The following is a 67,393-nucleotide window of genomic DNA, read 5'->3' as shown; positions in this document are numbered from 1 at the left end:
CGCGATTTCGCGGGTGTTCGCGAGTGTTCGAGATTCAGCGATTTCGCGAGTGTTCGCGAGTCCGCGATTTCGCGAGTGTTTGCGAGTCCGCGATTTCGCGAGTGTTCGCGAGTCCGCGATTTTGCGAGTGTTCGCGAGTCCGCGATTTCGCGAGTGTTCGCGAGTCCGCGATTTCGCGAGTGTTCGCGAGTCCGTGATTTCGCGAGTGTTCGCGAGTCCGCGATTTCGCGAGTGTTCGCGAGTCCGCGATTTCGCGAGTGTTTGCGAGTACGCGAGTCCGCGATTTCGCGAGTGATTGCGAGTACGCGATTTGGCGGGTGTTCGCGAGTCCGCGATTTCGCGAGTGTTTGCGAGTCCGCGATTTCGCGGGTGTTCGCGAGTCCGCGATTTCGCGAGTGTTTGCGAGTCCGTGATTTCGCGAGTGTTCGCGAGTCCGTGATTTCGCTAGTGTTCGCGAGTCCGCGATTTCGCGAGTGTTCGCGAGTCCGCGATTTCGCGAGTGTTCGCGAGTCCGCGATTTCGCGAGTGTTCGCGAGTGCGCGATTTCGTGAGTGTTTGCGAGTCCGCGATTTCGCGGGTGTTCGCGAGTCCGCGATTTCGCGAGTTTGCGCGAGTACGCGAGTCCGCCATTTCGCGAGTGTTCGCGAGTCCGCGATTTCGCGAGTGTTCGCGAGTGCGCGATTTCGTGAGTGTTTGCCAGTCCGCGATTTCGCGGGTGTTCGCGATCCGCGATTTTGCGAGTGATTGCGAGTACGCGAGTCCGCGATTTCGCGAGTGTTTGCGGGTCCGCGATTTCGCGAGTGTTTGCGAGTCCGCGATTTCGCGGGTGTTCGCGAGTCCGCGATTTCGCGAGTGTTTGCGAGTCCGCGATTTCGCGAGTCCGCGATTTCGCGAGTGTTCGCGAGTCCGCGATTTCGCGAGTCCGCAATTTCGCGAGTGTTTGCGAGTCCGCGATTTCGCGAGTGTTTGCGAGTCCGCGATTTCGCGAGTGTTTGCGAGTCCGCGATTTCGCGAGTGTTTGCGAGTCCGCGATTTCGCGGGTGTTCGCGAGTGTTCGAGATTCAGCGATTTCGCGAGTGTTCGCGAGTCCGCGATTTCGCGAGTCCGCGATTTCGCGAGTGTTCGCGAGTCCGCGATTTCGCGAGTCCGCAATTTCGCGAGTGTTTGCGAGTCCGCGATTTCGCGAGTGTTTGCGAGTCCGCGATTTCGCGAGTCCGCGATTTCGCGAGTGTTTGCGAGTCCGCGATTTCGCGAGTGTTTGCGAGTCCGCGATTTCGCGGGTGTTCGCGAGTCCGCGATTTCGCGAGTGTTTGCGAGTCCGCGATTTCGCGGGTGTTCGCGAGTCCGCGATTTCGCGAGTTTCCGCGAGTACGCGAGTCCGCGATTTCGCGAGTGTTTGCGAGTCCGCGATTTCGCGAGTGTTTGCGAGTCCGCGATTTCGCGGGTGTTCGCGAGTTTTCGAGAGTCCGCGATTTCGCGAGTGTTCGCGAGTCCGCGATTTCGCGAGTGTTTGCCAGTCCGCGATTTCGCGAGTGTTCACAAGTCCGTGATTTCGCGAGTGTTTGCCAGTCCGCGATTTCGCGAGTGTTCACAAGTCCGCGATTTCGCGAGTGTTCGCGAGTCCGCAATTTCGCGAGTGTTCGCGATGTGCGCGATTTCGTGAGTGTTTGCGAGTCCGCGATTTCGCGGGTGTTCGCGAGTCCGCGATTTCGCGAGTTTGCGCGAGTACGCGAGTCCGCGATTTCGCGAGTGTTTGCGAGTCCGCGATTTCGCGAGTGTTTGCGAGTCCGCGATTTCGCGGGTGTTCGCGAGTTTTCGAGAGTCCGCGATTTCGCGAGTGTTCGCGAGTCCGCGATTTCGCGAGTGTTTGCCAGTCCGCGATTTCGCGAGTGTTCACAAGTCCGTGATTTCGCGAGTGTTTGAGAGTCCGCGATTTCGCGAGTGTTCGCGAGTCCGCGATTTCGCGGGTGTTCGCGATCCGCGATTTTGCGAGTGATTGCGAGTACGCGAGTCCGCGATTTCGCGAGTGTTTGCGGGTCCGCGATTTCGCGAGTGTTTGCGAGTCCGCGATTTCGCGGGTGTTCGCGAGTCCGCGATTTCGCGAGTGTTTGCGAGTCCGCGATTTCGCGAGTGTTCGCGAGTCCGTGATTTCGCGAGTGTTCGCGAGTCCGCGATTTCGCGAGTGTTCGCGAGTCCGCGATTTCGCGAGTGTTCGCGAGTCCGCGATTTCGCGAGTGTTCGCGAGTGCGCGATTTCGTGAGTGTTTGCGAGTCCGCGATTTCGCGGGTGTTCGCGAGTCCGCGATTTCGCGAGTGTTTGCGAGTACGCGAGTCCGCGATTTCGCGAGTGATTGCGAGTACGCGATTTGGCGGGTGTTCGCGAGTCCGCGATTTCGCGAGTGTTTGCGAGTCCGCGATTTCGCGGGTGTTCGCGAGTCCGCGATTTCGCGAGTGTTTGCGAGTCCGTGATTTCGCGAGTGTTCGCGAGTCCGTGATTTCGCTAGTGTTCGCGAGTCCGCGATTTCGCGAATGTTTGCGAGTCCGCGATTTCGCGGGTGTTCGCGAGTCCGCCATTTCGCGAGTTTGCGCGAGTACGCGAGTCCGCGATTTCGCGAGTGTTTGCCAGTCCGCGATTTCGCGGGTGTTCGCGAGTGTTCGAGAGTCCGCGATTTCGCGAGTGTTCGCGAGTCCGCGATTTCGCGAGTGTTTGCGAGTCCGCGATTTCGCGGGTGTTCGCGAGTCCGCGAGTCCGTGAGTGTTCACGAGTCCGCGATTTCGCGAGTGTTTGCGAGTCCGCGATTTCGCGAGTGTTCGCGAGTCCGCGATTTCGCGAGTGTTCGCGAGTCCGCAATTTCGCGAGTGTTCGCGAGTGCGCGATTTCGTGAGTGTTTGCGAGTCCGCGATTTCGCGGGTGTTCGCGAGTCCGCGATTTCGCGAGTTTGTGCGAGTACGCGAGTCCGCGATTTCGCGAGTGTTTGCGAGTCCGCGATTTCGCGAGTGTTTGCGAGTCCGCGATTTCGCGAGTGTTTGCCAGTCCGCGATTTCGCGAGTGTTCACAAGTCCGTGATTTCGCGAGTGTTTGAGAGTCCGCGATTTCGCGAGTGTTCGCGAGTCCGCGATTTCGCGAGTGTTCGCGAGTCCGCGAGTGTTCACGAGTCCGCGATTTCGCGAGTGTTCACAAGTCCGTGATTTCGCGAGTGTTTGCGAGTCCGCGATTTTGCGAGTGTTCGCGAGTCCGCGATTTCGCGAGTGTTTGCGAGTCCGGGATTTCGCGAGTGTTCGCGAGTCCGTGATTTCGCGAGTGTTCGCGAGTCCGCGATTTCGCGAGTGTTCGCGAGTCCGCGATTTCGCGAGTGTTTGCGAGTACGCGAGTCCGCGATTTCGCGAGTGATTGCGAGTACGCGATTTGGCGGGTGTTCGCGAGTCCGCGATTTCGCGAGTGTTTGCGAGTCCGCGATTTCGCGGGTGTTCGCGAGTCCGCGATTTCGCGAGTGTTTGCGAGTCCGTGATTTCGCGAGTGTTCGCGAGTCCGTGATTTCGCTAGTGTTCGCGAGTCCGCGATTTCGCGAGTGTTCGCGAGTCCGCGATTTCGCGAGTGTTCGCGAGTCCGCGATTTCGCGAGTGTTCGCGAGTGCGCGATTTCGTGAGTGTTTGCGAGTCCGCGATTTCGCGGGTGTTCGCGAGTCCGCGATTTCGCGAGTTTGCGCGAGTACGCGAGTCCGCGATTTCGCGAGTGTTCGCGAGTCCGCGATTTCGCGAGTGTTCGCGAGTCCGCGATTTCGCGAGTGTTCGCGAGTGCGCGATTTCGTGAGTGTTTGCGAGTCCGCGATTTCGCGGGTGTTCGCGATCCGCGATTTTGCGAGTGATTGCGAGTACGCGAGTCCGCGATTTCGCGAGTGTTTGCGGGTCCGCGATTTCGCGAGTGTTTGCGAGTCCGCGATTTCGCGGGTGTTCGCGAGTCCGCGATTTCGCGAGTGTTTGCGAGTCCGCGATTTCGCGAGTGTTTGCGAGTCCGCGATTTCGCGAGTCCGCGATTTCGCGAGTGTTCGCGAGTCCGCGATTTCGCGAGTCCGCAATTTCGCGAGTGTTTGCGAGTCCGCGATTTCGCGAGTGTTTGCGAGTCCGCGATTTCGCGAGTCCGCGATTTCGCGAGTGTTTGCGAGTCCGCGATTTCGCGAGTGTTTGCGAGTCCGCGATTTCGCGGGTGTTCGCGAGTGTTCGAGATTCAGCGATTTCGCGAGTGTTCGCGAGTCCGCGATTTCGCGAGTGTTTGCGAGTCCGCGATTTCGCGAGTGTTCGCGAGTCCGCGATTTCGCGAGTGTTTGCGAGTCCGCGAGTGTTCACGAGTCCGCGATTTCGCGAATGTTTGCGAGTCCGCGATTTCGCGGGTGTTCGCGAGTCCGCGATTTCGCGAGTGTTTGCCAGTCCGCGATTTCGCGAGTGTTCACAAGTCCGTGATTTCGCGAGTGTTTGAGAGTCCGCGATTTCGCGAGTGTTCGCGAGTCCGCGATTTCGCGAGTGTTCACAAGTCCGTGATTTGGCGGGTGTTCGCGAGTCCGCGATTCCGCGAGTGTTTGCGAGTCCGCGATTTCGCGGGTGTTCGCGAGTCCGCGATTTCGCGAGTGTTCGCGAGTCCGCGATTTCGCGAGTGTTCGCGAGTCCGCGATTTCGCGAGTGTTTGCGAGTCCGCGATTTCGCGAGTGTTTGCGAGTCCGCGATTTCGCGAGTGTTTGCGAGTCCGCGATTTCGCGAGTCCGCGATTTCGCGAGTGTTCGCGAGTCCGCGATTTCGCGAGTCCGCAATTACGCGAGTGTTTGCGAGTCCGCGATTTCGCGAGTGTTTGCGAGTCCGCGATTTCGCGAGTCCGCGATTTCGCGAGTGTTCGCGAGTCCGCGATTTCGCGAGTGTTTGCGAGTCCGCGATTTCGCGAGTGTTTGCGAGTCCGCGATTTCGCGGGTGTTCGCGAGTGTTCGAGATTCAGCGATTTCGCGAGTGTTCGCGAGTCCGCGATTTCGCGAGTGTTTGCGAGTCCGCGATTTCGCGAGTGTTCGCGAGTCCGCGATTTTGCGAGTGTTCGCGAGTCCGCGATTTCGCGAGTGTTCGCGAGTCCGCGATTTCGCGAGTGTTCGCGAGTCCGCGATTTTGCGAGGGTTCGCGAGTCCGCGATTTCGCGAGTGTTCGCGAGTCCGCGATTTCGCGAGTGTTTGCGAGTCCGCGAGTGTTCACGAGTCCGCGATTTCGCGAGTGTTTGCGAGTCCGCGATTTCGCGGGTGTTCGCGAGTCCGCGATTTCGCGAGTGTTTGCCAGTCCGCGATTTCGCGAGTGTTCACAAGTCCGTGATTTCGCGAGTGTTTGAGAGTCCGCGATTTCGCGAGTGTTCGCGAGTGTTCGCGAGTCCGCGAGTGTTCACGAGTCCGCGATTTCGCGAGTGTTCACAAGTCCGTGATTTCGCGAGTGTTTGCGAGTCCGCGATTTTGCGAGTGTTCGCGAGTCCGCGATTTCGCGAGTGTTTGCGAGTCCGCGATTTCGCGAGTGTTCGCGAGTCCGTGATTTCGCGAGTGTTCGCGAGTCCGCGATTTCGCGAGTGTTCGCGAGTCCGCGATTTCGCGAGTGTTTGCGAGTACGCGAGTCCGCGATTTCGCGAGTGATTGCGAGTACGCGATTTGGCGGGTGTTCGCGAGTCCGCGATTTCGCGAGTGTTTGCGAGTCCGCGATTTCGCGGGTGTTCGCGAGTCCGCGATTTCGCGAGTGTTTGCGAGTCCGTGATTTCGCGAGTGTTCGCGAGTCCGTGATTTCGCTAGTGTTCGCGAGTCCGCGATTTCCCGAGTGTTCGCGAGTCCGCGATTTCGCGAGTGTTCGCGAGTCCGCGATTTCGCGAGTGTTCGCGAGTGCGCGATTTCGTGAGTGTTTGCGAGTCCGCGATTTCGCGGGTGTTCGCGAGTCCGCGATTTCGCGAGTTTGCGCGAGTACGCGAGTCCGCGATTTCGCGAGTGTTTGCGAGTCCGCGATTTCGCGGGTGTTCGCGAGTGTTCGAGAGTCCGCGATTTCGCGAGTGTTCGCGAGTCCGCGATTTCGCGGGTGTTCACGAGTCCGCGATTTCGCGAGTGTTTGCGAGTCCGCGATTTCGCGGGTGTTCGCGAGTCCGCGAGTCCGCGAGTGTTCACGAGTCCGCGATTTCGCGAGTGTTTGCGAGTCCGCGATTTCGCGAGTGTTCGCGAGTCCGCGATTTCGCGAGTGTTCGCGAGTCCGCAATTTCGCGAGTGTTCGCGAGTCCGCAATTTCGCGAGTGTTCGCGAGTGCGCGATTTCGTGAGTGTTTGCGAGTCCGCGATTTCGCGGGTGTTCGCGAGTCCGCGATTTCGCGAGTTTGCGCGAGTACGCGAGTCCGCGATTTCGCGAGTGTTTGCGAGTCCGCGATTTCGCGAGTGTTTGCGAGTCCGCGATTTCGCGGGTGTTCGCGAGTGTTCGAGAGTCCGCGATTTCGCGAGTGTTCGCGAGTCCGCGATTTCGCGAGTGTTTGCCAGTCCGCGATTTCGCGAGTGTTCACAAGTCCGTGATTTCGCGAGTGTTTGAGAGTCCGCGATTTCGCGAGTGTTCGCGAGTCCGCGATTTCGCGGGTGTTCGCGATCCGCGATTTTGCGAGTGATTGCGAGTACGCGAGTCCGCGATTTCGCGAGTGTTTGCGGGTCCGCGATTTCGCGAGTGTTTGCGAGTCCGCGATTTCGCGGGTGTTCGCGAGTCCGCGATTTCGCGAGTGTTTGCGAGTCCGCGATTTCGCGAGTGTTCGCGAGTCCGTGATTTCGCGAGTGTTCGCGAGTCCGCGATTTCGCGAGTGTTCGCGAGTCCGCGATTTCGCGAGTGTTTGCGAGTACGCGAGTCCGCGATTTCGCGAGTGATTGCGAGTACGCGATTTGGCGGGTGTTCGCGAGTCCGCGATTCCGCGAGTGTTTGCGAGTCCGCGATTTCGCGAGTGTTTGCGAGTCCGCGATTTCGCGAGTGTTTGCGAGTCCGCGATTTCGCGAGTCCGCAATTTCGCGAGTGTTCGCGAGTCCGCGATTTCGCGAGTCCGCAATTTCGCGAGTGTTTGCGAGTCCGCGATTTCGCGAGTGTTTGCGAGTCCGCGATTTCGCGAGTCCGCGATTTCGCGAGTCCGCGATTTCGCGAGTGTTTGCGAGTCCGCGATTTCGCGAGTGTTTGCGAGTCCGCGATTTCGCGGGTGTTCGCGAGTGTTCGAGATTCAGCGATTTCGCGAGTGTTCGCGAGTCCGCGATTTCGCGAGTGTTTGCGAGTCCGCGATTTCGCGAGTGTTCGCGAGTCCGCGATTTCGCGAGTGTTTGCGAGTCCGCGAGTGTTCACGAGTCCGCGATTTCGCGAATGTTTGCGAGTCCGCGATTTCGCGGGTGTTCGCGAGTCCGCGATTTCGCGAGTGTTTGCCAGTCCGCGATTTCGCGAGTGTTCACAAGTCCGTGATTTCGCGAGTGTTTGAGAGTCCGCGATTTCGCGAGTGTTCGCGAGTCCGCGATTTCGCGAGTGTTCGCGAGTCCGCGAGTGTTCACGAGTCCGCGATTTCGCGAGTGTTCACAAGTCCGTGATTTGGCGGGTGTTCGCGAGTCCGCGATTCCGCGAGTGTTTGCGAGTCCGCGATTTCGCGGGTGTTCACAAGTCCGTGATTTGGCCGGTGTTCGCGAGTCCGCGATTCCGCGAGTGTTTGCGAGTCCGCGATTTCGCGGGTGTTCGCGAGTCCGCGATTTCGCGAGTGTTCGCGAGTCCGCGATTTCGCGAGTGTTCGCGAGTCCGCGATTTCACGAGTGTTTGCGAGTCCGCGATTTCGCGAGTGTTTGCGAGTCCGCGATTTCGCGAGTGTTTGCGAGTCCGCGATTTCGCGAGTGTTTGCGAGTCCGCGATTTCGCGAGTCCGCGATTTCGCGAGTGTTCGCGAGTCCGCGATTTCGCGAGTCCGCAATTACGCGAGTGTTTGCGAGTCCGCGATTTCGCGAGTGTTCGCGAGTCCGCGATTTCGCGAGTGTTTGCGAGTCCGCGATTTCGCGAGTGTTTGCGAGTCCGCGATTTCGCGAGTGTTCGCGAGTCCGCCATTTCGCGAGTGTTTGCGAGTCCGCGAGTGTTCACGAGTCCGCGATTTCGCGAATGTTTGCGAGTCCGCGATTTCGCGGGTGTTCGCGAGTCCGCGATTTCGCGAGTGTTTGCCAGTCCGCGATTTCGCGAGTGTTCACAAGTCCGTGATTTCGCGAGTGTTTGAGAGTCTGCGATTTCGCGAGTGTTCGCGAGTCCGCGATTTCGCGAGTGTTCGCGAGTCCGCGAGTGTTCACGAGTCCGCGATTTCGCGAGTCCGCAATTACGCGAGTGTTTGCGAGTCCGCGATTTCGCGAGTGTTCGCGAGTCCGCGATTTCGCGAGTGTTTGCGAGTCCGCGATTTCGCGAGTGTTTGCGAGTCCGCGATTTCGCGAGTGTTCGCGAGTCCGCCATTTCGCGAGTGTTTGCGAGTCCGCGAGTGTTCACGAGTCCGCGATTTCGCGAATGTTTGCGAGTCCGCGATTTCGCGGGTGTTCGCGAGTCCGCGATTTCGCGAGTGTTTGCCAGTCCGCGATTTCGCGAGTGTTCACAAGTCCGTGATTTCGCGAGTGTTTGAGAGTCTGCGATTTCGCGAGTGTTCGCGAGTCCGCGATTTCGCGAGTGTTCGCGAGTCCGCGAGTGTTCACGAGTCCGCGATTTCGCGAGTGTTCACAAGTCCGTGATTTGGCGGGTGTTCGCGAGTCCGCGATTCCGCGAGTGTTTGCGAGTCCGCGATTTCGCGGGTGTTCACAAGTCCGTGATTTGGCGGGTGTTCGCGAGTCCGCGATTCCGCGAGTGTTTGCGAGTCCGCGATTTCGCGGGTGTTCGCGAGTCCGCGATTTCGCGAGTGTTCGCGAGTCCGCGATTTCGCGAGTGTTCGCGAGTCCGCGATTTCACGAGTGTTTGCGAGTCCGCGATTTCGCGAGTGTTTGCGAGTCCGCGATTTCGCGAGTGTTTGCGAGTCCGCGATTTCGCGAGTCCGCGATTTCGCGAGTGTTCGCGAGTCCGCGATTTCGCGAGTCCGCAATTACGCGAGTGTTTGCGAGTCCGCAATTACGCGAGTGTTTGCGAGTCCGCGATTTCGCGAGTGTTTGCGAGTCCGCGATTTCGCGAGTGTTCGCGAGTCCGCCATTTCGCGAGTGTTTGCGAGTCCGCGAGTGTTCACGAGTCCGCGATTTCGCGAATGTTTGCGAGTCCGCGATTTCGCGGGTGTTCGCGAGTCCGCGATTTCGCGAGTGTTTGCCAGTCCGCGATTTCGCGAGTGTTCACAAGTCCGTGATTTCGCGAGTGTTTGAGAGTCCGCGATTTCGCGAGTGTTCGCGAGTCCGCGATTTCGCGAGTGTTCGCGAGTCCGCGAGTGTTCACGAGTCCGCGATTTCGCGAGTGTTCACAAGTCCGTGATTTGGCGGGTGTTCGCGAGTCCGCGATTCCGCGAGTGTTTGCGAGTCCGCGATTTCGCGGGTGTTCACAAGTCCGTGATTTGGCGGGTGTTCGCGAGTCCGCGATTCCGCGAGTGTTTGCGAGTCCGCGATTTCGCGGGTGTTCGCGAGTCCGCGATTTCGCGAGTGTTCGCGAGTCCGCGATTTCGCGAGTGTTCGCGAGTCCGCGATTTCACGAGTGTTTGCGAGTCCGCGATTTCGCGAGTGTTTGCGAGTCCGCGATTTCGCGAGTGTTTGCGAGTCCGCGATTTCGCGAGTCCGCGATTTCGCGAGTGTTCGCGAGTCCGCGATTTCGCGAGTCCGCAATTACGCGAGTGTTTGCGAGTCCGCGATTTCGCGAGTGTTCGCGAGTCCGCGATTTCGCGAGTGTTTGCGAGTCCGCGATTTCGCGAGTGTTTGCGAGTCCGCGATTTCGCGGGTGTTCGCGAGTCCGCGATTTCGCGAGTGTTTGCGAGTCCGCGATTTCGCGAGTGTTCGCGAGTCCGCGATTTCGCGAGTGTTTGCGAGTCCGCGAGTGTTCACGAGTCCGCGATTTCGCGAATGTTTGCGAGTCCGCGATTTCGCGGGTGTTCGCGAGTCCGCGATTTCGCGAGTGTTTGCCAGTCCGCGATTTCGCGAGTGTTCACAAGTCCGTGATTTCGCGAGTGTTTGAGAGTCCGCGATTTCGCGAGTGTTCGCGAGTCCGCGATTTCGCGAGTTTTCGCGAGTCCGCGAGTGTTCACGAGTCCGCGATTTCGCGAGTGTTCACAAGTCCGTGATTTGGCGGGTGTTCGCGAGTCCGCGATTCCGCGAGTGTTTGCGAGTCCGCGATTTCGCGGGTGTTCGCGAGTCCGCGATTTCGCGAGTGTTCGCGAGTCCGCGATTTCGCGAGTGTTCGCGAGTCCGCGATTTCACGAGTGTTTGCGAGTCCGCGATTTTGCGAGTGTTTGCGAGTCCGCGATTTCGCGAGACCGCGATTTCGCGAGTGTTCGCGAGTCCGCGATTTCGCGAGTCCGCAATTACGCGAGTGTTTGCGAGTCCGCGATTTCGCGAGTGTTCGCGAGTCCGCGATTTCGCGAGTCCGCAATTTCGCGAGTGTTTGCGAGTCCGCGATTTCGCGAGTGTTTGCGAGTCCGCGATTTCGCGAGTCCGCGATTTCGCGAGTGTTAGCGAGTCCGCGATTTCGCGAGTGTTTGCGAGTCCGCGATTTCGCGGGTGTTCGCGAGTGTTCGAGATTCAGCGATTTCGCGAGTGTTCGCGAGTCCGCGATTTCGCGAGTGTTTGCGAGTCCGCGATTTTGCGAGTGTTCGCGAGTCCGCGATTTTGCGAGTGTTCGCGAGTCCGCGATTTCGCGAGTGTTCGCGAGTCCGCGATTTCGCGAGTGTTTGCGAGTCCGCGAGTGTTCACGAGTCCGCGATTTCGCGAGTGTTTGCGAGTCCGCGATTTCGCGGGTGTTCGCGAGTCCGCGATTTCGCGAGTGTTTGCCAGTCCGCGATTTCGCGAGTGTTCACAAGTCCGTGATTTCGCGAGTGTTTGAGAGTCCGCGATTTCGCGAGTGTTCGCGAGTCCGCGATTTCGCGAGTGTTCGCGAGTCCGCGAGTGTTCACGAGTCCGCGATTTTGCGAGTGTTCACAAGTCCGTGATTTCGCGAGTGTTTGCGAGTCCGCGATTTTGCGAGTGTTCGCGAGTCCGCGATTTCGCGAGTGTTTGCGAGTCCGCGATTTCGCGAGTGTTCGCGAGTCCGTGATTTCGCGAGTGTTCGCGAGTCCGCGATTTCGCGAGTGTTCGCGAGTCCGCGATTTCGCGAGTGTTTGCGAGTACGCGAGTCCGCGATTTCGCGAGTGATTGCGAGTACGCGATTTGGCGGGTGTTCGCGAGTCCGCGATTTCGCGAGTGTTTGCGAGTCCGCGATTTCGCGAGTGTTTGCGAGTCCGCGATTTCGCGGGTGTTCGCGAGTCCGCGATTTCGCGAGTGTTTGCGAGTCCGTGATTTCGCGGGTGTTCGCGAGTCCGCGATTTCGCGAGTGTTTGCCAGTCCGCGATTTCGCGAGTGTTCACAAGTCCGTGATTTCGCGAGTGTTTGAGAGTCCGCGATTTCGCGAGTGTTCGCGAGTCCGCGAGTCCGCGATTTCGCGAGTCCGCAATTTCGCGAGTGTTTGCGAGTCCGCGATTTCGCGAGTGTTTGCGAGTCCGCGATTTCGCGAGTCCGCGATTTCGCGAGTGTTCGCGAGTCCGCGATTTCGCGAGTGTTTGCGAGTCCGCGATTTCGCGGGTGTTCGCGAGTGTTCGAGATTCAGCGGTTTCGCGAGTGTTCGCGAGTCCGCGATTTCGCGAGTGTTTGCGAGTCCGCGATTTTGCGAGTGTTCGCGAGTCCGCGATTTTGCGAGTGTTCGCGAGTCCGCGATTTCGCGAGTGTTCGCGAGTCCGCGATTTCGCGAGTGTTTGCGAGTCCGCGAGTGTTCACGAGTCCGCGATTTCGCGAGTGTTTGCGAGTCCGCGATTTCGCGGGTGTTCGCGAGTCCGCGATTTCGCGAGTGTTTGCCAGTCCGCGATTTCGCGAGTGTTCACAAGTCCGTGATTTCGCGAGTGTTTGAGAGTCCGCGATTTCGCGAGTGTTCGCGAGTCCGCGATTTCGCGAGTGTTCGCGAGTCCGCGAGTGTTCACGAGTCCGCGATTTCGCGAGTGTTCACAAGTCCGTGATTTCGCGAGTGTTTGCGAGTCCGCGATTTTGCGATTGTTCGCGAGTCCGCGATTTCGCGAGTGTTTGCGAGTCCGCGATTTCGCGAGTGTTCGCGAGTCCGCGATTTCGCGAGTGTTCGCGAGTCCGCGATTTCACGAGTGTTTGCGAGTCCGCGATTTTGCGAGTGTTTGCGAGTCCGCGATTTCGCGAGACCGCGATTTCGCGAGTGTTCGCGAGTCCGCGATTTCGCGAGTCCGCAATTACGCGAGTGTTTGCGAGTCCGCGATTTCGCGAGTGTTCGCGAGTCCGCGATTTCGCGAGTCCGCAATTTCGCGAGTGTTTGCGAGTCCGCGATTTCGCGAGTGTTTGCGAGTCCGCGATTTCGCGAGTCCGCGATTTCGCGAGTGTTAGCGAGTCCGCGATTTCGCGAGTGTTTGCGAGTCCGCGATTTCGCGGGTGTTCGCGAGTGTTCGAGATTCAGCGATTTCGCGAGTGTTCGCGAGTCCGCGATTTCGCGAGTGTTTGCGAGTCCGCGATTTTGCGAGTGTTCGCGAGTCCGCGATTTTGCGAGTGTTCGCGAGTCCGCGATTTCGCGAGTGTTCGCGAGTCCGCGATTTCGCGAGTGTTTGCGAGTCCGCGAGTGTTCACGAGTCCGCGATTTCGCGAGTGTTTGCGAGTCCGCGATTTCGCGGGTGTTCGCGAGTCCGCGATTTCGCGAGTGTTTGCCAGTCCGCGATTTCGCGAGTGTTCACAAGTCCGTGATTTCGCGAGTGTTTGAGAGTCCGCGATTTCGCGAGTGTTCGCGAGTCCGCGATTTCGCGAGTGTTCGCGAGTCCGCGAGTGTTCACGAGTCCGCGATTTTGCGAGTGTTCACAAGTCCGTGATTTCGCGAGTGTTTGCGAGTCCGCGATTTTGCGAGTGTTCGCGAGTCCGCGATTTCGCGAGTGTTTGCGAGTCCGCGATTTCGCGAGTGTTCGCGAGTCCGTGATTTCGCGAGTGTTCGCGAGTCCGCGATTTCGCGAGTGTTCGCGAGTCCGCGATTTCGCGAGTGTTTGCGAGTACGCGAGTCCGCGATTTCGCGAGTGATTGCGAGTACGCGATTTGGCGGGTGTTCGCGAGTCCGCGATTTCGCGAGTGTTTGCGAGTCCGCGATTTCGCGAGTGTTTGCGAGTCCGCGATTTCGCGGGTGTTCGCGAGTCCGCGATTTCGCGAGTGTTTGCGAGTCCGTGATTTCGCGGGTGTTCGCGAGTCCGCGATTTCGCGAGTGTTTGCCAGTCCGCGATTTCGCGAGTGTTCACAAGTCCGTGATTTCGCGAGTGTTTGAGAGTCCGCGATTTCGCGAGTGTTCGCGAGTCCGCGAGTCCGCGATTTCGCGAGTCCGCAATTTCGCGAGTGTTTGCGAGTCCGCGATTTCGCGAGTGTTTGCGAGTCCGCGATTTCGCGAGTCCGCGATTTCGCGAGTGTTCGCGAGTCCGCGATTTCGCGAGTGTTTGCGAGTCCGCGATTTCGCGGGTGTTCGCGAGTGTTCGAGATTCAGCGATTTCGCGAGTGTTCGCGAGTCCGCGATTTCGCGAGTGTTTGCGAGTCCGCGATTTTGCGAGTGTTCGCGAGTCCGCGATTTTGCGAGTGTTCGCGAGTCCGCGATTTCGCGAGTGTTCGCGAGTCCGCGATTTCGCGAGTGTTTGCGAGTCCGCGAGTGTTCACGAGTCCGCGATTTCGCGAGTGTTTGCGAGTCCGCGATTTCGCGGGTGTTCGCGAGTCCGCGATTTCGCGAGTGTTTGCCAGTCCGCGATTTCGCGAGTGTTCACAAGTCCGTGATTTCGCGAGTGTTTGAGAGTCCGCGATTTCGCGAGTGTTCGCGAGTCCGCGATTTCGCGAGTGTTCGCGAGTCCGCGAGTGTTCACGAGTCCGCGATTTCGCGAGTGTTCACAAGTCCGTGATTTCGCGAGTGTTTGCGAGTCCGCGATTTTGCGATTGTTCGCGAGTCCGCGATTTCGCGAGTGTTTGCGAGTCCGCGATTTCGCGAGTGTTCGCGAGTCCGTGATTTCGCGAGTGTTCGCGAGTCCGCGATTTCGCAAGTGTTCGCGAGTCCGCGATTTCGCGAGTGTTTGCGAGTACGCGAGTCCGCGATTTCGCGAGTGATTGCGAGTACGCGATTTGGCGGGTGTTCGCGAGTCCGCGATTTCGCGAGTGTTTGCGAGTCCGCGATTTCGCGGGTGTTCGCGAGTCCGCGATTTCGCGAGTGTTTGCGAGTCCGTGATTTCGCGGGTGTTCGCGAGTCCGCGATTTCGCGAGTGTTTGCCAGTCCGCGATTTCGCGAGTGTTCACAAGTCCGTGATTTCGCGAGTGTTTGAGAGTCCGCAATTTCGCGAGTGTTCGCGAGTCCGCGATTTCGCGAGTGTTCGCGAGTATGCGATTTCGCGAGTTTTCGCGAGTCCGCGAGTGTTCACGAGTCCGTGATTTCGCGAGTGTTTGCGAGTCCGCGATTTTGCGAGTGTTCGCGAGTCCGCGATTTCGCGAGTGTTTGCGAGTCCGCGATTTCGCGGGTGTTCGCGAGTCCGCGATTTCGCGAGTGTTCGCGAGTCCGCGATTTCGCGAGTGATTGCGAGTACGCGATTTGGCGGGTGTTCGCGAGTCCGCGATTTCGCGAGTGTTTGCGAGTCCGCGATTTCGCGGGTCTTCGCGAGTCCGCGATTTCGCGAGTGTTTGCGAGTCCGTGATTTCGCGAGTGTTCGCGAGTCCGTGATTTCGCTAGTGTTCGCGAGTCCGCGATTTCGCGAGTGTTCGCGAGTCCGCGATTTCGCGAGTGTTCGCGAGTCCGCGATTTCGCGAGTGTTCGCGAGTGCGCGATTTCGTGAGTGTTTGCGAGTCCGCGATTTCGCGGGTGTTCGCGAGTCCGCGAGTCCGCGAGTGTTCACGAGTCCGCGATTTCGCGAGTGTTTGCGAGTCCGCGATTTCGCGAGTGTTCGCGAGTCCGCGATTTCGCGAGTGTTCGCGAGTCCGCAATTTCGCGAGTGTTCGCGAGTGCGCGATTTCGTGAGTGTTTGCGAGTACGCGATTTCGCGGGTGTTCGCGAGTCCGCGAGTCCGCGAGTGTTCACGAGTCCGCGATTTCGCGAGTGTTTGCGAGTCCGCGATTTCGCGAGTGTTCGCGAGTCCGCGATTTCGCGAGTGTTCGCGAGTCCGCAATTTCGCGAGTGTTCGCGAGTGCGCGATTTCGTGAGTGTTTGCGAGTACGCGATTTCGCGGGTGTTCGCGAGTCCGCGATTTCGCGAGTTTGCGCGAGTACGCGAGTCCGCGATTTCGCGAGTGTTTGCGAGTCCGCGATTTCGCGAGTGTTTGCGAGTCCGCGATTTCGCGGGTGTTCGCGAGTGTTCGAGAGTCCGCGATTTCGCGAGTGTTCGCGAGTCCGCGATTTCGCGAGTGTTTGCCAGTCCGCGATTTCGCGAGTGTTCACAAGTCCGTGATTTCGCGAGTGTTTGAGAGTCCGCGATTTCGCGAGTGTTCGCGAGTCCGCGATTTCGCGGGTGTTCGCGATCCGCGATTTTGCGAGTGATTGCGAGTACGCGAGTCCGCGATTTCGCGAGTGTTTGCGGGTCCGCGATTTCGCGAGTGTTTGCGAGTCCGCGATTTCGCGGGTGTTCGCGAGTCCGCGATTTCGCGAGTGTTTGCGAGTCCGCGATTTCGCGAGTGTTCGCGAGTCCGTGATTTCGCGAGTGTTCGCGAGTCCGCGATTTCGCGAGTGTTTGCGAGTACGCGAGTCCGCGATTTCGCGAGTGATTGCGAGTACGCGATTTGGCGGGTGTTCGCGAGTCCGCGATTCCGCGAGTGTTTTCGAGTCCGCGATTTCGCGGGTGTTCGCGAGTCCGCGAATTCGCGAGTGTTCGCGAGTCCGCGATTTCGCGAGTGTTCGCGAGTCCGCGATTTCACGAGTGTTTGCGAGTCCGCGATTTAGCGAGTGTTCGCGAGTCCGTGATTTCGCGAGTGTTCGCGAGTCCGCGATTTCGCGACTGTTCGCGAGTCCGCTATTTCGCGAGTGTTTGCGAGTACGCGAGTCCGCGATTTCGCGAGTGATTGCGAGTACGCGATTTGGCGGGTGTTCGCGAGTCCGCGATTTCGCGAGTGTTTGCGAGTCCGCGATTTCGCGGGTGTTCGCGAGTCCGCGATTTCGCGAGTGTTTGCGAGTCCGAGATTTCGCGAGTGTTCGCGAGTCCGTGATTTCGCTAGTGTTCGCGAGTCCGCGATTTCGCGAGTGTTTGCGAGTCCGCGATTTCGCGAGTGTTCGCGAGTCCGCGATTTCGCGAGTGTTCGCGAGTCCGCAATTTCGCGAGTGTTCGCGAGTGCGCGATTTCGTGAGTGTTTGCGAGTACGCGATTTCGCGGGTGTTCGCGAGTCCGCGATTTCGCGAGTTTGCGCGAGTATGCGAGTCCGCGATTTCGCGAGTGTTCGCGAGTCCGCGATTTCGCGAGTGTTCGCGAGTCCGCGATTTCGCGAGTGTTCGCGAGTGCGCGATTTCGTGAGTGTTTGCGAGTCCGCGATTTCGCGGGTGTTCGCGAGTCCGCGATTTCGCGAGTTTGCGCGAGTACGCGAGTCCGCGATTTCGCGAGTATTCGCGAGTCCGCGATTTCGCGAGTGTTCGCGAGTCCGCGATTTCGCGAGTGTTCGCGAGTGCGCGATTTCGTGAGTGTTTGCGAGTCCGCGATTTCGCGGGTGTTCGCGAGTCCGCGATTTCGCGAGTTTGCGCGAGTACGCGAGTCCGCGATTTCGCGAGTGTTTGCGAGTCCGCGATTTCGCGGGTGTTCGCGAGTGTTCGAGAGTCCGCGATTTCGCGAGTGTTCGCGAGTCCGCGATTTCGCGGGTGTTCACGAGTCCGCGATTTCGCGAGTGTTTGCGAGTCCGCGATTTCGCGGGTGTTCGCGAGTCCGCGAGTCCGCGAGTGTTCACGAGTCCGCGATTTCGCGAGTGTTTGCGAGTCCGCGATTTCGCGAGTGTTCGCGAGTCCGCGATTTCGCGAGTGTTCGCGAGTCCGCAATTTCGCGAGTGTTCGCGAGTGCGCGATTTCGTGAGTGTTTGCGAGTACGCGATTTCGCGGGTGTTCGCGAGTCCGCGATTTCGCGAGTTTGCGCGAGTACGCGAGTCCGCGATTTCGCGAGTGTTTGCGAGTCCGCGATTTCGCGAGTGTTTGCGAGTCCGCGATTTCGCGGGTGTTCGCGAGTGTTCGAGAGTCCGCGATTTCGCGAGTGTTCGCGAGTCCGCGATTTCGCGAGTGTTTGCCAGTCCGCGATTTCGCGAGTGTTCACAAGTCCGTGATTTCGCGAGTGTTTGAGAGTCCGCGATTTCGCGAGTGTTCGCGAGTCCGCGATTTCGCGGGTGTTCGCGATCCGCGATTTTGCGAGTGATTGCGAGTACGCGAGTCCGCGATTTTGCGAGTGTTTGCGGGTCCGCGATTTCGCGAGTGTTTGCGAGTCCGCGATTTCGCGGGTGTTCGCGAGTCCGCGATTTCGCGAGTGTTTGCGAGTCCGCGATTTCGCGAGTGTTCGCGAGTCCGTGATTTCGCGAGTGTTCGCGAGTCCGCGATTTCGCGAGTGTTCGCGAGTCCGCGATTTCGCGAGTGTTTGCGAGTACGCGAGTCCGCGATTTCGCGAGTGATTGCGAGTACGCGATTTGGCGGGTGTTCGCGAGTCCGCGATTCCGCGAGTGTTTTCGAGTCCGCGATTTCGCGGGTGTTCGCGAGTCCGCGATTTCGCGAGTGTTCGCGAGTCCGCGATTTCGCGAGTGTTCGCGAGTCCGCGATTTCACGAGTGTTTGCGAGTCCGCGATTTCGCGAGTGTTTGCGAGTCCGCGATTTCGCGAGTGTTTGCGAGTCCGCGATTTCGCGAGTCCGCGATTTCACGAGTGTTCGCGAGTCCGCGATTTCGCGAGTCCGCAATTTCGCGAGTGTTTGCGAGTCCGCGATTTCGCGAGTGTTTGCGAGTCCGCGATTTCGCGAATACGCGATTTCGCGAGTGTTTGCGAGTCCGCGATTTCGCGAGTGTTTGCGAGTCCGCGATTTCGCGGGTGTTCGCGAGTGTTCGAGATTCAGCGATTTCGCGAGTGTTCGCGAGTCCGCGATTTCGCGAGTGTTTGCGAGTCCGCGAGTGTTCACGAGTCCGCGATTTCGCGAATGTTTGCGAGTCCGCGATTTCGCGGGTGTTCGCGAGTCCGCGATTTCGCGAGTGTTTGCCAGTCCGCGATTTCGCGAGTGTTCACAAGTCCGTGATTTCGCGAGTGTTTGAGAGTCCGCGATTTTGCGAGTGTTCGCGAGTCCGCGATTTCGCGAGTGTTTGCGAGTCCGTGATTTCGCGAGTGTTCGCGAGTCCGCGATTTCGCGAGTGTTTGCGAGTCCGTGATTTCGCGAGTGTTCGCGAGTCCGTGATTTCGCTAGTGTTCGCGAGTCCGCGATTTCGCGAGTGTTCGCGAGTCCGCGATTTCGCGAGTGTTCGCGAGTCCGCGATTTCGCGAGTGTTCGCGAGTGCGCGATTTCGTGAGTGTTCACGAGTCCGCGATTTCGCGGGTGTTCGCGAGTCCGCGATTTCGCGAGTTTGCGCGAGTACGCGAGTCCGCGATTTCGCGAGTGTTTGCGAGTCCGCGATTTCGCGGGTGTTCGCGAGTGTTCGAGAGTCCGCGATTTCGCGAGTGTTCGCGAGTCCGCGATTTCGCGGGTGTTCGCGAGTCCGCGAGTGTTCACGAGTCCGCGATTTCGCGAGTGTTCACAAGTCCGTGATTTCGCGAGTGTTTGCGAGTCCGCGATTTTGCGAGTGTTCGCGAGTCCGCGATTTCGCGAGTGTTTGCGAGTCCGCGATTTCGCGAGTGTTCGCGAGTCCGTGATTTCGCGAGTGTTCGCGAGTCCGCGATTTCGCGAGTGTTCGCGAGTCCGCGATTTCGCGAGTGTTTGCGAGTACGCGAGTCCGCGATTTCGCGAGTGATTGCGAGTACGCGATTTGGCGGGTGTTCGCGAGTCCGCGATTTCGCGAGTGTTTGCGAGTCCGCGATTTCGCGGGTGTTCGCGAGTCCGCGATTTCGCGAGTGTTTGCGAGTCCGCGATTTCGCGGGTGTTCACAAGTCCGTGATTTCGCGAGTGTTTGAGAGTCCGCGATTTCGCGAGTGTTCGCGAGTCCGCGATTTCGCGAGTGTTCGCGAGTCCGCGAGTGTTCACGAGTCCGCGATTTCGCGAGTGTTCACAAGTCCGTGATTTCGCGAGTGTTTGCGAGTCCGCGATTTTGCGAGTGTTCGCGAGTCCGCGATTTCGCGAGTGTTTGCGTGTCCGCGATTTCGCGAGTGTTCGCGAGTCCGTGATTTCGCGAGTGTTCGCGAGTCCGCGATTTCGCGAGTGTTCGCGAGTCCGCGATTTCGCGAGTGTTTGCGAGTACGCGAGTCCGCGATTTCGCGAGTGATTGCGAGTACGCGATTTGGCGGGTGTTCGCGAGTCCGCGATTTCGCGAGTGTTTGCGAGTCCGCGATTTCGCGGGTGTTCGCGAGTCCGCGATTTCGCGAGTGTTTGCGAGTCCGTGATTTCGCGAGTGTTCGCGAGTCCGTGATTTCGCTAGTGTTCGCGAGTCCGCGATTTCGCGAGTGTTCGCGAGTCCGCGATTTCGCGAGTGTTCGCGAGTCCGCGATTTCGCGAGTGTTCGCGAGTGCGCGATTTCGTGAGTGTTCACGAGTGCGCGATTTCGTGAGTGTTCACGAGTCCGCGATTTCGCGGGTGTTCGCGAGTACGCGAGTCCGCGATTTCGCGAGTGTTTGCGAGTCCGCGATTTCGCGGGTGTTCGCGAGTGTTCGAGAGTCCGCGATTTCGCGAGTGTTCGCGAGTCCGCGATTTCGCGGGTGTTCACGAGTCCGCGATTTCGCGAGTGTTTGCGAGTCCGCGATTTCGCGGGTGTTCGCGAGTCCGCGAGTCCGCGAGTGTTCACGAGTCCGCGATTTCGCGAGTGTTTGCGAGTCCGCGATTTCGCGAGTGTTCGCGAGTCCGCGATTTCGCGAGTGTTCGCGAGTCCGCAATTTCGCGAGTGTTCGCGAGTGCGCGATTTCGTGAGTGTTTGCGAGTCCGCGATTTCGCGGGTGTTCGCGAGTCCGCGATTTCGCGAGTTTGCGCGAGTACGCGAGTCCGCGATTTCGCGAGTGTTTGCGAGTCCGCGATTTCGCGAGTGTTTGCGAGTCCGCGATTTCGCGGGTGTTCGCGAGTGTTCGAGAGTCCGCGATTTCGCGAGTGTTCGCGAGTCCGCGATTTCGCGAGTGTTTGCCAGTCCGCGATTTCGCGAGTGTTCACAAGTCCGTGATTTCGCGAGTGTTTGAGAGTCCGCGATTTCGCGAGTGTTCGCGAGTCCGCGATTTCGCGGGTGTTCGCGATCCGCGATTTTGCGAGTGATTGCGAGTACGCGAGTCCGCGATTTCGCGAGTGTTTGCGGGTCCGCGATTTCGCGAGTGTTTGCGAGTCCGCGATTTCGCGGGTGTTCGCGAGTCCGCGATTTCGCGAGTGTTTGCGAGTCCGCGATTTCGCGAGTGTTCGCGAGTCCGTGATTTCGCGAGTGTTCGCGAGTCCGCGATTTCGCGAGTGTTCGCGAGTCCGCGATTTCGCGAGTGTTTGCGAGTACGCGAGTCCGCGATTTCGCGAGTGATTGCGAGTACGCGATTTGGCGGGTGTTCGCGAGTCCGCGATTCCGCGAGTGTTTGCGAGTCCGCGATTTCGCGGGTGTTCGCGAGTCCGCGATTTCGCGAGTGTTCGCGAGTCCGCGATTTCGCGAGTGTTCGCGAGTCCGCGATTTCACGAGTGTTTGCGAGTCCGCGATTTCGCGAGTGTTTGCGAGTCCGCGATTTCGCGAGTGTTTGCGAGTCCGCGATTTCGCGAGTCCGCGATTTCGCGAGTGTTCGCGAGTCCGCGATTTCGCGAGTCCGCAATTTCGCGAGTGTTTGCGAGTCCGCGATTTCGCGAGTGTTTGCGAGTCCGCGATTTCGCGAGTCCGCGATTTCGCGAGTGTTTGCGAGTCCGCGATTTCGCGAGTGTTTGTGAGTCCGCGATTTCGCGGGTGTTCGCGAGTGTTCGAGATTCAGCGATTTCGCGAGTGTTCGCGAGTCCGCGATTTCGCGAGTGTTTGCGAGTCCGCGATTTCGCGAGTGTTCGCGAGTCCGCGATTTCGCGAGTGTTTGCGAGTCCGCGAGTGTTCACGAGTCCGCGATTTCGCGAATGTTTGCGAGTCCGCGATTTCGCGGGTGTTCGCGAGTCCGCGATTTCGCGAGTGTTTGCCAGTCCGCGATTTCGCGAGTGTTCACAAGTCCGTGATTTCGCGAGTGTTTGAGAGTCCGCGATTTCGCGAGTGTTCGCGAATCCGCGATTTCGCGAGTGTTCGCGAGTCCGCGAGTGTTCACGAGTCCGCGATTTCGCGAGTGTTCACAAGTCCGTGATTTGGCGGGTGTTCGCGAGTCCGCGATTCCGCGAGTGTTTGCGAGTCCGCGATTTCGCGGGTGTTCGCGAGTCCGCGATTTCGCGAGTGTTCGCGAGTCCGCGATTTCGCGAGTGTTCGCGAGTCCGCGATTTCACGAGTGTTTGCGAGTCCGCGATTTCGCGAGTGTTTGCGAGTCCGCGATTTCGCGAGTGTTTGCGAGTCCGCGATTTCGCGAGTCCGCGATTTCGCGAGTGTTCGCGAGTCCGCGATTTCGCGAGTCCGCAGTTACGCGAGTGTTTGCGAGTCCGCGATTTCGCGAGTGTTTGCGAGTCCGCGATTTCGCGAGTCCGCGATTTCGCGAGTGTTCGCGAGTCCGCGATTTCGCGAGTGTTTGCGAGTCCGCGATTTCGCGAGTGTTTGCGAGTCCGCGATTTCGCGGGTGTTCGCGAGTGTTCGAGATTCAGCGATTTCGCGAGTGTTCGCGAGTCCGCGATTTCGCGAGTGTTTGCGAGTCCGCGATTTCGCGAGTGTTCGCGAGTCCGCGATTTTGCGAGTGTTCGCGAGTCCGCGATTTCGCGAGTGTTCGCGAGTCCGCGATTTCGCGAGTGTTTGCGAGTCCGCGAGTGTTCACGAGTGTTTGCGAGTCCGCGAGTGTTTGCGAGTCCGCGATTTCGCGGGTGTTCGCGAGTCCGCGATTTCGCGAGTGTTTGCCAGTCCGCGATTTCGCGAGTGTTCACAAGTCCGTGATTTCGCGAGTGTTTGAGAGTCCGCGATTTCGCGAGTGTTCGCGAGTCCGCGATTTCGCGGGTGTTCGCGAGTCCGCGAGTGTTCACGAGTCCGCGATTTCGCGAGTGTTCACAAGTCCGTGATTTCGCGAGTGTTTGCGAGTCCGCGATTTTGCGAGTGTTCGCGAGTCCGCGATTTCGCGAGTGTTTGCGAGTCCGCGATTTCGCGAGTGTTCGCGAGTCCGTGATTTCGCGAGTGTTCGCGAGTCCGCGATTTCGCGAGTGTTCGCGAGTCCGCGATTTCGCGAGTGTTTGCGAGTACGCGAGTCCGCGATTTCGCGAGTGATTGCGAGTACGCGATTTGGCGGGTGTTCGCGAGTCCGCGATTTCGCGAGTGTTTGCGAGTCCGCGATTTCGCGGGTGTTCGCGAGTCCGCGATTTCGCGAGTGTTTGCGAGTCCGTGATTTCGCGAGTGTTGGCGAGTCCGTGATTTCGCTAGTGTTCGCGAGTCCGCGATTTCGCGAGTGTTCGCGAGTCCGCGATTTCGCGAGTGTTCGCGAGTCCGCGATTTCGCGGGTGTTCACGAGTTCGCGATTTCGCGAGTGTTTTCGAGTCCGCGATTTCGCGGGTGTTCGCGAGTCCGCGAGTCCGCGAGTGTTCACGAGTCCGCGATTTCGCGAGTCCGCAATTTCGCGAGTGTTCGCGAGTGCGCGATTTCGTGAGTGTTTGCGAGTCCGCGATTTCGCGGGTGTTCGCGAGTCCGCGATTTCGCGAGTTTGCGCGAGTACGCGAGTCCGCGATTTCGCGAGTGTTTGCGAGTCCGCGATTTCGCGAGTGTTTGCGAGTCCGCGATTTCGCGGGTGTTCGCGAGTGTTCGAGAGTCCGCGATTTCGCGAGTGTTCGCGAGTCCGCGATTTCGCGAGTGTTTGCGAGTCCGCGATTTCGCGGGTGTTCGCGAGTCCGCGATTTCGCGAGTGTTTGCGAGTCCGCGATTTCGCGAGTGTTTGCGAGTCCGCGATTTCGCGGGTGTTCGCGAGTCCGCGATTTCGCGAGTGTTTGCGAGTCCGCGAGTGTTCACGAGTCCGCGATTTCGCGAGTGTTTGCGAGTCCGCGATTTCGCGGGTGTTCACGAGTCCGCGATTTCGCGAGTGTTTGCGAGTCCGCGATTTCGCGGGTGTTCGCGAGTCCGCGAGTGTTCACGAGTCCGCGATTTCGCGAGTGTTTGCGAGTCCGCGATGTCGCGGGTGTTCGCGAGTCCGCGATTTCGCGAGTGATTGCGAGTACGCGATTTTGCGAGTGTTCGCGAGTCCGCGATTTCGCGAGTGTTTGCGAGTACGCGATTTCGCGAGTGTTCGCGAGTCCGTGATTTCGCGAGTGTTCGCGAGTCCGCGATTTCGCGAGTGTTCGCGAGTCCGCGATTTCGCGAGTGTTTGCGAGTACGCGAGTCCGCGATTTCGCGAGTGATTGCGAGTACGCGATTTGGCGGGTGTTCGCGAGTCCGCGATTTCGCGAGTGTTTGCGAGTCCGCGATTTCGCGGGTGTTCGCGAGTCCGCGATTTCGCGAGTGTTTGCGAGTCCGTGATTTCGCGAGTGTTGGCGAGTCCGTGATTTCGCTAGTGTTCGCGAGTCCGCGATTTCGCGAGTGTTCGCGAGTCCGCGATTTCGCGAGTGTTCGCGAGTCCGCGATTTCGCGAGTGTTCGCGAGTGCGCGATTTCGTGAGTGTTTGCGAGTCCGCGATTTCGCGGGTGTTCGCGAGTCCGCGATTTCGCGAGTTTGCGCGAGTACGCGAGTCCGCGATTTCGCGAGTGTTTGCGAGTCCGCGATTTCGCGGGTGTTCGCGAGTGTTCGAGAGTCCGCGATTTCGCGAGTGTTCGCGAGTCCGCGATTTCGCGGGTGTTCACGAGTCCGCGATTTCGCGAGTGTTTTCGAGTCCGCGATTTCGCGGGTGTTCGCGAGTCCGCGAGTCCGCGAGTGTTCACGAGTCCGCGATTTCGCGAGTCCGCAATTTCGCGAGTGTTCGCGAGTGCGCGATTTCGTGAGTGTTTGCGAGTCCGCGATTTCGCGGGTGTTCGCGAGTCCGCGATTTCGCGAGTTTGCGCGAGTACGCGAGTCCGCGATTTCGCGAGTGTTTGCGAGTCCGCGATTTCGCGAGTGTTTGCGAGTCCGCGATTTCGCGGGTGTTCGCGAGTGTTCGAGAGTCCGCGATTTCGCGAGTGTTCGCGAGTCCGCGATTTCGCGAGTGTTTGCGAGTCCGCGATTTCGCGGGTGTTCGCGAGTCCGCGATTTCGCGAGTGTTTGCGAGTCCGCGATTTCGCGAGTGTTTGCGAGTCCGCGATTTCGCGGGTGTTCGCGAGTCCGCGATTTCGGGAGTGTTCACAAGTCCGTGATTTCGCGAGTGTTTGAGAGTCCGCGATTTCGCGAGTGTTCGCGAGTCCGCGATTTCGCGAGTGTTCGCGAGTCCGCGATTTCGCGAGCGTTCGCGAGTCCGCGATTTCGCGAGTGTTCGCGAGTGCGCGATTTCGTGAGTGTTTGCGAGTCCGCGATTTCGCGGGTGTTCGCGAGTCCGCGAGTCCGCGAGTGTTCACGAGTCCGCGATTTCGCGAGTGTTTGCGAGTCCGCGATTTCGCGAGTGTTCGCGAGTCCGCGATTTCGCGAGTGTTCGCGAGTCCGCAATTTCGCGAGTGTTCGCGAGTGCGCGATTTCGTGAGTGTTTGCGAGTACGCGATTTCGCGGGTGTTCGCGAGTCCGCGAGTCCGCGAGTGTTCACGAGTCCGCGATTTCGCGAGTGTTTGCGATTTCGCGAGTGTTCGCGAGTCCGCGATTTCGCGAGTGTTCGCGAGTCCGCAATTTCGCGAGTGTTCGCGAGTGCGCGATTTCGTGAGTGTTTGCGAGTACGCGATTTCGCGGGTGTTCGCGAGTCCGCGATTTCGCGAGTTTGCGCGAGTACGCGAGTCCGCGATTTCGCGAGTGTTTGCGAGTCCGCGATTTCGCGAGTGTTTGCGAGTCCGCGATTTCGCGGGTGTTCGCGAGTGTTCGAGAGTCCGCGATTTCGCGAGTGTTCGCGAGTCCGCGATTTCGCGAGTGTTTGCCAGTCCGCGATTTCGCGAGTGTTCACAAGTCCGTGATTTCGCGAGTGTTTGAGAGTCCGCGATTTCGCGAGTGTTCGCGAGTCCGCGATTTCGCGGGTGTTCGCGATCCGCGATTTTGCGAGTGATTGCGAGTACGCGAGTCCGCGATTTCGCGAGTGTTTGCGGGTCCGCGATTTCGCGAGTGTTTGCGAGTCCGCGATTTCGCGGGTGTTCGCGAGTCCGCGATTTCGCGAGTGTTTGCGAGTCCGCGATTTCGCGAGTGTTCGCGAGTCCGTGATTTCGCGAGTGTTCGCGAGTCCGCGATTTCGCGAGTGTTTGCGAGTACGCGAGTCCGCGATTTCGCGAGTCCGCGATTTCGCGAGTGATTGCGAGTACGCGATTTGGCGGGTGTTCGCGAGTCCGCGATTTGGCGGGTGTTCGCGAGTCCGCGATTCCGCGAGTGTTTTCGAGTCCGCGATTTCGCGGGTGTTCGCGAGTCCGCGAATTCGCGAGTGTTCGCGAGTCCGCGATTTCGCGAGTGTTCGCGAGTCCGCGATTTCACGAGTGTTTGCGAGTCCGCGATTTAGCGAGTGTTCGCGAGTCCGTGATTTCGCGAGTGTTCGCGAGTCCGCGATTTCGCGAGTGTTCGCGAGTCCGCTATTTCGCGAGTGTTTGCGAGTACGCGAGTCCGCGATTTCGCGAGTGATTGCGAGTACGCGATTTGGCGGGTGTTCGCGAGTCCGCGATTTCGCGGGTGTTCGCGAGTCCGCGATTTCGCGAGTGTTTGCGAGTCCGTGATTTCGCTAGTGTTCGCGAGTCCGCGATTTCGCGAGTGTTTGCGAGTCCGCGATTTCGCGAGTGTTCGCGAGTCCGCGATTTCGCGAGTGTTCGCGAGTCCGCAATTTCGCGAGTGTTCGCGAGTGCGCGATTTCGTGAGTGTTTGCGAGTACGCGATTTCGCGGGTGTTCGCGAGTCCGCGATTTCGCGAGTATGCGCGAGTATGCGAGTCCGCGATTTCGCGAGTGTTCGCGAGTCCGCGATTTCGCGAGTGTTCGCGAGTCCGCGATTTCGCGAGTGTTCGCGAGTGCGCGATTTCGTGAGTGTTTGCGAGTCCGCGATTTCGCGGGTGTTCGCGAGTCCGCGATTTCGCGAGTTTGCGCGAGTACGCGAGTCCGCGATTTCGCGAGTGTTCGCGAGTCCGCGATTTCGCGAGTGTTCGCGAGTCCGCGATTTCGCGAGTGTTCGCGAGTGCGCGATTTCGTGAGTGTTTGCGAGTACGCGATTTCGCGGGTGTTCGCGAGTCCGCGATTTCGCGAGTTTGCGCGAGTACGCGAGTCCGCGATTTCGCGAGTGTTTGCGAGTCCGCGATTTCGCGAGTGTTTGCGAGTGTTCGAGAGTCCGCGATTTCGCGAGTGTTCGCGAGTCCGCGATTTCGCGAGTGTTTGCCAGTCCGCGATTTCGCGAGTGTTCACAAGTCCGTGATTTCGCGAGTGTTTGAGAGTCCGCGATTTCGCGAGTGTTCGCGAGTCCGCGATTTCGCGGGTGTTCGCGATCCGCGATTTTGCGAGTGATTGCGAGTACGCGAGTCCGCGATTTCGCGAGTGTTTGCGGGTCCGCGATTTCGCGAGTGTTTGCGAGTCCGCGATTTCGCGGGTGTTCGCGAGTCCGCGATTTCGCGAGTGTTTGCGAGTCCGCGATTTCGCGAGTGTTCGCGAGTCCGTGATTTCGCGAGTGTTCGCGAGTCCGCGATTTCGCGAGTGTTTGCGAGTACGCGAGTCCGCGATTTCGCGAGTCCGCGATTTCGCGAGTGATTGCGAGTACGCGATTTGGCGGGTGTTCGCGAGTCCGCGATTTGGCGGGTGTTCGCGAGTCCGCGATTCCGCGAGTGTTTTCGAGTCCGCGATTTCGCGGGTGTTCGCGAGTCCGCGAATTCGCGAGTGTTCGCGAGTCCGCGATTTCGCGAGTGTTCGCGAGTCCGCGATTTCACGAGTGTTTGCGAGTCCGCGATTTAGCGAGTGTTCGCGAGTCCGTGATTTCGCGAGTGTTCGCGAGTCCGCGATTTCGCGAGTGTTCGCGAGTCCGCTATTTCGCGAGTGTTTGCGAGTACGCGAGTCCGCGATTTCGCGAGTGATTGCGAGTACGCGATTTGGCGGGTGTTCGCGAGTCCGCGATTTCGCGGGTGTTCGCGAGTCCGCGATTTCGCGAGTGTTTGCGAGTCCGTGATTTCGCTAGTGTTCGCGAGTCCGCGATTTCGCGAGTGTTTGCGAGTCCGCGATTTCGCGAGTGTTCGCGAGTCCGCGATTTCGCGAGTGTTCGCGAGTCCGCAATTTCGCGAGTGTTCGCGAGTGCGCGATTTCGTGAGTGTTTGCGAGTACGCGATTTCGCGGGTGTTCGCGAGTCCGCGATTTCGCGAGTATGCGCGAGTATGCGAGTCCGCGATTTCGCGAGTGTTCGCGAGTCCGCGATTTCGCGAGTGTTCGCGAGTCCGCGATTTCGCGAGTGTTCGCGAGTGCGCGATTTCGTGAGTGTTTGCGAGTCCGCGATTTCGCGGGTGTTCGCGAGTCCGCGATTTCGCGAGTTTGCGCGAGTACGCGAGTCCGCGATTTCGCGAGTGTTCGCGAGTCCGCGATTTCGCGAGTGTTCGCGAGTCCGCGATTTCGCGAGTGTTCGCGAGTGCGCGATTTAGTGAGTGTTTGCGAGTCCGCGATTTCGCGGGTGTTCGCGAGTCCGCGATTTCGCGAGTTTGCGCGAGTACGCGAGTCCGCGATTTCGCGAGTGTTTGCGAGTCCGCGATTTCGCGGGTGTTCGCGAGTGTTCGAGAGTCCGCGATTTCGCGAGTGTTCGCGAGTCCGCGATTTCGCGGGTGTTCACGAGTCCGCGATTTCGCGAGTGTTTGCGAGTCCGCGATTTCGCGGGTGTTCGCGAGTCCGCGAGTCCGCGAGTGTTCACGAGTCCGCGATTTCGCGAGTGTTTGCGAGTCCGCGATTTCGCGAGTGTTCGCGAGTCCGCGATTTCGCGAGTGTTCGCGAGTGCGCGATTTCGTGAGTGTTTGCGAGTACGCGATTTCGCGGGTGTTCGCGAGTCCGCGATTTCGCGAGTTTGCGCGAGTACGCGAGTCCGCGATTTCGCGAGTGTTTGCGAGTCCGCGATTTCGCGAGTGTTTGCGAGTCCGCGATTTCGCGGGTGTTCGCGAGTGTTCGAGAGTCCGCGATTTCGCGAGTGTTCGCGAGTCCGCGATTTCGCGAGTGTTTGCCAGTCCGCGATTTCGCGAGTGTTCACAAGTCCGTGATTTCGCGAGTGTTTGAGAGTCCGCGATTTCGCGAGTGTTCGCGAGTCCGCGATTTCGCGGGTGTTCGCGATCCGCGATTTTGCGAGTGATTGCGAGTACGCGAGTCCGCGATTTTGCGAGTGTTTGCGGGTCCGCGATTTCGCGAGTGTTTGCGAGTCCGCGATTTCGCGGGTGTTCGCGAGTCCGCGATTTCGCGAGTGTTTGCGAGTCCGCGATTTCGCGAGTGTTCGCGAGTCCGTGATTTCGCGAGTGTTCGCGAGTCCGCGATTTCGCGAGTGTTCGCGAGTCCGCGATTTCGCGAGTGTTTGCGAGTACGCGAGTCCGCGATTTCGCGAGTGATTGCGAGTACGCGATTTGGCGGGTGTTCGCGAGTCCGCGATTCCGCGAGTGTTTTCGAGTCCGCGATTTCGCGGGTGTTCGCGAGTCCGCGAATTCGCGAGTGTTCGCGAGTCCGCGATTTCGCGAGTGTTCGCGAGTCCGCGATTTCACGAGTGTTTGCGAGTCCGCGATTTCGCGAGTGTTTGCGAGTCCGCGATTTCGCGAGTGTTTGCGAGTCCGCGATTTCGCGAGTCCGCGATTTCACGAGTGTTCGCGAGTCCGCGATTTCGCGAGTCCGCAATTTCGCGAGTGTTTGCGAGTCCGCGATTTCGCGAGTGTTTGCGAGTCCGCGATTTCGCGAATCCGCGATTTCGCGAGTGTTTGCGAGTCCGCGATTTCGCGAGTGTTTGCGAGTCCGCGATTTCGCGGGTGTTCGCGAGTGTTCGAGATTCAGCGATTTCGCGAGTGTTCGCGAGTCCGCGATTTCGCGAGTGTTCGCGAGTCCGCAATTTCGCGAGTGTTCGCGAGTGCGCGATTTCGTGAGTGTTTGCGAGTACGCGATTTCGCGGGTGTTCGCGAGTCCGCGATTTCGCGAGTTTGCGCGAGTACGCGAGTCCGCGATTTCGCGAGTGTTTGCGAGTCCGCGATTTCGCGAGTGTTTGCGAGTCCGCGATTTCGCAGGTGTTCGCGAGTGTTCGAGAGTCCGCGATTTCGCGAGTGTTCGCGAGTCCGCGATTTCGCGAGTGTTTGCCAGTCCGCGATTTCGCGAGTGTTCACAAGTCCGTGATTTCGCGAGTGTTTGAGAGTCCGCGATTTCGCGAGTGTTCGCGAGTCCGCGATTTCGCGGGTGTTCGCGATCCGCGATTTTGCGAGTGATTGCGAGTACGCGAGTCCACGATTTTGCGAGTGTTTGCGGGTCCGCGATTTCGCGAGTGTTTGCGAGTCCGCGATTTCGCGGGTGTTCGCGAGTCCGCGATTTCGCGAGTGTTTGCGAGTCCGCGATTTCGCGAGTGTTCGCGAGTCCGTGATTTCGCGAGTGTTCGCGAGTCCGCGATTTCGCGAGTGTTCGCGAGTCCGCGATTTCGCGAGTGTTTGCGAGTACGCGAGTCCGCGATTTCGCGAGTGATTGCGAGTACGCGATTTGGCGGGTGTTCGCGAGTCCGCGATTCCGCGAGTGTTTTCGAGTCCGCGATTTCGCGGGTGTTCGCGAGTCCGCGAATTCGCGAGTGTTCGCGAGTCCGCGATTTCGCGAGTGTTCGCGAGTCCGCGATTTCACGAGTGTTTGCGAGTCCGCGATTTCGCGAGTGTTTGCGAGTCCGCGATTTCGCGAGTGTTTGCGAGTCCGCGATTTCGCGAGTCCGCGATTTCACGAGTGTTCGCGAGTCCGCGATTTCGCGAGTCCGCAATTTCGCGAGTGTTTGCGAGTCCGCGATTTCGCGAGTGTTTGCGAGTCCGCGATTTCGCGAATCCGCGATTTCGCGAGTGTTTGCGAGTCCGCGATTTCGCGAGTGTTTGCGAGTCCGCGATTTCGCGGGTGTTCGCGAGTGTTCGAGATTCAGCGATTTCGCGAGTGTTCGCGAGTCCGCGATTTCGCGAGTGTTTGCGAGTCCGCGATTTCGCGAGTGTTCGCGAGTCCGCGATTTCGCGAGTGTTTGCGAGTCCGCGAGTGTTCACGAGTCCGCGATTTCGCGAATGTTTGCGAGTCCGCGATTTCGCGGGTGTTCGCGAGTCCGCGATTTCGCGAGTGTTTGCCAGTCCGCGATTTCGCGAGTGTTCACAAGTCCGTGATTTCGCGAGTGTTTGAGAGTCCGCGATTTTGCGAGTGTTCGCGAGTCCGCGATTTCGCGAGTGTTTGCGAGTCCGTGATTTCGCGAGTGTTCGCGAGTCCGCGATTTCGCGAGTGTTTGCGAGTCCGTGATTTCGCGAGTGTTCGCGAGTCCGTGATTTCGCTAGTGTTCGCGAGTCCGCGATTTCGCGAGTGTTCGCGAGTCCGCGATTTCGCGAGTGTTCGCGAGTCCGCGATTTCGCGAGTGTTCGCGAGTGCGCGATTTCGTGAGTGTTCACGAGTCCGCGATTTCGCGGGTGTTCGCGAGTCCGCGATTTCGCGAGTTTGCGCGAGTACGCGAGTCCGCGATTTCGCGAGTGTTTGCGAGTCCGCGATTTCGCGGGTGTTCGCGAGTGTTCGAGAGTCCGCGATTTCGCGAGTGTTCGCGAGTCCGCGATTTCGCGGGTGTTCGCGAGTCCGCGAGTGTTCACGAGTCCGCGATTTCGCGAGTGTTCACAAGTCCGTGATTTCGCGAGTGTTTGCGAGTCCGCGATTTTGCGAGTGTTCGCGAGTCCGCGATTTCGCGAGTGTTTGCGAGTCCGCGATTTCGCGAGTGTTCGCGAGTCCGTGATTTCGCGAGTGTTCGCGAGTCCGCGATTTCGCGAGTGTTCGCGAGTCCGCGATTTCGCGAGTGTTTGCGAGTACGCGAGTCCGCGATTTCGCGAGTGATTGCGAGTACGCGATTTGGCGGGTGTTCGCGAGTCCGCGATTTCGCGAGTGTTTGCGAGTCCGCGATTTCGCGGGTGTTCGCGAGTCCGCGATTTCGCGAGTGTTTGCGAGTCCGCGATTTCGCGGGTGTTCACAAGTCCGTGATTTCGCGAGTGTTTGAGAGTCCGCGATTTCGCGAGTGTTCGCGAGTCCGCGATTTCGCGAGTGTTCGCGAGTCCGCGAGTGTTCACGAGTCCGCGATTTCGCGAGTGTTCACAAGTCCGTGATTTCGCGAGTGTTTGCGAGTCCGCGATTTTGCGAGTGTTCGCGAGTCCGCGATTTCGCGAGTGTTTGCGAGTCCGCGATTTCGCGAGTGTTCGCGAGTCCGTGATTTCGCGAGTGTTCGCGAGTCCGCGATTTCGCGAGTGTTCGCGAGTCCGCGATTTCGCGAGTGTTTGCGAGTACGCGAGTCCGCGATTTCGCGAGTGATTGCGAGTACGCGATTTGGCGGGTGTTCGCGAGTCCGCGATTTCGCGAGTGTTTGCGAGTCCGCGATTTCGCGGGTGTTCGCGAGTCCGCGATTTCGCGAGTGTTTGCGAGTCCGTGATTTCGCGAGTGTTCGCGAGTCCGTGATTTCGCTAGTGTTCGCGAGTCCGCGATTTCGCGAGTGTTCGCGAGTCCGCGATTTCGCGAGTGTTCGCGAGTCCGCGATTTCGCGAGTGTTCGCGAGTGCGCGATTTCGTGAGTGTTCACGAGTCCGCGATTTCGCGGGTGTTCGCGAGTCCGCGATTTCGCGAGTTTGCGCGAGTACGCGAGTCCGCGATTTCGCGAGTGTTTGCGAGTCCGCGATTTCGCGGGTGTTCGCGAGTGTTCGAGAGTCCGCGATTTCGCGAGTGTTCGCGAGTCCGCGATTTCGCGGGTGTTCACGAGTCCGCGATTTCGCGAGTGTTTGCGAGTCCGCGATTTCGCGGGTGTTCGCGAGTCCGCGAGTCCGCGAGTGTTCACGAGTCCGCGATTTCGCGAGTGTTTGCGAGTCCGCGATTTCGCGAGTGTTCGCGAGTCCGCGATTTCGCGAGTGTTCGCGAGTCCGCAATTTCGCGAGTGTTCGCGAGTGCGCGATTTCGTGAGTGTTTGCGAGTCCGCGATTTCGCGGGTGTTCGCGAGTCCGCGATTTCGCGAGTTTGCGCGAGTACGCGAGTCCGCGATTTCGCGAGTGTTTGCGAGTCCGCGATTTCGCGAGTGTTTGCGAGTCCGCGATTTCGCGGGAGTTCGCGAGTGTTCGAGAGTCCGCGATTTCGCGAGTGTTCGCGAGTCCGCGATTTCGCGAGTGTTTGCCAGTCCGCGATTTCGCGAGTGTTCACAAGTCCGTGATTTCGCGAGTGTTTGAGAGTCCGCGATTTCGCGAGTGTTCGCGAGTCCGCGATTTCGCGGGTGTTCGCGATCCGCGATTTTGCGAGTGATTGCGAGTACGCGAGTCCGCGATTTCGCGAGTGTTTGCGGGTCCGCGATTTCGCGAGTGTTTGCGAGTCCGCGATTTCGCGGGTGTTCGCGAGTCCGCGATTTCGCGAGTGTTTGCGAGTCCGCGATTTCGCGAGTGTTCGCGAGTCCGTGATTTCGCGAGTGTTCGCGAGTCCGCGATTTCGCGAGTGTTCGCGAGTCCGCGATTTCGCGAGTGTTTGCGAGTACGCGAGTCCGCGATTTCGCGAGTGATTGCGAGTACGCGATTTGGCGGGTGTTCGCGAGTCCGCGATTCCGCGAGTGTTTGCGAGTCCGCGATTTCGCGGGTGTTCGCGAGTCCGCGATTTCGCGAGTGTTCGCGAGTCCGCGATTTCGCGAGTGTTCGCGAGTCCGCGATTTCACGAGTGTTTGCGAGTCCGCGATTTCGCGAGTGTTTGCGAGTCCGCGATTTCGCGAGTGTTTGCGAGTCCGCGATTTCGCGAGTCCGCGATTTCGCGAGTGTTCGCGAGTCCGCGATTTCGCGAGTCCGCAATTTCGCGAGTGTTTGCGAGTCCGCGATTTCGCGAGTGTTTGCGAGTCCGCGATTTCGCGAGTCCGCGATTTCGCGAGTGTTTGCGAGTCCGCGATTTCGCGAGTGTTTGTGAGTCCGCGATTTCGCGGGTGTTCGCGAGTGTTCGAGATTCAGCGATTTCGCGAGTGTTCGCGAGTCCGCGATTTCGCGAGTGTTTGCGAGTCCGCGATTTCGCGAGTGTTCGCGAGTCCGCGATTTCGCGAGTGTTTGCGAGTCCGCGAGTGTTCACGAGTCCGCGATTTCGCGAATGTTTGCGAGTCCGCGATTTCGCGGGTGTTCGCGAGTCCGCGATTTCGCGAGTGTTTGCCAGTCCGCGATTTCGCGAGTGTTCACAAGTCCGTGATTTCGCGAGTGTTTGAGAGTCCGCGATTTCGCGAGTGTTCGCGAGTCCGCGATTTCGCGAGTGTTCGCGAGTCCGCGAGTGTTCACGAGTCCGCGATTTCGCGAGTGTTCACAAGTCCGTGATTTGGCGGGTGTTCGCGAGTCCGCGATTCCGCGAGTGTTTGCGAGTCCGCGATTTCGCGGGTGTTCGCGAGTCCGCGATTTCGCGAGTGTTCGCGAGTCCGCGATTTCGCGAGTGTTCGCGAGTCCGCGATTTCACGAGTGTTTGCGAGTCCGCGATTTCGCGAGTGTTTGCGAGTCCGCGATTTCGCGAGTGTTTGCGAGTCCGCGATTTCGCGAGTCCGCGATTTCGCGAGTGTTCGCGAGTCCGCGATTTCGCGAGTCCGCAGTTACGCGAGTGTTTGCGAGTCCGCGATTTCGCGAGTGTTTGCGAGTCCGCGATTTCGCGAGTCCGCGATTTCGCGAGTGTTCGCGAGTCCGCGATTTCGCGAGTGTTTGCGAGTCCGCGATTTCGCGAGTGTTTGAGAGTCCGCGATTTCGCGGGTGTTCGCGAGTGTTCGAGATTCAGCGATTTCGCGAGTGTTCGCGAGTCCGCGATTTCGCGAGTGTTTGCGAGTCCGCGATTTCGCGAGTGTTCGCGAGTCCGCGATTTTGCGAGTGTTCGCGAGTCCGCGATTTCGCGAGTGTTCGCGAGTCCGCGATTTCGCGAGTGTTTGCGAGTCCGCGAGTGTTCACGAGTGTTTGCGAGTCCGCGAGTGTTTGCGAGTCCGCGATTTCGCGGGTGTTCGCGAGTCCGCGATTTCGCGAGTGTTTGCCAGTCCGCGATTTCGCGAGTGTTCACAAGTCCGTGATTTCGCGAGTGTTTGAGAGTCCGCGATTTCGCGAGTGTTCGCGAGTCCGCGATTTCGCGGGTGTTCGCGAGTCCGCGAGTGTTCACGAGTCCGCGATTTCGCGAGTGTTCACAAGTCCGTGATTTCGCGAGTGTTTGCGAGTCCGCGATTTTGCGAGTGTTCGCGAGTCCGCGATTTCGCGAGTGTTTGCGAGTCCGCGATTTCGCGAGTGTTCGCGAGTCCGTGATTTCGCGAGTGTTCGCGAGTCCGCGATTTCGCGAGTGTTCGCGAGTCCGCGATTTCGCGAGTGTTTGCGAGTACGCGAGTCCGCGATTTCGCGAGTGATTGCGAGTACGCGATTTGGCGGGTGTTCGCGAGTCCGCGATTTCGCGAGTGTTTGCGAGTCCGCGATTTCGCGGGTGTTCGCGAGTCCGCGATTTCGCGAGTGTTTGCGAGTCCGTGATTTCGCGAGTGTTGGCGAGTCCGTGATTTCGCTAGTGTTCGCGAGTCCGCGATTTCGCGAGTGTTCGCGAGTCCGCGATTTCGCGAGTGTTCGCGAGTCCGCGATTTCGCGGGTGTTCACGAGTCCGCGATTTCGCGAGTGTTTTCGAGTCCGCGATTTCGCGGGTGTTCGCGAGTCCGCGAGTCCGCGAGTGTTCACGAGTCCGCGATTTCGCGAGTCCGCAATTTCGCGAGTGTTCGCGAGTGCGCGATTTCGTGAGTGTTTGCGAGTCCGCGATTTCGCGGGTGTTCGCGAGTCCGCGATTTCGCGAGTTTGCGCGAGTACGCGAGTCCGCGATTTCGCGAGTGTTTGCGAGTCCGCGATTTCGCGAGTGTTTGCGAGTCCGCGATTTCGCGGGTGTTCGCGAGTGTTCGAGAGTCCGCGATTTCGCGAGTGTTCGCGAGTCCGCGATTTCGCGAGTGTTTGCGAGTCCGCGATTTCGCGGGTGTTCGCGAGTCCGCGATTTCGCGAGTGTTTGCGAGTCCGCGATTTCGCGAGTGTTTGCGAGTCCGAGATTTCGCGGGTGTTCGCGAGTCCGCGATTTCGCGAGTGTTTGCGAGTCCGCGAGTGTTCACGAGTCCGCGATTTCGCGAGTGTTTGCGAGTCCGCGATTTCGCGGGTGTTCACGAGTCCGCGATTTCGCGAGTGTTTGCGAGTCCGCGATTTCGCGGGTGTTCGCGAGTCCGCGAGTGTTCACGAGTCCGCGATTTCGCGAGTGTTTGCGAGTCCGCGATGTCGCGGGTGTTCGCGAGTCCGCGATTTCGCGAGTGATTGCGAGTACGCGATTTTGCGAGTGTTCACGAGTCCGCGATTTCGCGAGTGTTTGCGAGTCCGCGATTTCGCGAGTGTTCGCGAGTCCGTGATTTCGCGAGTGTTCGCGAGTCCGCGATTTCGCGAGTGTTCGTGAGTCCGCGATTTCGCGAGTGTTTGCGAGTACGCGAGTCCGCGATTTCGCGAGTGATTGCGAGTACGCGATTTGGCGGGTGTTCGCGAGTCCGCGATTTCGCGAGTGTTTGCGAGTCCGCGATTTCGCGGGTGTTCGCGAGTCCGCGATTTCGCGAGTGTTTGCGAGTCCGTGATTTCGCGAGTGTTGGCGAGTCCGTGATTTCGCTAGTGTTCGCGAGTCCGCGATTTCGCGAGTGTTCGCGAGTCCGCGATTTCGCGAGTGTTCGCGAGTCCGCGATTTCGCGAGTGTTCGCGAGTGCGCGATTTCGTGAGTGTTTGCGAGTCCGCGATTTCGCGGGTGTTCGCGAGTCCGCGATTTCGCGAGTTTGCGCGAGTACGCGAGTCCGCGATTTCGCGAGTGTTTGCGAGTCCGCGATTTCGCGGGTGTTCGCGAGTGTTCGAGAGTCCGCGATTTCGCGAGTGTTCGCGAGTCCGCGATTTCGCGGGTGTTCACGAGTCCGCGATTTCGCGAGTGTTTTCGAGTCCGCGATTTCGCGGGTGTTCGCGAGTCCGCGAGTCCGCGAGTGTTCACGAGTCCGCGATTTCGCGAGTCCGCAATTTCGCGAGTGTTCGCGAGTGCGCGATTTCGTGAGTGTTTGCGAGTCCGCGATTTCGCGGGTGTTCGCGAGTCCGCGATTTCGCGAGTTTGCGCGAGTACGCGAGTCCGCGATTTCGCGAGTGTTTGCGAGTCCGCGATTTCGCGAGTGTTTGCGAGTCCGCGATTTCGCGGGTGTTCACGAGTCCGCGATTTCGCGATTTCGCGAGTGTTCGCGAGTCCGCGATTTCGCGAGTGTTTGCGAGTCCGCGATTTCGCGGGTGTTCGCGAGTCCGCGATTTCGCGAGTGTTTGCGAGTCCGCGATTTCGCGAGTGTTTGCGAGTCCGCGATTTCGCGGGTGTTCGCGAGTCCGCGATTTCGCGAGTGTTTGCGAGTCCGCGAGTGTTCACGAGTCCGCGATTTCGCGAGTGTTTGCGAGTCCGCGATTTCGCGGGTGTTCACGAGTCCGCGATTTCGCGAGTGTTTGCGAGTCCGCGATTTCGCGGGTGTTCGCGAGTCCGCGAGTGTTCACGAGTCCGCGATTTCGCGAGTGTTTGCGAGTCCGCGATTTCGGGAGTGTTCACAAGTCCGTGATTTCGCGAGTGTTTGAGAGTCCGCGATTTCGCGAGTGTTCGCGAGTCCGCGATTTCGCGAGTGTTTGCGAGTACGCGAGTCCGCGATTTGGCGGGTGTTCGCGAGTCCGCGATTTCGCGAGTGTTTGCGAGTCCGCGATTTCGCGGGTGTTCGCGAGTCCGCGATTTCGCGAGTGTTTGCGAGTCCGTGATTTCGCGAGTGTTGGCGAGTCCGTGATTTCGCTAGTGTTCGCGAGTCCGCGATTTCGCGAGTGTTCGCGAGTCCGCGATTTCGCGAGTGTTCGCGAGTCCGCGATTTCGCGGGTGTTCACGAGTCCGCGATTTCGCGAGTGTTTTCGAGTCCGCGATTTCGCGGGTGTTCGCGAGTCCGCGAGTCCGCGAGTGTTCACGAGTCCGCGATTTCGCGAGTCCGCAATTTCGCGAGTGTTCGCGAGTGCGCGATTTCGTGAGTGTTTGCGAGTCCGCGATTTCGCGGGTGTTCGCGAGTCCGCGATTTCGCGAGTTTGCGCGAGTACGCGAGTCCGCGATTTCGCGAGTGTTTGCGAGTCCGCGATTTCGCGAGTGTTTGCGAGTCCGCGATTTCGCGGGTGTTCGCGAGTGTTCGAGAGTCCGCGATTTCGCGAGTGTTCGCGAGTCCGCGATTTCGCGAGTGTTTGCGAGTCCGCGATTTCGCGGGTGTTCGCGAGTCCGCGATTTCGCGAGTGTTTGCGAGTCCGCGATTTCGCGAGTGTTTGCGAGTCCGCGATTTCGCGGGTGTTCGCGAGTCCGCGATTTCGCGAGTGTTTGCGAGTCCGCGAGTGTTCACGAGTCCGCGATTTCGCGAGTGTTTGCGAGTCCGCGATTTCGCGGGTGTTCACGAGTCCGCGATTTCGCGAGTGTTTGCGAGTCCGCGATTTCGCGGGTGTTCGCGAGTCCGCGAGTGTTCACGAGTCCGCGATTTCGCGAGTGTTTGCGAGTCCGCGATGTCGCGGGTGTTCGCGAGTCCGCGATTTCGCGAGTGATTGCGAGTACGCGATTTTGCGAGTGTTCGCGAGTCCGCGATTTCGCGAGTGTTTGCGAGTCCGCGATTTCGCGAGTGTTCGCGAGTCCGTGATTTCGCGAGTGTTCGCGAGTCCGCGATTTCGCGAGTGTTCGCGAGTCCGCGATTTCGCGAGTGTTTGCGAGTACGCGAGTCCGCGATTTCGCGAGTGATTGCGAGTACGCGATTTGGCGGGTGTTCGCGAGTCCGCGATTTCGCGAGTGTTTGCGAGTCCGCGATTTCGCGGGTGTTCGCGAGTCCGCGATTTCGCGAGTGTTTGCGAGTCCGTGATTTCGCGAGTGTTGGCGAGTCCGTGATTTCGCTAGTGTTCGCGAGTCCGCGATTTCGCGAGTGTTCGCGAGTCCGCGATTTCGCGAGTGTTCGCGAGTCCGCGATTTCGCGAGTGTTCGCGAGTGCGCGATTTCGTGAGTGTTTGCGAGTCCGCGATTTCGCGGGTGTTCGCGAGTCCGCGATTTCGCGAGTTTGCGCGAGTACGCGAGTCCGCGATTTCGCGAGTGTTTGCGAGTCCGCGATTTCGCGGGTGTTCGCGAGTGTTCGAGAGTCCGCGATTTCGCGAGTGTTCGCGAGTCCGCGATTTCGCGGGTGTTCACGAGTCCGCGATTTCGCGAGTGTTTTCGAGTCCGCGATTTCGCGGGTGTTCGCGAGTCCGCGAGTCCGCGAGTGTTCACGAGTCCGCGATTTCGCGAGTCCGCAATTTCGCGAGTGTTCGCGAGTGCGCGATTTCGTGAGTGTTTGCGAGTCCGCGATTTCGCGGGTGTTCGCGAGTCCGCGATTTCGCGAGTTTGCGCGAGTACGCGAGTCCGCGATTTCGCGAGTGTTTGCGAGTCCGCGATTTCGCGAGTGTTTGCGAGTCCGCGATTTCGCGGGTGTTCGCGAGTGTTCGAGAGTCCGCGATTTCGCGAGTGTTCGCGAGTCCGCGATTTCGCGAGTGTTTGCGAGTCCGCGATTTCGCGGGTGTTCGCGAGTCCGCGATTTCGCGAGTGTTTGCGAGTCCGCGATTTCGCGAGTGTTTGCGAGTCCGCGATTTCGCGGGTGTTCGCGAGTCCGCGATTTCGCGAGTGTTTGCGAGTCCGCGATTTCGCGGGTGTTCACGAGTCCGCGATTTCGCGAGTGTTTGCGAGTCCGCGATTTCGCGGGTGTTCGCGAGTCCGCGAGTGTTCACGAGTCCGCGATTTCGCGAGTGTTTGCGAGTCCGCGATTTCGGGAGTGTTCACAAGTCCGTGATTTCGCGAGTGTTTGAGAGTCCGCGATTTCGCGAGTGTTCGCGAGTCCGCGATTTCGCGAGTGTTCGCGAGTCCGCGATTTCGCGAGTGTTTGCGAGTCCGCGATTTCGTGAGTGTTTGCGAGTCCGCGATGTCGCGGGTGTTCGCGAGTCCGCGATTTCGCGAGTGATTGCGAGTACGCGAGTCCGCAATTTCGCGAGCTTTCGCGAGTCCGCGATTTCGCGAGTGTTCGCGAGTCCGCGATTTCGCGAGTGTTTGCGAGTCCGCGAGTGTTCACGAGTCCGCGATTTCGGGAGTGTTTGCGAGTCCGCGATTTCGCGGGTGTTCGCGAGTCCGCGATTTCGCGAGTGTTTGCCAGTCCGCGATTTCGCGAGTGTTCACAAGTCCGTGATTTCGCGAGTGTTTGAGAGTCCGCGATTTCGCGAGTGTTTGCCAGTCCGCGATTTCGCGAGTGTTCACAAGTCCGTGATTTCGCGAGGGTTTGCGAGTCCGCGATTTTGCGAGTGTTCGCGGGTCCGCGATTTCGCGAGTGTTTGCAAGTCCGCGATTTCGCGAGTGTTCGCGAGTCCGCGATTTCGCGAGTGATTGCGAGTACGCGAGTCCGCGATTTCGCGAGTGTTCGCGATTCCGCGATTTCGGGAGTGTTCACGAGTGCGCGATTTCGTGAGTGTTTGCGAGTCCGCGATTTCGCGGGTGTTCGCGAGTCCGCGATTTCGCGAGTTTGCGCGAGTACGCGAGTCCGCGATTTCGCGAGTGTTTGCGAGTCCGCGATTTCGCGGGTGTTCGCGAGTGTTCGAGAGTCCGCGATTTCGCGGGTGTTCGCGAGTCCGCGATTTCGCGAGTGTTTGCGAGTCCGCGATTTCGCGAGAGTTTGCGAGTCCGCGAGTGTTCACGAGTCCGCGATTTCGCGAGTGTTTGCGAGTCCGCGATTTCGCGGGTGTTCGCGAGTCCGCGATTTCGCGAGTGTTTGCGAGTCCGCGATTTCGCGAGTGTTTGCGAGTCCGCGAGTGTTCACGAGTCCGCGATTTCGCGAGTGTTTGCGAGTCCGCGATTTCGCGGGTGTTCACGAGTCCGCGATTTCGCGAGTGTTTGCGAGTCCGCGATTTCGCGGGTGTTCGCGAGTACGCGAGTCCGCGAGTGTTCACGAGTCCGCGATTTCGCGAGTGTTTGCGAGTCCGCGATTTCGCGAGTGTTCACAAGTCCGTGATTTCGCGAGTGTTTGAGAGTCCGCGATTTCGCGAGTGTTCGCGAGTCCGCGATTTCGCGAGTGTTCGCGAGTCCGCGATTTCGCGAGTGTTTGCGAGTCCGCGATTTCGCGAGTGTTCGCGAGTCCGCGATTTCGCGGGTGTTCGCGAGTCCGCGATTTCGCGAGTGATTGCGAGTACGCGAGTCCGCGATTTCGCGAGCTTTCGCGAGTCCGCGATTTCGCGAGTGTTCGCGAGTCCGCGATTTGGCGGGTGTTCGCGAGTCCGCGATTTCGCGAGTGTTTGCGAGTCCGCGAGTGTTCACGAGTCCGCGATTTCGGGAGTGTTTGCGAGTCCGCGATTTCGCGGGTGTTCGCGAGTCCGCGATTTCGCGAGTGTTTGCCAGTCCGCGATTTCGCGAGTGTTCACAAGTCCGTGATTTCGCGAGTGTTTGAGAGTCCGCGATTTCGCGAGTGTTTGCCAGTCCGCGATTTCGCGAGTGTTCACAAGTCCGTGATTTCGCGAGGGTTTGCGAGTCCGCGATTTTGCGAGTGTTCGCGGGTCCGCGATTTCGCGAGTGTTTGCAAGTCCGCGATTTCGCGAGTGTTCGCGAGTCCGCGATTTCGCGAGTGATTGCGAGTACGCGAGTCCGCGATTTCGCGAGTGTTCGCGATTCCGCGATTTCGGGAGTGTTCACGAGTGCGCGATTTCGTGAGTGTTTGCGAGTCCGCGATTTCGCGGGTGTTCGCGAGTCCGCGATTTCGCGAGTTTGCGCGAGTACGCGAGTCCGCGATTTCGCGAGTGTTTGCGAGTCGGCGATTTCGCGGGTGTTCGCGAGTGTTCGAGAGTCCGCGATTTCGCGGGTGTTCGCGAGTCCGCGATTTCGCGAGTGTTTGCGAGTCCGCGATTTCGCGAGTGTTTGCGAGTCCGCGAGTGTTCACGAGTCCGCGATTTCGCGAGTGTTTGCGAGTCCGCGATTTCGCGGGTGTTCGCGAGTCCGCGATTTCGCGAGTGTTTGCGAGTCCGCGATTTCGCGAGTGTTTGCGAGTCCGCGAGTGTTCACGAGTCCGCGATTTCGCGAGTGTTTGCGAGTCCGCGATTTCGCGGGTGTTCACGAGTCCGCGATTTCGCGAGTGTTTGCGAGTCCGCGATTTCGCGGGTGTTCGCGAGTACGCGAGTCCGCGAGTGTTCACGAGTCCGCGATTTCGCGAGTGTTTGCGAGTCCGCGATTTCGCGAGTGTTCACAAGTCCGTGATTTCGCGAGTGTTTGAGAGTCAACGATTTCGCGAGTGTTCGCGAGTCCGCGATTTCGCGAGTGTTCGCGAGTCCGCGATTTCGCGAGTGTTTGCGAGTCCGCGATTTCGCGAGTGTTCGCGAGTCCGCGATTTCGCGGGTGTTCGCGAGTCCGCGATTTCGCGAGTGATTGCGAGTACGCGAGTCCGCGATTTCGCGAGCTTTCGCGAGTCCGCGATTTCGCGAGTGTTCGCGAGTCCGCGATTTGGCGGGTGTTCGCGAGTCCGCGATTTCGCGAGTGTTTGCGAGTCCGCGGTTGTTCACGAGTCCGCGATTTCGGGAGTGTTTGCGAGTCCGCGATTTCGCGGGTGTTCGCGAGTCCGCGATTTCGCGAGTGTTTGCCAGTCCGCGATTTCGCGAGTGTTCACAAGTCCGTGATTTCGCGAGTGTTTGAGAGTCCGCGATTTCGCGAGTGTTTGCCAGTCCGCGATTTCGCGAGTGTTCACAAGTCCGTGATTTCGCGAGGGTTTGCGAGTCCGCGATTTTGGGATTGTTCACGAGTGCGCGATTTCGTGAGTGTTTGCGAGTCCGCGATTTCGCGAGTGTTTGAGAGTCCGCGATTTCGCGAGTGTTTGCCAGTCCGCGATTTCGCGAGTGTTCACAAGTCCGTGATTTCGCGGGTGTTCGCGAGTCCGCGATTTCGCGAGTTTGCGCGAGTACGCGAGTCCGCGATTTCGCGAGTGTTTGCGAGTCCGCGATTTCGCGGGTGTTCGCGAGTGTTCGAGAGTCCGCGATTTCGCGGGTGTTCGCGAGTCCGCGATTTCGCGAGTGTTTGCGAGTCCGCGATTTCGCGAGTGTTTGCGAGTCCGCGAGTGTTCACGAGTCCGCGATTTCGGGAGTGTTTGCGAGTCCGCGATTTCGCGGGTGTTCGCGAGTCCGCGATTTCGCGAGTGTTTGCCAGTCCGCGATTTCGCGAGTGTTCACAAGTCCGTGATTTCGCGAGTGTTTGAGAGTCCGCGATTTCGCGAGTGTTTGCCAGTCCGCGATTTCGCGAGTGTTCACAAGTCCGTGATTTCGCGAGGGTTTGCGAGTCCGCGATTTTGGGAGTGTTCACGAGTGCGCGATTTCGTGAGTGTTTGCGAGTCCGCGATTTCGCGAGTGTTTGAGAGTCCGCGATTTCGCGAGTGTTTGCCAGTCCGCGATTTCGCGAGTGTTCACAAGTCCGTGATTTCGCGGGTGTTCGCGAGTCCGCGATTTCGCGAGTTTGCGCGAGTACGCGAGTCCGCGATTTCGCGAGTGTTTGCGAGTCCGCGATTTCGCGGGTGTTCGCGAGTGTTCGAGAGTCCGCGATTTCGCGGGTGTTCGCGAGTCCGCGATTTCGCGAGTGTTTGCGAGTCCGCGATTTCGCGAGTGTTTGCGAGTCCGCGAGTGTTCACGAGTCCGCGATTTCGCGAGTGTTTGCGAGTCCGCGATTTCGCGGGTGTTCGCGAGTCCGCGATTTCGCGAGTGTTTGCGAGTCCGCGATTTCGCGAGTGTTTGCGAGTCCGCGAGTGTTCACGAGTCCGCGATTTCGCGAGTGTTTGCGAGTCCGCGATTTCGCGGGTGTTCACGAGTCCGCGATTTCGCGAGTGTTTGCGAGTCCGCGATTTCGCGGGTGTTCGCGAGTACGCGAGTCCGCGAGTGTTCACGAGTCCGCGATTTCGCGAGTGTTTGCGAGTCCGCGATTTCGCGAGTGTTCACAAGTCCGTGATTTCGCGAGTGTTTGAGAGTCCGCGATTTCGCGAGTGTTCGCGAGTCCGCGATTTCGCGAGTGTTCGCGAGTCCGCGATTTCGCGAGTGTTTGCGAGTCCGCGATTTCGCGAGTGTTCGCGAGTCCGCGATTTCGCGGGTGTTCGCGAGTCCGCGATTTCGCGAGTGATTGCGAGTACGCGAGTCCGCGATTTCGCGAGCTTTCGCGAGTCCGCGATTTCGCGAGTGTTCGCGAGTCCGCGATTTGGCGGGTGTTCGCGAGTCCGCGATTTCGCGAGTGTTTGCGAGTCCGCGAGTGTTCACGAGTCCGCGATTTCGGGAGTGTTTGCGAGTCCGCGATTTCGCGGGTGTTCGCGAGTCCGCGATTTCGCGAGTGTTTGCCAGTCCGCGATTTCGCGAGTGTTCACAAGTCCGTGATTTCGCGAGTGTTTGAGAGTCCGCGATTTCGCGAGTGTTTGCCAGTCCGCGATTTCGCGAGTGTTCACAAGTCCGTGATTTCGCGAGGGTTTGCGAGTCCGCGATTTTGCGAGTGTTCGCGGGTCCGCGATTTCGCGAGTGTTTGCAAGTCCGCGATTTCGCGAGTGTTCGCGAGTCCGCGATTTCGCGAGTGATTGCGAGTACGCGAGTCCGCGATTTCGCGAGTGTTTGCGAGTCCGCGATTTCGCTGGTGTTCGCGAGTGTTCGAGAGTCCGCGATTTCGCGGGTGTTCGCGAGTCCGCGATTTCGCGAGTGTTTGAGAGTCCGCGATTTCGCGAGTGTTTGCCAGTCCGCGATTTCGCGAGTGTTCACAAGTCCGTGATTTCGCGAGGGTTTGCGAGTCCGCGATTTTGCGAGTGTTCGCGGGTCCGCGATTTCACGAGTGTTCGCGAGTCCGCGATTTCGCGAGTGTTCGCGAGTGCGCGATTTCGTGAGTGTTCACGAGTCCGCGATTTCGCGGGTGTTCGCGAGTCCGCGATTTCGCGAGTTTGCGCGAGTACGCGAGTCCGCGATTTCGCGAGTGTTTGCGAGTCCGCGATTTCGCGGGTGTTCGCGAGTGTTCGAGAGTCCGCGATTTCGCGAGTGTTCGCGAGTCCGCGATTTCGCGGGTGTTCGCGAGTCCGCGAGTGTTCACGAGTCCGCGATTTCGCGAGTGTTCACAAGTCCGTGATTTCGCGAGTGTTTGCGAGTCCGCGATTTTGCGAGTGTTCGCGAGTCCGCGATTTCGCGAGTGTTTGCGAGTCCGCGATTTCGCGAGTGTTCGCGAGTCCGTGATTTCGCGAGTGTTCGCGAGTCCGCGATTTCGCGAGTGTTCGCGAGTCCGCGATTTCGCGAGTGTTTGCGAGTACGCGAGTCCGCGATTTCGCGAGTGATTGCGAGTACGCGATTTGGCGGGTGTTCGCGAGTCCGCGATTTCGCGAGTGTTTGCGAGTCCGCGATTTCGCGGGTGTTCGCGAGTCCGCGATTTCGCGAGTGTTTGCGAGTCCGCGATTTCGCGGGTGTTCACAAGTCCGTGATTTCGCGAGTGTTTGAGAGTCCGCGATTTCGCGAGTGTTCGCGAGTCCGCGATTTCGCGAGTGTTCGCGAGTCCGCGAGTGTTCACGAGTCCGCGATTTCGCGAGTGTTCACAAGTCCGTGATTTCGCGAGTGTTTGCGAGTCCGCGATTTTGCGAGTGTTCGCGAGTCCGCGATTTCGCGAGTGTTTGCGAGTCCGCGATTTCGCGAGTGTTCGCGAGTCCGTGATTTCGCGAGTGTTCGCGAGTCCGCGATTTCGCGAGTGTTCGCGAGTCCGCGATTTCGCGAGTGTTTGCGAGTACGCGAGTCCGCGATTTCGCGAGTGATTGCGAGTACGCGATTTGGCGGGTGTTCGCGAGTCCGCGATTTCGCGAGTGTTTGCGAGTCCGCGATTTCGCGGGTGTTCGCGAGTCCGCGATTTCGCGAGTGTTTGCGAGTCCGTGATTTCGCGAGTGTTCGCGAGTCCGTGATTTCGCTAGTGTTCGCGAGTCCGCGATTTCGCGAGTGTTCGCGAGTCCGCGATTTCGCGAGTGTTCGCGAGTCCGCGATTTCGCGAGTGTTCGCGAGTGCGCGATTTCGTGAGTGTTCACGAGTCCGCGATTTCGCGGGTGTTCGCGAGTCCGCGATTTCGCGAGTTTGCGCGAGTACGCGAGTCCGCGATTTCGCGAGTGTTTGCGAGTCCGCGATTTCGCGGGTGTTCGCGAGTGTTCGAGAGTCCGCGATTTCGCGAGTGTTCGCGAGTCCGCGATTTCGCGGGTGTTCACGAGTCCGCGATTTCGCGAGTGTTTGCGAGTCCGCGATTTCGCGGGTGTTCGCGAGTCCGCGAGTCCGCGAGTGTTCACGAGTCCGCGATTTCGCGAGTGTTTGCGAGTCCGCGATTTCGCGAGTGTTCGCGAGTCCGCGATTTCGCGAGTGTTCGCGAGTCCGCAATTTCGCGAGTGTTCGCGAGTGCGCGATTTCGTGAGTGTTTGCGAGTCCGCGATTTCGCGGGTGTTCGCGAGTCCGCGATTTCGCGAGTTTGCGCGAGTACGCGAGTCCGCGATTTCGCGAGTGTTTGCGAGTCCGCGATTTCGCGAGTGTTTGCGAGTCCGCGATTTCGCGGGAGTTCGCGAGTGTTCGAGAGTCCGCGATTTCGCGAGTGTTCGCGAGTCCGCGATTTCGCGAGTGTTTGCCAGTCCGCGATTTCGCGAGTGTTCACAAGTCCGTGATTTCGCGAGTGTTTGAGAGTCCGCGATTTCGCGAGTGTTCGCGAGTCCGCGATTTCGCGGGTGTTCGCGATCCGCGATTTTGCGAGTGATTGCGAGTACGCGAGTCCGCGATTTCGCGAGTGTTTGCGGGTCCGCGATTTCGCGAGTGTTTGCGAGTCCGCGATTTCGCGGGTGTTCGCGAGTCCGCGATTTCGCGAGTGTTTGCGAGTCCGCGATTTCGCGAGTGTTCGCGAGTCCGTGATTTCGCGAGTGTTCGCGAGTCCGCGATTTCGCGAGTGTTCGCGAGTCCGCGATTTCGCGAGTGTTTGCGAGTACGCGAGTCCGCGATTTCGCGAGTGATTGCGAGTACGCGATTTGGCGGGTGTTCGCGAGTCCGCGATTCCGCGAGTGTTTGCGAGTCCGCGATTTCGCGGGTGTTCGCGAGTCCGCGATTTCGCGAGTGTTCGCGAGTCCGCGATTTCGCGAGTGTTCGCGAGTCCGCGATTTCACGAGTGTTTGCGAGTCCGCGATTTCGCGAGTGTTTGCGAGTCCGCGATTTCGCGAGTGTTTGCGAGTCCGCGATTTCGCGAGTCCGCGATTTCGCGAGTGTTCGCGAGTCCGCGATTTCGCGAGTCCGCAATTTCGCGAGTGTTTGCGAGTCCGCGATTTCGCGAGTGTTTGCGAGTCCGCGATTTCGCGAGTCCGCGATTTCGCGAGTGTTTGCGAGTCCGCGATTTCGCGAGTGTTTGTGAGTCCGCGATTTCGCGGGTGTTCGCGAGTGTTCGAGATTCAGCGATTTCGCGAGTGTTCGCGAGTCCGCGATTTCGCGAGTGTTTGCGAGTCCGCGATTTCGCGAGTGTTCGCGAGTCCGCGATTTCGCGAGTGTTTGCGAGTCCGCGAGTGTTCACGAGTCCGCGATTTCGCGAATGTTTGCGAGTCCGCGATTTCGCGGGTGTTCGCGAGTCCGCGATTTCGCGAGTGTTTGCCAGTCCGCGATTTCGCGAGTGTTCACAAGTCCGTGATTTCGCGAGTGTTTGAGAGTCCGCGATTTCGCGAGTGTTCGCGAGTCCGCGATTTCGCGAGTGTTCGCGAGTCCGCGAGTGTTCACGAGTCCGCGATTTCGCGAGTGTTCACAAGTCCGTGATTTGGCGGGTGTTCGCGAGTCCGCGATTCCGCGAGTGTTTGCGAGTCCGCGATTTCGCGGGTGTTCGCGAGTCCGCGATTTCGCGAGTGTTCGCGAGTCCGCGATTTCGCGAGTGTTCGCGAGTCCGCGATTTCACGAGTGTTTGCGAGTCCGCGATTTCGCGAGTGTTTGCGAGTCCGCGATTTCGCGAGTGTTTGCGAGTCCGCGATTTCGCGAGTCCGCGATTTCGCGAGTGTTCGCGAGTCCGCGATTTCGCGAGTCCGCAGTTACGCGAGTGTTTGCGAGTCCGCGATTTCGCGAGTGTTTGCGAGTCCGCGATTTCGCGAGTCCGCGATTTCGCGAGTGTTCGCGAGTCCGCGATTTCGCGAGTGTTTGCGAGTCCGCGATTTCGCGAGTGTTTGAGAGTCCGCGATTTCGCGGGTGTTCGCGAGTGTTCGAGATTCAGCGATTTCGCGAGTGTTCGCGAGTCCGCGATTTCGCGAGTGTTTGCGAGTCCGCGATTTCGCGAGTGTTCGCGAGTCCGCGATTTTGCGAGTGTTCGCGAGTCCGCGATTTCGCGAGTGTTCGCGAGTCCGCGATTTCGCGAGTGTTTGCGAGTCCGCGAGTGTTCACGAGTGTTTGCGAGTCCGCGAGTGTTTGCGAGTCCGCGATTTCGCGGGTGTTCGCGAGTCCGCGATTTCGCGAGTGTTTGCCAGTCCGCGATTTCGCGAGTGTTCACAAGTCCGTGATTTCGCGAGTGTTTGAGAGTCCGCGATTTCGCGAGTGTTCGCGAGTCCGCGATTTCGCGGGTGTTCGCGAGTCCGCGAGTGTTCACGAGTCCGCGATTTCGCGAGTGTTCACAAGTCCGTGATTTCGCGAGTGTTTGCGAGTCCGCGATTTTGCGAGTGTTCGCGAGTCCGCGATTTCGCGAGTGTTTGCGAGTCCGCGATTTCGCGAGTGTTCGCGAGTCCGTGATTTCGCGAGTGTTCGCGAGTCCGCGATTTCGCGAGTGTTCGCGAGTCCGCGATTTCGCGAGTGTTTGCGAGTACGCGAGTCCGCGATTTCGCGAGTGATTGCGAGTACGCGATTTGGCGGGTGTTCGCGAGTCCGCGATTTCGCGAGTGTTTGCGAGTCCGCGATTTCGCGGGTGTTCGCGAGTCCGCGATTTCGCGAGTGTTTGCGAGTCCGTGATTTCGCGAGTGTTGGCGAGTCCGTGATTTCGCTAGTGTTCGCGAGTCCGCGATTTCGCGAGTGTTCGCGAGTCCGCGATTTCGCGAGTGTTCGCGAGTCCGCGATTTCGCGGGTGTTCACGAGTCCGCGATTTCGCGAGTGTTTTCGAGTCCGCGATTTCGCGGGTGTTCGCGAGTCCGCGAGTCCGCGAGTGTTCACGAGTCCGCGATTTCGCGAGTCCGCAATTTCGCGAGTGTTCGCGAGTGCGCGATTTCGTGAGTGTTTGCGAGTCCGCGATTTCGCGGGTGTTCGCGAGTCCGCGATTTCGCGAGTTTGCGCGAGTACGCGAGTCCGCGATTTCGCGAGTGTTTGCGAGTCCGCGATTTCGCGAGTGTTTGCGAGTCCGCGATTTCGCGGGTGTTCGCGAGTGTTCGAGAGTCCGCGATTTCGCGAGTGTTCGCGAGTCCGCGATTTCGCGTGTTTGCGAGTCCGCGATTTCGCGGGTGTTCGCGAGTCCGCGATTTCGCGAGTGTTTGCGAGTCCGCGATTTCGCGAGTGTTTGCGAGTCCGAGATTTCGCGGGTGTTCGCGAGTCCGCGATTTCGCGAGTGTTTGCGAGTCCGCGAGTGTTCACGAGTCCGCGATTTCGCGAGTGTTTGCGAGTCCGCGATTTCGCGGGTGTTCACGAGTCCGCGATTTCGCGAGTGTTTGCGAGTCCGCGATTTCGCGGGTGTTCGCGAGTCCGCGAGTGTTCACGAGTCCGCGATTTCGCGAGTGTTTGCGAGTCCGCGATGTCGCGGGTGTTCGCGAGTCCGCGATTTCGCGAGTGATTGCGAGTACGCGATTTTGCGAGTGTTCACGAGTCCGCGATTTCGCGAGTGTTTGCGAGTCCGCGATTTCGCGAGTGTTCGCGAGTCCGTGATTTCGCGAGTGTTCGCGAGTCCGCGATTTCGCGAGTGTTCGTGAGTCCGCGATTTCGCGAGTGTTTGCGAGTACGCGAGTCCGCGATTTCGCGAGTGATTGCGAGTACGCGATTTGGCGGGTGTTCGCGAGTCCGCGATTTCGCGAGTGTTTGCGAGTCCGCGATTTCGCGGGTGTTCGCGAGTCCGCGATTTCGCGAGTGTTTGCGAGTCCGTGATTTCGCGAGTGTTGGCGAGTCCGTGATTTCGCTAGTGTTCGCGAGTCCGCGATTTCGCGAGTGTTCGCGAGTCCGCGATTTCGCGAGTGTTCGCGAGTCCGCGATTTCGCGAGTGTTCGCGAGTGCGCGATTTCGTGAGTGTTTGCGAGTCCGCGATTTCGCGGGTGTTCGCGAGTCCGCGATTTCGCGAGTTTGCGCGAGTACGCGAGTCCGCGATTTCGCGAGTGTTTGCGAGTCCGCGATTTCGCGGGTGTTCGCGAGTGTTCGAGAGTCCGCGATTTCGCGAGTGTTCGCGAGTCCGCGATTTCGCGGGTGTTCACGAGTCCGCGATTTCGCGAGTGTTTTCGAGTCCGCGATTTCGCGGGTGTTCGCGAGTCCGCGAGTCCGCGAGTGTTCACGAGTCCGCGATTTCGCGAGTCCGCAATTTCGCGAGTGTTCGCGAGTGCGCGATTTCGTGAGTGTTTGCGAGTCCGCGATTTCGCGGGTGTTCGCGAGTCCGCGATTTCGCGAGTTTGCGCGAGTACGCGAGTCCGCGATTTCGCGAGTGTTTGCGAGTCCGCGATTTCGCGAGTGTTTGCGAGTCCGCGATTTCGCGGGTGTTCGCGAGTGTTCGAGAGTCCGCGATTTCGCGAGTGTTCGCGAGTCCGCGATTTCGCGAGTGTTTGCGAGTCCGCGATTTCGCGGGTGTTCGCGAGTCCGCGATTTCGCGAGTGTTTGCGAGTCCGCGATTTCGCGAGTGTTTGCGAGTCCGCGATTTCGCGGGTGTTCGCGAGTCCGCGATTTCGCGAGTGTTTGCGAGTCCGCGAGTGTTCACGAGTCCGCGATTTCGCGAGTGTTTGCGAGTCCGCGATTTCGCGGGTGTTCACGAGTCCGCGATTTCGCGAGTGTTTGCGAGTCCGCGATTTCGCGGGTGTTCGCGAGTCCGCGAGTGTTCACGAGTCCGCGATTTCGCGAGTGTTTGCGAGTCCGCGATTTCGGGAGTGTTCACAAGTCCGTGATTTCGCGAGTGTTTGAGAGTCCGCGATTTCGCGAGTGTTCGCGAGTCCGCGATTTCGCGAGTGTTTGCGAGTACGCGAGTCCGCGATTTGGCGGGTGTTCGCGAGTCCGCGATTTCGCGAGTGTTTGCGAGTCCGCGATTTCGCGGGTGTTCGCGAGTCCGCGATTTCGCGAGTGTTTGCGAGTCCGTGATTTCGCGAGTGTTGGCGAGTCCGTGATTTCGCTAGTGTTCGCGAGTCCGCGATTTCGCGAGTGTTCGCGAGTCCGCGATTTCGCGAGTGTTCGCGAGTCCGCGATTTCGCGGGTGTTCACGAGTCCGCGATTTCGCGAGTGTTTTCGAGTCCGCGATTTCGCGGGTGTTCGCGAGTCCGCGAGTCCGCGAGTGTTCACGAGTCCGCGATTTCGCGAGTCCGCAATTTCGCGAGTGTTCGCGAGTGCGCGATTTCGTGAGTGTTTGCGAGTCCGCGATTTCGCGGGTGTTCGCGAGTCCGCGATTTCGCGAGTTTGCGCGAGTACGCGAGTCCGCGATTTCGCGAGTGTTTGCGAGTCCGCGATTTCGCGAGTGTTTGCGAGTCCGCGATTTCGCGGGTGTTCGCGAGTGTTCGAGAGTCCGCGATTTCGCGAGTGTTCGCGAGTCCGCGATTTCGCGAGTGTTTGCGAGTCCGCGATTTCGCGGGTGTTCGCGAGTCCGCGATTTCGCGAGTGTTTGCGAGTCCGCGATTTCGCGAGTGTTTGCGAGTCCGCGATTTCGCGGGTGTTCGCGAGTCCGCGATTTCGCGAGTGTTTGCGAGTCCGCGAGTGTTCACGAGTCCGCGATTTCGCGAGTGTTTGCGAGTCCGCGATTTCGCGGGTGTTCACGAGTCCGCGATTTCGCGAGTGTTTGCGAGTCCGCGATTTCGCGGGTGTTCGCGAGTCCGCGAGTGTTCACGAGTCCGCGATTTCGCGAGTGTTTGCGAGTCCGCGATGTCGCGGGTGTTCGCGAGTCCGCGATTTCGCGAGTGATTGCGAGTACGCGATTTTGCGAGTGTTCGCGAGTCCGCGATTTCGCGAGTGTTTGCGAGTCCGCGATTTCGCGAGTGTTCGCGAGTCCGTGATTTCGCGAGTGTTCGCGAGTCCGCGATTTCGCGAGTGTTCGCGAGTCCGCGATTTCGCGAGTGTTTGCGAGTACGCGAGTCCGCGATTTCGCGAGTGATTGCGAGTACGCGATTTGGCGGGTGTTCGCGAGTCCGCGATTTCGCGAGTGTTTGCGAGTCCGCGATTTCGCGGGTGTTCGCGAGTCCGCGATTTCGCGAGTGTTTGCGAGTCCGTGATTTCGCGAGTGTTGGCGAGTCCGTGATTTCGCTAGTGTTCGCGAGTCCGCGATTTCGCGAGTTTTCGCGAGTCCGCGATTTCGCGAGTGTTCGCGAGTCCGCGATTTCGCGAGTGTTCGCGAGTGCGCGATTTCGTGAGTGTTTGCGAGTCCGCGATTTCGCGGGTGTTCGCGAGTCCGCGATTTCGCGAGTTTGCGCGAGTACGCGAGTCCGCGATTTCGCGAGTGTTTGCGAGTCCGCGATTTCGCGGGTGTTCGCGAGTGTTCGAGAGTCCGCGATTTCGCGAGTGTTCGCGAGTCCGCGATTTCGCGGGTGTTCACGAGTCCGCGATTTCGCGAGTGTTTTCGAGTCCGCGATTTCGCGGGTGTTCGCGAGTCCGCGAGTCCGCGAGTGTTCACGAGTCCGCGATTTCGCGAGTCCGCAATTTCGCGAGTGTTCGCGAGTGCGCGATTTCGTGAGTGTTTGCGAGTCCGCGATTTCGCGGGTGTTCGCGAGTCCGCGATTTCGCGAGTTTGCGCGAGTACGCGAGTCCGCGATTTCGCGAGTGTTTGCGAGTCCGCGATTTCGCGAGTGTTTGCGAGTCCGCGATTTCGCGGGTGTTCGCGAGTGTTCGAGAGTCCGCGATTTCGCGAGTGTTCGCGAGTCCGCGATTTCGCGAGTGTTTGCGAGTCCGCGATTTCGCGGGTGTTCGCGAGTCCGCGATTTCGCGAGTGTTTGCGAGTCCGCGATTTCGCGAGTGTTTGCGAGTCCGCGATTTCGCGGGTGTTCGCGAGTCCGCGATTTCGCGAGTGTTTGCGAGTCCGCGATTTCGCGGGTGTTCACGAGTCCGCGATTTCGCGAGTGTTTGCGAGTCCGCGATTTCGCGGGTGTTCGCGAGTCCGCGAGTGTTCACGAGTCCGCGATTTCGCGAGTGTTTGCGAGTCCGCGATTTCGGGAGTGTTCACAAGTCCGTGATTTCGCGAGTGTTTGAGAGTCCGCGATTTCGCGAGTGTTCGCGAGTCCGCGATTTCGCGAGTGTTCGCGAGTCCGCGATTTCGCGAGTGTTTGCGAGTCCGCGATTTCGTGAGTGTTTGCGAGTCCGCGATGTCGCGGGTGTTCGCGAGTCCGCGATTTCGCGAGTGATTGCGAGTACGCGAGTCCGCAATTTCGCGAGCTTTCGCGAGTCCGCGATTTCGCGAGTGTTCGCGAGTCCGCGATTTCGCGAGTGTTTGCGAGTCCGCGAGTGTTCACGAGTCCGCGATTTCGGGAGTGTTTGCGAGTCCGCGATTTCGCGGGTGTTCGCGAGTCCGCGATTTCGCGAGTGTTTGCCAGTCCGCGATTTCGCGAGTGTTCACAAGTCCGTGATTTCGCGAGTGTTTGAGAGTCCGCGATTTCGCGAGTGTTTGCCAGTCCGCGATTTCGCGAGTGTTCACAAGTCCGTGATTTCGCGAGGGTTTGCGAGTCCGCGATTTTGCGAGTGTTCGCGGGTCCGCGATTTCGCGAGTGTTTGCAAGTCCGCGATTTCGCGAGTGTTCGCGAGTCCGCGATTTCGCGAGTGATTGCGAGTACGCGAGTCCGCGATTTCGCGAGTGTTCGCGATTCCGCGATTTCGGGAGTGTTCACGAGTGCGCGATTTCGTGAGTGTTTGCGAGTCCGCGATTTCGCGGGTGTTCGCGAGTCCGCGATTTCGCGAGTTTGCGCGAGTACGCGAGTCCGCGATTTCGCGAGTGTTTGCGAGTCCGCGATTTCGCGGGTGTTCGCGAGTGTTCGAGAGTCCGCGATTTCGCGGGTGTTCGCGAGTCCGCGATTTCGCGAGTGTTTGCGAGTCCGCGATTTCGCGAGAGTTTGCGAGTCCGCGAGTGTTCACGAGTCCGCGATTTCGCGAGTGTTTGCGAGTCCGCGATTTCGCGGGTGTTCGCGAGTCCGCGATTTCGCGAGTGTTTGCGAGTCCGCGATTTCGCGAGTGTTTGCGAGTCCGCGAGTGTTCACGAGTCCGCGATTTCGCGAGTGTTTGCGAGTCCGCGATTTCGCGGGTGTTCACGAGTCCGCGATTTCGCGAGTGTTTGCGAGTCCGCGATTTCGCGGGTGTTCGCGAGTACGCGAGTCCGCGAGTGTTCACGAGTCCGCGATTTCGCGAGTGTTTGCGAGTCCGCGATTTCGCGAGTGTTCACAAGTCCGTGATTTCGCGAGTGTTTGAGAGTCCGCGATTTCGCGAGTGTTCGCGAGTCCGCGATTTCGCGAGTGTTCGCGAGTCCGCGATTTCGCGAGTGTTTGCGAGTCCGCGATTTCGCGAGTGTTCGCGAGTCCGCGATTTCGCGGGTGTTCGCGAGTCCGCGATTTCGCGAGTGATTGCGAGTACGCGAGTCCGCGATTTCGCGAGCTTTCGCGAGTCCGCGATTTCGCGAGTGTTCGCGAGTCCGCGATTTGGCGGGTGTTCGCGAGTCCGCGATTTCGCGAGTGTTTGCGAGTCCGCGAGTGTTCACGAGTCCGCGATTTCGGGAGTGTTTGCGAGTCCGCGATTTCGCGGGTGTTCGCGAGTCCGCGATTTCGCGAGTGTTTGCCAGTCCGCGATTTCGCGAGTGTTCACAAGTCCGTGATTTCGCGAGTGTTTGAGAGTCCGCGATTTCGCGAGTGTTTGCCAGTCCGCGATTTCGCGAGTGTTCACAAGTCCGTGATTTCGCGAGGGTTTGCGAGTCCGCGATTTTGCGAGTGTTCGCGGGTCCGCGATTTCGCGAGTGTTTGCAAGTCCGCGATTTCGCGAGTGTTCGCGAGTCCGCGATTTCGCGAGTGATTGCGAGTACGCGAGTCCGCGATTTCGCGAGTGTTCGCGATTCCGCGATTTCGGGAGTGTTCACGAGTGCGCGATTTCGTGAGTGTTTGCGAGTCCGCGATTTCGCGGGTGTTCGCGAGTCCGCGATTTCGCGAGTTTGCGCGAGTACGCGAGTCCGCGATTTCGCGAGTGTTTGCGAGTCCGCGATTTCGCGGGTGTTCGCGAGTGTTCGAGAGTCCGCGATTTCGCGGGTGTTCGCGAGTCCGCGATTTCGCGAGTGTTTGCGAGTCCGCGATTTCGCGAGTGTTTGCGAGTCCGCGAGTGTTCACGAGTCCGCGATTTCGCGAGTGTTTGCGAGTCCGCGATTTCGCGGGTGTTCGCGAGTCCGCGATTTCGCGAGTGTTTGCGAGTCCGCGATTTCGCGAGTGTTTGCGAGTCCGCGAGTGTTCACGAGTCCGCGATTTCGCGAGTGTTTGCGAGTCCGCGATTTCGCGGGTGTTCACGAGTCCGCGATTTCGCGAGTGTTTGCGAGTCCGCGATTTCGCGGGTGTTCGCGAGTACGCGAGTCCGCGAGTGTTCACGAGTCCGCGATTTCGCGAGTGTTTGCGAGTCCGCGATTTCGCGAGTGTTCACAAGTCCGTGATTTCGCGAGTGTTTGAGAGTCAACGATTTCGCGAGTGTTCGCGAGTCCGCGATTTCGCGAGTGTTCGCGAGTCCGCGATTTCGCGAGTGTTTGCGAGTCCGCGATTTCGCGAGTGTTCGCGAGTCCGCGATTTCGCGGGTGTTCGCGAGTCCGCGATTTCGCGAGTGATTGCGAGTACGCGAGTCCGCGATTTCGCGAGCTTTCGCGAGTCCGCGATTTCGCGAGTGTTCGCGAGTCCGCGATTTGGCGGGTGTTCGCGAGTCCGCGATTTCGCGAGTGTTTGCGAGTCCGCGGTTGTTCACGAGTCCGCGATTTCGGGAGTGTTTGCGAGTCCGCGATTTCGCGGGTGTTCGCGAGTCCGCGATTTCGCGAGTGTTTGCCAGTCCGCGATTTCGCGAGTGTTCACAAGTCCGTGATTTCGCGAGTGTTTGAGAGTCCGCGATTTCGCGAGTGTTTGCCAGTCCGCGATTTCGCGAGTGTTCACAAGTCCGTGATTTCGCGAGGGTTTGCGAGTCCGCGATTTTGGGAGTGTTCACGAGTGCGCGATTTCGTGAGTGTTTGCGAGTCCGCGATTTCGCGAGTGTTTGAGAGTCCGCGATTTCGCGAGTGTTTGCCAGTCCGCGATTTCGCGAGTGTTCACAAGTCCGTGATTTCGCGGGTGTTCGCGAGTCCGCGATTTCGCGAGTTTGCGCGAGTACGCGAGTCCGCGATTTCGCGAGTGTTTGCGAGTCCGCGATTTCGCGGGTGTTCGCGAGTGTTCGAGAGTCCGCGATTTCGCGGGTGTTCGCGAGTCCGCGATTTCGCGAGTGTTTGCGAGTCCGCGATTTCGCGAGTGTTTGCGAGTCCGCGAGTGTTCACGAGTCCGCGATTTCGGGAGTGTTTGCGAGTCCGCGATTTCGCGGGTGTTCGCGAGTCCGCGATTTCGCGAGTGTTTGCCAGTCCGCGATTTCGCGAGTGTTCACAAGTCCGTGATTTCGCGAGTGTTTGAGAGTCCGCGATTTCGCGAGTGTTTGCCAGTCCGCGATTTCGCGAGTGTTCACAAGTCCGTGATTTCGCGAGGGTTTGCGAGTCCGCGATTTTGGGAGTGTTCACGAGTGCGCGATTTCGTGAGTGTTTGCGAGTCCGCGATTTCGCGAGTGTTTGAGAGTCCGCGATTTCGCGAGTGTTTGCCAGTCCGCGATTTCGCGAGTGTTCACAAGTCCGTGATTTCGCGGGTGTTCGCGAGTCCGCGATTTCGCGAGTTTGCGCGAGTACGCGAGTCCGCGATTTCGCGAGTGTTTGCGAGTCCGCGATTTCGCGGGTGTTCGCGAGTGTTCGAGAGTCCGCGATTTCGCGGGTGTTCGCGAGTCCGCGATTTCGCGAGTGTTTGCGAGTCCGCGATTTCGCGAGTGTTTGCGAGTCCGCGAGTGTTCACGAGTCCGCGATTTCGCGAGTGTTTGCGAGTCCGCGATTTCGCGGGTGTTCGCGAGTCCGCGATTTCGCGAGTGTTTGCGAGTCCGCGATTTCGCGAGTGTTTGCGAGTCCGCGAGTGTTCACGAGTCCGCGATTTCGCGAGTGTTTGCGAGTCCGCGATTTCGCGGGTGTTCACGAGTCCGCGATTTCGCGAGTGTTTGCGAGTCCGCGATTTCGCGGGTGTTCGCGAGTACGCGAGTCCGCGAGTGTTCACGAGTCCGCGATTTCGCGAGTGTTTGCGAGTCCGCGATTTCGCGAGTGTTCACAAGTCCGTGATTTCGCGAGTGTTTGAGAGTCCGCGATTTCGCGAGTGTTCGCGAGTCCGCGATTTCGCGAGTGTTCGCGAGTCCGCGATTTCGCGAGTGTTTGCGAGTCCGCGATTTCGCGAGTGTTCGCGAGTCCGCGATTTCGCGGGTGTTCGCGAGTCCGCGATTTCGCGAGTGATTGCGAGTACGCGAGTCCGCGATTTCGCGAGCTTTCGCGAGTCCGCGATTTCGCGAGTGTTCGCGAGTCCGCGATTTGGCGGGTGTTCGCGAGTCCGCGATTTCGCGAGTGTTTGCGAGTCCGCGAGTGTTCACGAGTCCGCGATTTCGGGAGTGTTTGCGAGTCCGCGATTTCGCGGGTGTTCGCGAGTCCGCGATTTCGCGAGTGTTTGCCAGTCCGCGATTTCGCGAGTGTTCACAAGTCCGTGATTTCGCGAGTGTTTGAGAGTCCGCGATTTCGCGAGTGTTTGCCAGTCCGCGATTTCGCGAGTGTTCACAAGTCCGTGATTTCGCGAGGGTTTGCGAGTCCGCGATTTTGCGAGTGTTCGCGGGTCCGCGATTTCGCGAGTGTTTGCAAGTCCGCGATTTCGCGAGTGTTCGCGAGTCCGCGATTTCGCGAGTGATTGCGAGTACGCGAGTCCGCGATTTCGCGAGTGTTTGCGAGTCCGCGATTTCGCTGGTGTTCGCGAGTGTTCGAGAGTCCGCGATTTCGCGGGTGTTCGCGAGTCCGCGATTTCGCGAGTGTTTGAGAGTCCGCGATTTCGCGAGTGTTTGCCAGTCCGCGATTTCGCGAGTGTTCACAAGTCCGTGATTTCGCGAGGGTTTGCGAGTCCGCGATTTTGCGAGTGTTCGCGGGTCCGCGATTTCACGAGTGTTCGCGAGTCCGCGATTTCGCGAGTGTTCGCGAGTCCGCGATTTCGCGAGTGTTCGCGAGTCCGCGAGTGTTCACGAGTCCGCGATTTCGCGAGTGTTCACAAGTCCGTGATTTCGCGAGTGTTTGCGAGTCCGCGATTTTGCGAGTGTTCGCGAGTCCGCGATTTCGCGAGTGTTTGCGAGTCCGCAATTTCGCGAGTGTTCGCGAGTGCGCGATTTCGTGAGTGTTCGCGGGTCCGCGATTTCACGAGTGTTCGCGAGTCCGCGATTTCGCGAGTGTTCGCGAGTCCGCGATTTCGCGAGTGTTCGCGAGTCCGCGAGTGTTCACGAGTCCGCGATTTCGCGAGTGTTCAGAAGTCCGTGATTTCGCGAGTGTTTGCGAGTCCGCGATTTTGCGAGTGTTCGCGAGTCCGCGATTTCGCGAGTGTTTGCGAGTCCGCAATTTCGCGAGTGTTCGCGAGTGCGCGATTTCGTGAGTGTTTGCGAGTCCGCGATTTCGCGAGTTTGCGCGAGTACGCGAGTCCGCGATTTCGCGAGTGTTTGCGAGTCCGCGATTTCGCGAGTGTTTGCGAGTCCGCGATTTCGCGGGTGTTCGCGAGTCCGCGATTTCGCGAGTGTTCGCGAGTCCGCGATTTCGCGAGTGATTGCGAGTACGCGAGTGTTCACGAGTCCGCGATTTCGGGAGTGTTTGCGAGTCCGCGATTTCGCGGGTGTTCGCGAGTCCGCGATTTCGCGAGTGTTTGCCAGTCCGCGAGTCCGCGAGTGTTCACGAGTCCGCGATTTCGGGAGTGTTTGCGAGTCCGCGATTTCGCGGGTGTTCGCGAGTCCGCGATTTCGCGAGTTTTTGCCAGTCCGCGATTTCGCGAGTGTTCACAAGTCCGTGATTTCGCGAGTGTTTGAGAGTCCGCGATTTCGCGAGTGTTTGCCAGTCCGCGATTTCGCGAGTGTTCACAAGTCCGTGATTTCGCGAGGGTTTGCGAGTCAACGATTTCGCGAGTGTTCGCGAGTCCGCGATTTCGCGAGTGTTCGCGAGTCCGCGATTTCGCGAGTGTTTGCGAGTCCGCGATTTCGCGAGTGTTCGCGAGTCCGCGATTTCGCGGGTGTTCGCGAGTCCGCGATTTCGCGAGTGATTGCGAGTACGCGAGTCCGCGATTTCGCGAGCTTTCGCGAGTCCGCGATTTCGCGAGTGTTCGCGAGTCCGCGATTTGGCGGGTGTTCGCGAGTCCGCGATTTCGCGAGTGTTTGCGAGTCCGCGGTTGTTCACGAGTCCGCGATTTCGGGAGTGTTTGCGAGTCCGCGATTTCGCGGGTGTTCGCGAGTCCGCGATTTCGCGAGTGTTTGCCAGTCCGCGATTTCGCGAGTGTTCACAAGTCCGTGATTTCGCGAGTGTTTGAGAGTCCGCGATTTCGCGAGTGTTTGCCAGTCCGCGATTTCGCGAGTGTTCACAAGTCCGTGATTTCGCGAGGGTTTGCGAGTCCGCGATTTTGGGAGTGTTCACGAGTGCGCGATTTCGTGAGTGTTTGCGAGTCCGCGATTTCGCGAGTGTTTGAGAGTCCGCGATTTCGCGAGTGTTTGCCAGTCCGCGATTTCGCGAGTGTTCACAAGTCCGTGATTTCGCGGGTGTTCGCGAGTCCGCGATTTCGCGAGTTTGCGCGAGTACGCGAGTCCGCGATTTCGCGAGTGTTTGCGAGTCCGCGATTTCGCGGGTGTTCGCGAGTGTTCGAGAGTCCGCGATTTCGCGGGTGTTCGCGAGTCCGCGATTTCGCGAGTGTTTGCGAGTCCGCGATTTCGCGAGTGTTTGCGAGTCCGCGAGTGTTCACGAGTCCGCGATTTCGGGAGTGTTTGCGAGTCCGCGATTTCGCGGGTGTTCGCGAGTCCGCGATTTCGCGAGTGTTTGCCAGTCCGCGATTTCGCGAGTGTTCACAAGTCCGTGATTTCGCGAGTGTTTGAGAGTCCGCGATTTCGCGAGTGTTTGCCAGTCCGCGATTTCGCGAGTGTTCACAAGTCCGTGATTTCGCGAGGGTTTGCGAGTCCGCGATTTTGGGAGTGTTCACGAGTGCGCGATTTCGTGAGTGTTTGCGAGTCCGCGATTTCGCGAGTGTTTGAGAGTCCGCGATTTCGCGAGTGTTTGCCAGTCCGCGATTTCGCGAGTGTTCACAAGTCCGTGATTTCGCGGGTGTTCGCGAGTCCGCGATTTCGCGAGTTTGCGCGAGTACGCGAGTCCGCGATTTCGCGAGTGTTTGCGAGTCCGCGATTTCGCGGGTGTTCGCGAGTGTTCGAGAGTCCGCGATTTCGCGGGTGTTCGCGAGTCCGCGATTTCGCGAGTGTTTGCGAGTCCGCGATTTCGCGAGTGTTTGCGAGTCCGCGAGTGTTCACGAGTCCGCGATTTCGCGAGTGTTTGCGAGTCCGCGATTTCGCGGGTGTTCGCGAGTCCGCGATTTCGCGAGTGTTTGCGAGTCCGCGATTTCGCGAGTGTTTGCGAGTCCGCGAGTGTTCACGAGTCCGCGATTTCGCGAGTGTTTGCGAGTCCGCGATTTCGCGGGTGTTCACGAGTCCGCGATTTCGCGAGTGTTTGCGAGTCCGCGATTTCGCGGGTGTTCGCGAGTACGCGAGTCCGCGAGTGTTCACGAGTCCGCGATTTCGCGAGTGTTTGCGAGTCCGCGATTTCGCGAGTGTTCACAAGTCCGTGATTTCGCGAGTGTTTGAGAGTCCGCGATTTCGCGAGTGTTCGCGAGTCCGCGATTTCGCGAGTGTTCGCGAGTCCGCGATTTCGCGAGTGTTTGCGAGTCCGCGATTTCGCGAGTGTTCGCGAGTCCGCGATTTCGCGGGTGTTCGCGAGTCCGCGATTTCGCGAGTGATTGCGAGTACGCGAGTCCGCGATTTCGCGAGCTTTCGCGAGTCCGCGATTTCGCGAGTGTTCGCGAGTCCGCGATTTGGCGGGTGTTCGCGAGTCCGCGATTTCGCGAGTGTTTGCGAGTCCGCGAGTGTTCACGAGTCCGCGATTTCGGGAGTGTTTGCGAGTCCGCGATTTCGCGGGTGTTCGCGAGTCCGCGATTTCGCGAGTGTTTGCCAGTCCGCGATTTCGCGAGTGTTCACAAGTCCGTGATTTCGCGAGTGTTTGAGAGTCCGCGATTTCGCGAGTGTTTGCCAGTCCGCGATTTCGCGAGTGTTCACAAGTCCGTGATTTCGCGAGGGTTTGCGAGTCCGCGATTTTGCGAGTGTTCGCGGGTCCGCGATTTCGCGAGTGTTTGCAAGTCCGCGATTTCGCGAGTGTTCGCGAGTCCGCGATTTCGCGAGTGATTGCGAGTACGCGAGTCCGCGATTTCGCGAGTGTTTGCGAGTCCGCGATTTCGCTGGTGTTCGCGAGTGTTCGAGAGTCCGCGATTTCGCGGGTGTTCGCGAGTCCGCGATTTCGCGAGTGTTTGAGAGTCCGCGATTTCGCGAGTGTTTGCCAGTCCGCGATTTCGCGAGTGTTCACAAGTCCGTGATTTCGCGAGGGTTTGCGAGTCCGCGATTTTGCGAGTGTTCGCGGGTCCGCGATTTCACGAGTGTTCGCGAGTCCGCGATTTCGCGAGTGTTCGCGAGTCCGCGATTTCGCGAGTGTTCGCGAGTCCGCGAGTGTTCACGAGTCCGCGATTTCGCGAGTGTTCACAAGTCCGTGATTTCGCGAGTGTTTGCGAGTCCGCGATTTTGCGAGTGTTCGCGAGTCCGCGATTTCGCGAGTGTTTGCGAGTCCGCAATTTCGCGAGTGTTCGCGAGTGCGCGATTTCGTGAGTGTTTGCGAGTCCGCGATTTCGCGAGTTTGCGCGAGTACGCGAGTCCGCGATTTCGCGAGTGTTTGCGAGTCCGCGATTTCGCGAGTGTTTGCGAGTCCGCGATTTCGCGGGTGTTCGCGAGTCCGCGATTTCGCGAGTGTTCGCGAGTCCGCGATTTCGCGAGTGATTGCGAGTACGCGAGTGTTCACGAGTCCGCGATTTCGGGAGTGTTTGCGAGTCCGCGATTTCGCGGGTGTTCGCGAGTCCGCGATTTCGCGAGTGTTTGCCAGTCCGCGAGTCCGCGAGTGTTCACGAGTCCGCGATTTCGGGAGTGTTTGCGAGTCCGCGATTTCGCGGGTGTTCGCGAGTGTTCGAGAGTCCGCGATTTCGCGGGTGTTCGCGAGTCCGCGATTTCGCGAGTGTTTGCGAGTCCGCGATTTCGCGAGTGTTTGCGAGTCCGCGAGTGTTCACGAGTCCGCGATTTCGGGAGTGTTTGCGAGTCCGCGATTTCGCGGGTGTTCGCGAGTCCGCGATTTCGCGAGTGTTTGCCAGTCCGCGATTTCGCGAGTGTTCACAAGTCCGTGATTTCGCGAGTGTTTGAGAGTCCGCGATTTCGCGAGTGTTTGCCAGTCCGCGATTTCGCGAGTGTTCACAAGTCCGTGATTTCGCGAGGGTTTGCGAGTCCGCGATTTTGGGAGTGTTCACGAGTGCGCGATTTCGTGAGTGTTTGCGAGTCCGCGATTTCGCGAGTGTTTGAGAGTCCGCGATTTCGCGAGTGTTTGATTTCGCGAGTGTTCACAAGTCCGTGATTTCGCGAGGGTTTGCGAGTCCGCGATTTTGCGAGTGTTCGCGGGTCCGCGATTTCACGAGTGTTCGCGAGTCCGCGATTTCGCGAGTGTTCGCGAGTCCGCGATTTCGCGAGTGTTCGCGAGTCCGCGAGTGTTCACGAGTCCGCGATTTCGCGAGTGTTCACAAGTCCGTGATTTCGCGAGTGTTTGCGAGTCCGCGATTTTGCGAGTGTTCGCGAGTCCGCGATTTCGCGAGTGTTTGCGAGTCCGCAATTTCGCGAGTGTTCGCGAGTGCGCGATTTCGTGAGTGTTTGCGAGTCCGCGATTTCGCGAGTTTGCGCGAGTACGCGAGTCCGCGATTTCGCGAGTGTTTGCGAGTCCGCGATTTCGCGAGTGTTTGCGAGTCCGCGATTTCGCGGGTGTTCGCGAGTGTTCGAGAGTCCGCGATTTCGCGAGTGTTCGCGAGTCCGCGATTTCGCGAGTGTTTGCGAGTCCGCGATTTCGCGGGTGTTCGCGAGTCCGCGATTTCGCGAGTGTTTGCGAGTCCGCGAGTGTTCACGAGTCCGCGATTTCGCGAGTGTTTGCGAGTCCGCGATTTCGCGGATGTTCACGAGTCCGCGATTTCGCGAGTGTTTGCGAGTCCGCGATTTCGCGGGTGTTCGCGAGTCCGCGAGTCCGCGAGTGTTCACGAGTCCGCGATTTCGCGAGTGTTTGCGAGTCCGCGATTTCGGGAGTGTTCACAAGTCCGTGATTTCGCGAGTGTTTGAGAGTCCGCGATTTCGCGAGTGTTCGCGAGTCCGCGATTTCGCGAGTGTTCGCGAGTCCGCGATTTCGCGAGTGTTTGCGAGTCCGCGATTTCGCGAGTGTTTGCGAGTCCGCGATGTCGCGGGTGTTCGCGAGTCCGCGATTTCGCGAGTGATTGCGAGTACGCGAGTCCGCGATTTCGCGAGCTTTCGCGAGTCCGCGATTTCGCGAGTGTTCGCGAGTCCGCGATTTGGCGGGTGTTCGCGAGTCCGCGATTTCGCGAGTGTTTGCGAGTCCGCGAGTGTTCACGAGTCCGCGATTTCGGGAGTGTTTGCGAGTCCGCGATTTCGCGGGTGTTCGCGAGTCCGCGATTTCGCGAGTGTTTGCGAGTCCGCGATTTCGCGAGTGTTCACAAGTCCGTGATTTCGCGAGTGTTTGAGAGTCCGCGATTTCGCGAGTGTTTGCCAGTCCGCGATTTCGCGAGTGTTCACAAGTCCGTGATTTCGCGAGGGTTTGCGAGTCCGCGATTTTGCGAGTGTTCGCGGGTCCGCGATTTCGCGAGTGTTTGCAAGTCCGCGATTTCGCGAGTGTTCGCGAGTCCGCGATTTCGCGAGTGATTGCGAGTACGCGAGTCCGCGATTTCGCGAGTGTTCGCGATTCCGCGATTTCGGGAGTGTTCACGAGTGCGCGATTGCGTGAGTGTTTGCGAGTCCGCGATTTCGCGGGTGTTCGCGAGTCCGCGATTTCGCGAGTTTGCGCGAGTACGCGAGTCCGCGATTTCGCGAGTGTTTGCGAGTCCGCGATTTCGCGAGTGTTTGCGAGTCCGCGATTTCGCGGGTGTTCGCGAGTGTTCGAGAGTCCGCGATTTCGCGGGTGTTCGCGAGTCCGCGATTTCGCGAGTGTTTGCGAGTCCGTGATTTCGCGAGTGTTCGCGAGTCCGCGATTTCGCGGGTGTTTGCGAGTCCGCGATTTCGCGAGTTTGCGCGAGTACGCGAGTCCGCGATTTCGCGAGTGTTTGCGAGTCCGCGATTTCGCGAGTGTTTGCGAGTCCGCGATTTCGCGGGTGTTCGCGAGTGTTCGAGAGTCCGCGATTTCGCGAGTGTTCGCGAGTCCGCGATTTCGCGAGTGTTTGCGAGTCCGCGATTTCGCGGGTGTTCGCGAGTCCGCGATTTCGCGAGTGTTTGCGAGTCCGCGATTTCGCGAGTGTTTGCGAGTCCGCGATTTCGCGGGTGTTCGCGAGTCCGCGATTTCGCGAGTGTTTGCGAGTCCGCGAGTGTTCACGAGTCCGCGATTTCGCGAGTGTTTGCGAGTCCGCGATTTCGCGGGTGTTCACGAGTCCGCGATTTCGCGAGTGTTTGCGAGTCCGCGATTTCGCGGGTGTTCGCGAGTCCGCGAGTACGCGAGTGTTCACGAGTCCGCGATTTCGCGAGTGTTTGCGAGTCCGCGATTTCGGGAGTGTTCACAAGTCCGTGATTTCGCGAGTGTTTGAGAGTCCGCGATTTCGCGAGTGTTCGCGAGTCCGCGATTTCGCGAGTGTTCGCGAGTCCGCGATTTCGCGAGTGTTTGCGAGTCCGCGATTTCGCGAGTGTTTGCGAGTCCGCGATGTCGCGGGTGTTCGCGAATCCGCGATTTCGCGAGTGATTGCGAGTACGCGAGTCCGCGATTTCGCAAGCTTTCGCGAGTCCGCGATTTCGCGAGTGTTCGCGAGTCCGCGATTTGGCGGGTGTTCGCGAGTCCGCGATTTCGCGAGTGTTTGCGAGTCCGCGAGTGTTCACGAGTCCGCGATTTCGGGAGTGTTTGCGAGTCCGCGATTTCGCGGGTGTTCGCGAGTCCGCGATTTCGCGAGTGTTTGAGAGTCCGCGATTTCGCGAGTGTTTGCCAGTCCGCGATTTCGCGAGTGTTCACAAGTCCGTGATTTCGCGAGGGTTTGCGAGTCCGCGATTTTGCGAGTGTTCGCGGGTCCGCGATTTCGCGAGTGTTTGCAAGTCCGCGATTTCGCGAGTGTTCGCGAGTCCGCGATTTCGCGAGTGATTGCGAGTACGCGAGTCCGCGATTTTGCGAGTGTTCGCGAGTCCGCGATTTCGGGAGTGTTCACGAGTGCGCGATTTCGTGAGTGTTTGCGAGTCCGCGATTTCGCGGGTGTTCGCGAGTCCGCGATTTCGCGAGTTTGCGCGAGTACGCGAGTCCGCGATTTCGCGAGTGTTTGCGAGTCCGCGATTTCGCGAGTGTTTGCGAGTCCGCGATTTCGCGGGTGTTCGCGAGTGTTCGAGAGTCCGCGATTTCGCGGGTGTTCGCGAGTCCGCGATTTCGCGAGTGTTTGCGAGTCCGCGATTTCGCGAGTGTTTGCGAGTCCGCGAGTATTCACGAGTCCGCGATTTCGCGAGTGTTTGCGAGTCCGCGATTTCGCGGGTGTTCGCGAGTCCGCGATTTCGCGAGTGTTTGCGAGTCCGCGATTTCGCGAGTGTTTGCGAGTCCGCGAGTGTTCACGAGTCCGCGATTTCGCGAGTGTTTGCGAGTCCGCGATTTCGCGGGTGTTCACGAGTCCGCGATTTCGCGAGTGTTTGCGAGTCCGCGATTTCGCGGGTGTTCGCGAGTACGCGAGTCCGCGAGTGTTCACGAGTCCGCGATTTCGCGAGTGTTTGCGAGTCCGCGATTTCGCGAGTGTTCACAAGTCCGTGATTTCGCGAGTGTTTGAGAGTCCGCGATTTCGCGAGTGTTCGCGAGTCCGCGATTTCGCGAGTGTTCGCGAGTCCGCGATTTCGCGAGTGTTTGCGAGTCCGCGATTTCGCGAGTGTTTGCGAGTCCGCGATTTCGCGGGTGTTCGCGAGTCCGCGATTTCGCGAGTGATTGCGAGTACGCGAGTCCGCGATTTCGCGAGCTTTCGCGAGTCCGCGATTTCGCGAGTGTTCGCGAGTCCGCGATTTGGCGGGTGTTCGCGAGTCCGCGATTTCGCGAGTGTTTGCGAGTCCGCGAGTGTTCACGAGTCCGCGATTTCGGGAGTGTTTGCGAGTCCGCGATTTCGCGGGTGTTCGCGAGTCCGCGATTTCGCGAGTGTTTGCCAGTCCGCGATTTCGCGAGTGTTCACAAGTCCGTGATTTCGCGAGTGTTTGAGAGTCCGCGATTTCGCGAGTGTTTGCCAGTCCGCGATTTCGCGAGTGTTCACAAGTCCGTGATTTCGCGAGGGTTTGCGAGTCCGCGATTTTGCGAGTGTTCGCGGGTCCGCGATTTCGCGAGTGTTCGCGAGTGCGCGATTTCGCGAGTGATTGCGAGTACGCGAGTCCGCGATTTCGCGAGTGTTTGCGAGTCCGCGATTTCGCTGGTGTTCGCGAGTGTTCGAGAGTCCGCGATTTCGCGGGTGTTCGCGAGTCCGCGATTTCGCGAGTGTTTGCGAGTCCGCGATTTCGCGAGTGTTTGCGAGTCCGCGAGTGTTCACGAGTCCGTGATTTCGCGAGTGTTTGAGAGTCCGCGATTTCGCGAGTGTTTGCCAGTCCGCGATTTCGCGAGTGTTCACAAGTCCGTGATTTCGCGAGGGTTTGCGAGTCCGCGATTTTGCGAGTGTTCGCGGGTCCGCGATTTCACGAGTGTTCGCGAGTCCGCGATTTCGCGAGTGTTCGCGAGTCCGCGATTTCGCGAGTGTTCGCGAGTCCGCGAGTCCGCGAGTGTTCACGAGTCCGCGATTTCGCGAGTGTTTGCGAGTCCGCGATTTCGGGAGTGTTCACAAGTCCGTGATTTCGCGAGTGTTTGAGAGTCCGCGATTTCGCGAGTGTTCGCGAGTCCGCGATTTCGCGAGTGTTCGCGAGTCCGCGATTTCGCGAGTGTTTGCGAGTCCGCGATTTCGCGAGTGTTTGCGAGTCCGCGATGTCGCGGGTGTTTGCGAGTCCGCGAGTGTTCACGAGTCCGCGATTTCGCGAGTGATTGCGAGTACGCGAGTCCGCGATTTCGCGAGCTTTCGCGAGTCCGCGATTTCGCGAGTGTTCGCGAGTCCGCGATTTGGCGGGTGTTCGCGAGTCCGCGATTTCGCGAGTGTTTGCGAGTCCGCGAGTATTCACGA

This window comes from Conger conger, chromosome 19 (assembly GCF_963514075.1).
Source record: "Conger conger chromosome 19, fConCon1.1, whole genome shotgun sequence".
Lineage (NCBI taxonomy): Eukaryota > Metazoa > Chordata > Actinopteri > Anguilliformes > Congridae > Conger > Conger conger.
This window is presented reverse-complemented; position numbering follows the sequence as displayed.